Raw genomic sequence first — 72,089 nt, 5'->3', positions numbered from 1 at the left:
CTCTAACAAAATTTATACTATAGTAATATAATAATGCCCTAAACATTATGTATGTAAAATTTGAACTACTCATTTCAGTCTAGGTAAATACATTCCTAAACCAAATAAGACAGTTTAAAATTATCAAATTTTCATCATATCCTTTAAAAGCACCCAATTCACATATATCAAACTCAGATTAAAATCACATAATGGTCTTCTCAAACTACACAATCTAAGAGAATTTTAGAAATACAGAAACAATAAATTTCAGATGACATCAATTGTATTTCCAGATTATCACATATAGGAATTGTTGATCCTGTTACTTCTGGTATTTCTATATTAATACATTAATATATAAATACATGTATAACATATATCAATACGTTAATATCTTAAATACACTTTATTTATTTAGCTGTATAACCCACTATCTCTGGCCCAAGTATTAGGAATATTTGCCTGGCCAATAATGAACTTATAAAAGGAAAGAAAAACTTTATTATTTTATATCATTACTGCTTTTATGAACCATCCAGATTTGAATTTGGCACCCCACTTTCTCCAAGCTTCATCTTATGCATACTGGCAATTAACAAAATGCCTAAAGATTCTAAGGATTATGAGGGGGAAGGGGTGTGGTTACTTCTCTTCCAAAAAAACTTTTCGGACTCTTAAGAAAGATAAGGGGGAGTGGTCCTTAAGAGCACATGTGTTTGCAACTCCCCCATTCATTCTTTCTACCAAGCTAAAATATTTTTCTCAGTTTCCCCTTCATCCTGCTTTCTCAGATAACATGGCAGGGAAAAATCCCTTTCAGTTGCTAAAGGCTCCTCCCTAGGTGTATTACATTTGGGCCTGGCATCCCCTTGAGAACAATGGAGCATGCTTTTCTAAGAACAAAGGAGCTAGCCCTTTAGATATGCTAATTTTCAGGGGGCTAGCTTAATTTCCTATCCTTAGCCACTAGTATATGGCTTCAAATCATGATTTTATATAATCTCTAAAAACAAAATTCAGTCATACTTTACATGGGCAAAGCTTAATGATTATACAAATCAAAATCTTTCTTATAGTCAATATCAGATTCAATAAAACCTTTTATCACTAACTAATCAGCCCTATTTACCCATCAGGTTACAAGTTTCTTTTAGCTTCAGCTCCCCATAGTCTTTCAAAGTGGAGGGTGGGGGAAGGGTGTGGCCAGGAGCACGTGGCAGTTAAGAGCAGCACATGGACTCAATGCCATGTGGTCTCAAGCTGCCATTCTACAACTCCTACCCAAACCCCTTTATCTCTAGCTTTCTATCTCTCTCTTTCCCAACTTTTCCCCCCTGCATTCCAATTTCAATCTTTCTTCCCTAATCTTGACCCAAACTACCTCAAACATTTAAGTGAATAATAAATTATATACTCACCCAGCTTTTCCTCTTCCCAGCTGCTTTCTTTTTACCTTAAAACTTAAAGGTTAAAATGACCAACAATTTTAAATCACATCCTACGCAGACCACTGAACCTCTTTAAAGTGGTCATCCAATTTTTCATACAGACCCCTTTACTTCTCCTCTGCAGTTTAAACACTTATTTGATGTTAGATAGACTAACTCAATACAAAATACACAGATTTTCCCTTTAGAATCTAACCAACCCTTAATTCAGAGCCCCCAGCCCTCCTGACTGGCATCTTCAGCTCTGATTCCTTATCTAACAATTTTCATACCAAAGGAGCCCATTTCAGTCTCCTAGAATTAAACATTTTTACGTGATCATAGAACAAAAAACACAGACAAAACATTAGATAGATAGACATTTCACATGAACAAATTTAGAATTCGAACTCAGACCCACTTCCAACATTAAAAAAAAAATACATTTCCTGCTCCACATCTCCTCTTACAGTTACAAGCCTCCTTTCCATGAAGCAGTGGAAGGCGTTGAAATGAAAATCAACCTACCCCTCGCAGAGAGAAAATTTTCCAAATCTCTCTCTCTCCTGGGCAGTGCCTTTCCTTAAAGCTCCAGGGGAAACCCATTTTCCCCACCTGAGTCAAATATTTTAAGAGCTCTTTCTATGGCCATTCCTTTCTACTTTAGTACAGCACACCAGGGCTGTCCAAGCGCTGAGATTTGCAACCAATTTACACGAGACAGGTCGCCCTTGTCTCCGGGTTAGAAACCCCACAAATTCCAATCCCCTGGCACTCTGGGGCCAGGTGGCTTGGTTTTTTCTAAGACCTCACGATCTTAGCTCAGTCCCCCAGTGTCTTCTCAGAGTTCTTAAATCTGTCAGTTGACAATTCTGGGTCGCACAGACAGGGGACACTGAGGACTTACCCTGGGTCACATGGTGTGTGACTGTTCATGACCGAAAATTTCATGGCTGGCCCATTTCCACTCAGTGCATAGTGCACTCAAATATCCCCCTTTTTACTTTGCTTCTCCAAGTTCCTCTCCTCCAAGTTTGTGAATCTCCAGTGAGACCAGGCCTGCCCTCAGGCACTCAGCTAGTCAGAGAAGTCTCCATCAGGTGCACTGGCTAAATGCTGAGTCTGGTGCCTGTCCACATGGAGAGTGCAAATCTTGGTGGAACCTCCAACTGTGTGGGACGTAATTTTCAAATTATAGGAGAGACATCTTTAGGAGAAACAAAGTAAATTTATTTTACAAACCTTGCAAGATTTGGGCACACCTCCATAATGGAGGAGGCAAGGTAAAAGGGAACTTGCCTTAAACTCTTAATGAAAAGATTCCCACCCACCTCTATCCCTTCTCACCATTGGCTGGGAGGTGGGTTTACATTCTAGGTGTGAAAACTAGACCGAGGACCAAGGTTGATCCAGTCCATTCAGGTTCTCCCTATCGAAACTCAGCTGCTAGGGTGGTATCTGAAAGTCTAGGAGAAGTAATGGGGTGGGGTGGAGAGGAGACACCTTCCTGGAGCAGAAAACAAATAGCTCACAGGAAGTTCATTATCTTCTAACATCTGAGAGAGAGGAGAAAGGGCATGCCCACAGCTCCAGGCCCTGACCTTCCAGAATCACAAGGCCAAATCCCAAACCTCTCCTACTCCCTTAGACATACCCTGTGAAGTCTTCACAATTATCCATCCCATTCACAACCTTCCTTCCTTTCTCCCACTACCACCAGTCTCTTCATACCTAGGGTCTTTTCTTTATTTGATTTTTAAGGGCCTTGCATTTCCAAGCTGTTGGAAGGAAGACCTATCAGTAAAAGAGTAAGAAAACTTCAGGTAGGTTGCATCTAGGGTGCTTACTGCTGGGAGCCATTTCTTTGCATAATTAATATCATTTCCCCATTCCTCTTTGCCCTGGCATGCCTGAGTGTGTGAGAGCCTGTGCCAGTGAAGGAGGCAGCTAGAATGTTAGTAGGAAGGAAAATAATGTTGGATATTATGGGTGCATGACCTAGAGAAGAAAGGTCAAGGACATAGAAGGTAAAAGGGCAGTGGCATCAGAGTGCCAAGATGTGTTCTGTCCCTTCCCCCATCCCTCTTAGATAGGATTAAGAATCCTGGGCTCACCACACCCTGCAGGGACCTGGATTCCCTAAGGTTTTTGATGTAAAGGGGGATATTAAGCAGAAAAAACAGCAATTGGTTAGGACCCAAGGTGCCTAGACAGATGGAAGCAGAGCCCAGAGGCAAACACTGTGGCCTCTTTACAGCAGGAAGGATGAAGTTTGAATCCAAGTACTTGAAATGTTAATCAAATTAATTAATTATTCATGGTGATTAATTACAATTACTCTTTTAAACTTCTATGTTTCCCAGGCTTGAATACAAACATTTTGGCTTTCTTGGGACATGTCTTGGTTTTAAATTTATTTTCTTTTTATGGCTATGAGTAAAAAGAACTAAATATTCCATGTTATTGTGATTGACTGTTTTTCCTTGGGTATGATTGGAGCTCTTTAAACTCAGTATGAAAAAGAAGATTGTGAGGAGTCTCCTATTGGCTGGAGACATGAGCTTTAAGAGTCTTACTGGATAAATCCACACTTACTGCATCCCCTAGACAAAAGAGAAGGAAGCTGCCACCCACAAAAAGGATAATTCTAAGGCAAAATGATAACCAGCTTTTTTAGTGTAACAGGAGAGTGGCTAACAGGGCCCAGTCCTTCACAACTGTGCTGCCTTTTCTGTCAAGTGGCAACCCATTTGAAGATGTTAAGAACTTGCTTCTAGGAATGCATGATGGTGTATAATAAAGTACCTCACCCTTTTACTTCAGAGCATGTGCAGCTCTTCTGTAAATGTTTCTCAACCTCTTACTGCGTGGGGAAGAAAAGTCTTTTTACTTGGCTGCTGAGACAGAACTGAGTATAAATCTGAAAGGCCCCAACAAAGGAACACATCCTGCCTCTTTCCCAGTGATGATGGACGAAAGCACTGCTGTTAAGTTTCGGAGTAGGGAGAGAGGCAGCACCAGCACGATAATTTCCCTACCAGGGCTGATGTTTGGCTGTGAACATATGATGCCCCCACTCTGTTTTGTGTTTGTTCTTTCCTGCTCTAAGGTGAATGAATGAGTAACAAGATAAAGTCAACCAGAGTGTGATCTAGAGGCTGTTAGATAGTGCAGTGCATAGACTGCTGGGCTTGGAGTCAGGACGAGCTGAGTTCAAATCTGGCCTGAGACACTTACTAGTTGTGTGAACTTAGGCAAGCCATTATCTCAGTTTTTTCAATTGTAAAATGGGGATAATAATAACACTTAATTTATGGGGCTGTTGGGAGGATCAAGTAACGTAATATTTGTCAAGTGCTTATCATAGTGCTTGGAACATAATTTTGTTGTTGTTGTTCGATTGTGTTCAACTCTTCATGACCCTGTTTAGGGCTTTCTCAGCAAAGATACTGGAGCGGTTTTCTATTTCCTTCTCAAACTCATTTTACAGATAAGTAAATCAAGGCAAAGAGGGTTAAATGACTTTCCTGGGGTCACATAGCTACTGAGTATCTGAGGCTGGATTTGAACTCATGATGATGAGTCTTCCTGATTCTGAGCCCAGTGCTCCATCTACTAAGCCACGAAGCTGCCCCTCTGGCACATAGTAGGCACTATATAAATGCTTGCTGTTATTATTATGAGTCTTGAATGGTCAGAGGAACCACCAGAGGTCTAGTGATGGGGACTTAAGGCTATGATTGCCATAGCCACCAAAGTTGAGCCAAGTGAGGGGAGTCAGTGAAGCCTTGGATGTATGCCCCAGCCTGGCAAATGAACCTTACCCAGAATTGTGAATTGTGACTTGTCCACTGGCAATGCCACATTGGGAAGTGACTTGAGTATCATTCTGAGGAGTTCATGGACATTATCAGATTGTCAAAGAGTTCTGTGACAAACAATTAAGAACCTTTGAACTCTCCTGTGACACTATCAACTGTTATGAATAGGGCTAGATAATTGGGTAGCAGAACACTAGGGTGGTTAAATTTACCACTGAATTACTTTTTGGTATATTGTGTTCAAAGGCACCATACTAATTAGCCCTTGTGCCTTGCACTTCCAAATAGGTGTTTTGTCCTGAGTCAATATGGTTGGAAGTGCTCTTTGTTGACATTTGAAAGTTCACAGTGATACTGCCACTTTCACTGATGATTGTAAAATAAGCCTGTGTTTGGGAATAAACTAGCTTCATGTCTTTAATTCTTTTCTCCCAAATAAACAAAGTACATGCTTATTGTCACTAACAGGAAGTAAAGTGTCCCATAAAGTAATCAACCAGAGGGCAAATCCTGAGTAGTGCCTTATATTCATACATACACACACACATGTCTGTATGTGTATATATATATATACATGTATGTATGTATATGTATATATGTGTGCATATATAATATATGTGCATATACATATTTATTATTCTTAACCTTTTTCTTCAAATCTGCTCTCTTCTATTCTTTTAGCACCCTTTTAGGAGTTAATCTGATCAACTAATTTCTGTTAATTTGCTAAGAAGAGTTCCTTTATAATCCAAGGTGAAAGTGATCTTTCTAGACTCACATTCTTCATGGTATTTATCCAGATTTCTCCTGTATCCCTGGAATCTTTCCTATCATTTTTTAAAATTAAAAATGTTTTTTTAAATTTGTGAAATAAAACAAGCATTTCTATAACATAGTGTAATAAATAGGTAATTGCACAAGAAATTGCAAAACTATTATGTACAACTTGATATTCCTTTTAAATATATAATAAAGATATCATATACATCACCCTCTCTTCCCTTTTTTTACTTTCTCCCCTCCTCCCATGGCTACCATTAGAAAGACTGTCTTTCACAGGGAAGACAATTAGCAAATGCTGAATTGAAAAGAACTATCTCTTCCTGGCTTTGCTTTAGAGTTGAATGTAGCTGATGTGACATTAAAAGTATTTGAATAATTGTAGTTTTTTGGCCATACTTAGGAAGTTTGGAGACTGGATATAGTAACTATAGGCTTGAATTCAACTAATAAAGAATAGACTTATTTCCCACAAGTTTTCTGAGGAGAGCAGATCCAATTGAAGAAGTAGGAGGGCTCTACATCCCAACAACCAATAAAGAGGTTGGATTTTGGTTCTCTGTGTTAGACATTAGGAGGAAAAACACAAGCCCAAATGGATCCTCAGTAACCAGGAGCCTCACTGTATTGCCCTAGTCTACCCTATGTCCCCTCATCTAAATGTCGAATTACATGGGAATTGATGATATGGTCAGAAGAAATTGGGAAAGCACTTTTAGGGACTTTGTGGCTCTATATAATTTTTTCTTTTGAAGGGGAGAAGGCAAGTCAATTGGGGTTAAGTAACTTGCCCAAGGTCACACAGCTAGCAAGTGTCAATTGTCTGCGGCCCGATTTGAACTCAGGTCTTCCTGACTCCAGGGCTGCTGCTCTATTCACTACACCCCCTAGTTGAACGATTTAGGGACTGTGAATTACTAGTTAGGAAATTAAATGACTTAGAGAGATGAGTGATATGTATTTATCTTTCTTTTCTACTGATGGTTGTGTCTTTGGAAGAAAAAAGTGGCTTGATGTATATAGACAGAAAGGTCTTCATGGATCATAGGCAATCATTTCAATACAAAAAGCCCCAGTCAAGGAAAGTTCAGGAAAAATGTATATGGTAGGATGCTACATAACCTGTTTATGGGAAGTTTAAGCTGATATTTAAGGGAAAAGGATGAAATAGCTGAGCTATAACCTAAACCATGGTTGAGGTAATAGGAACAGTCCTGGACTTGGAGCCAGAAGACTTAGGTTATGGCCACAGCTCTAGTTGTAACTCTCTGCCTGACTTTACTGTCTCCAGGCTTCAATTTCCTCATCTGTGTAATTACTATTATCTAGATTTTGTCTAGGAATTGAAATCAAGCTTATTGGACTATAGTTTTCAGACTCCATCCTTCTCTCTCTTTTGAAAAGCAGGACAAATATGTATCCTCCAGTACCGTGGCCCCTCTCCTATTCTCCATAATTTTTCTTTTTTGTTCTGTCATTTTCACCTGTGTCTGATTCTTCCATGACCCCATTTGGGGTTCTCTTGGCAAAGACACTGGAACAGTTTTCTATTTCCTTCTCTAACTCATTTTACAAATAAGTAAATTAAGGCAAACAGGGTTAAGTGACTTTCCTGGGGTCACATAGCTACTGAGTATCTGAGGCTGGATTTGAACTCATGAAGATGAGTCTTCCTGATTCTGAGCCCAGTGCTCTATCAACTAAGCTACAAAGTTGCCCCTCTGGCATATAGTAGGTACTATATAAATACTTGTTTTTATTCTTAGGAGTTTTGAATGGTCAGAGGAATCACCTGAGGTCCAGTGATAGGGGCTCGAGGCTATGATTGCCATAGCCACCAAAGTTGAGCCAAGTGAGGAGTCAGTGAAGCCTTGGATGTGTGCCCCAGCCTAACAAATGAACCTTACCCAGAAGCTGTGATATTATGCCCTGTGGTTAAGAGAGTGAACTGTCTACTGGCAATGCCACGTTGGGAAATGACTTGGGTGGGGGCAAATATCATTCTGAGGAGTTCATGGGATGTTATCAGATTGTCAAATAGTTCTGTGATAAACAATTAAGAACCTTTGAACTCTCCTGTGACACTATCAACTGTTAGCCCTCATCAATTAATAGGGTTAGATAAATGGGTACCAAGGCCTTAGGGTACCAGGGGTAGGGGACCTGTGGCCTTGAAGCCACATGTAGCTTCCTTTGTCCTTGGAGGCAACCTTTTGACTGAGTCCAAGTTTTATAGGACAAATTCTTTTGTTAGGGGGATTTGCTCTGGGAAGTTTGGATTCAGTCAAAGGGCCACATTTGAATGGCCATACGTGTCCGTGAGACTGCAGGTTCCCTATCCTTGATTTACCCCACTGTACTTCTCCATTTCTCTTTCTCCCAGTACATTTCTTTCTCACCTCTTAATTTTAGTTTTTAGATTTCATCTTTTCATATTCAACTTACCCCTGTACCCTCTGTCTATATCTATTTCTCTATCTATCTATCTATCTATGTTCCTTCTAACAACTCTGATAATGAGAAAAGGACTTGTGAATTACAAATATCATCTTCCCATGTAGGAATGTAAACAGTTTAACCTTATTAAGTCCCTTATGATTTCCCTTTCCTATTTACCTTTTTATGCTTATCTTGAGTCTTATATCTGAAAATCAAATTTCCTATTCATGTCTGGTCTTTCATCAAGCGTGTTTGTAAGTTCTCTATCTCATCGAATATCTATTTTTTTCCCTGAAGGATTATACTCATTTTTCCTGGGCAGGTGATTCTTGGTTGTAATCCCAACTCCTTTGCCCTCCAGAATATCATATTCCAAGCCCTCAGATCTTTTAATGTAGAAGCTGCTAAATCCTGTGTTATTCTGACTGTGGCTCCATGATGCCTGAATTGTTTCTTTCTGGCTGCTTGCAATAGTTTCTACTTGACCTGGGAACTCTGGAATTTGACTCTAATATTCCTGGCAGTTTTCATTTTGGGATGTCTTTCAGGAGTTGAAAAGTGGATTCTTTCAATTTCTATTTTACCCTCTGGTTTTAGAATGTTGGGGCAATTTTCTTTGATAATTTCTTGAAAGATGAGGTCTAAGCTCTTTTTTTGATCATGGCTTTCAAGTAGTCCAATAATTTTAAAATTACCCCTCCTAGATCTATTTTCCAGGTCAGCTATTTTTCCAATGATATATTTCACACTGTCTTCTATTTTTGCTTATGTTTGGTTTTGTTTTATTGTTTCTTGATTTCTCATAAAGTCATTAGCTTCCATTTGCTGCATTCTAATTTTTAAGGAATTATTTTCTTCAGTGAGCTTATGAATGTCCTTTTTCATTTGGCCAATTCTATCTTTTAAGGCATTCTTCTCCTCACTGGTTTTTGGATCTCTTTTACCATTTGGCCTAGTCTGTTTTTTAAGGTGTTATTTTCTTCAGTATTTTTTTGCATCTCTTTTACCAAGCTGTTGACTTGTTTTTTTATGATTTGTTTGCATCACTCTCATTTTTCTTCTCATTCTTTCCTCTGCCTCTCTTACTTGATTTTCAAAATCCCTTTTTGAGTTCTTCCATGGCCTGAGCCTAATTTGTATTTTTTCTTGGAAGCATTTGATGTAGGATCTTTGACTTTCTTGGTTTTTTCTGAATGTGTGTTTTGCTCTTCCTTGTCACCATAGTAACTTTCTATAGTCAGTTTTTTCCTGTTGTTTGCTCATTTTCCCAGACTGTTACTTGAGTTTTGACACTTTGTTAAAGTAGGGCTCTGCTTCCAGGGTGAAGGGTGCTCTGTCCCAAGCTTCAGGGGTTTTATGCAACTGTTTTCAGAGATACTTCTAGGGACCTGTAAGTGTTCAGTTCTTCCAAGTTGTATGATCTAAGGAGAGGTGTTTAATACTTTTCTGGCCTGTGCTCCAGTCTATGAGTGACCACAAGCATTCTTTTCTGCCCTGGAACTGTGAGGAAGGGTCCCCCCTTCACTGTGGCTACAAGCTCTGCCATACTAGTGCTCCTCCTCTCCCTGGAACTGCCACCCAGGACAGCAGCCCAGATCCGAATATGGGCAAAGCAACAGAGTCCTGCCCCAGTGTTAGTAAAAAAGTCCTTTGTAATCTCCTGAGCAGTTGTTTGACCCCCTTACCATCTGTGGGCTGAGAGCTCTGGAAGCAGCAACTGCTGAGTCAGTCACTCCAAAGACTTGCTCCTGGTTTACTTGGCCTGGGGCTGTGTTGATGTGATCTGTGCTGGAATGTACTTCACTCTCACCCAGGTTTGATAGACTTTTTCTCCACTCAGACTTTAAGCTTAGAAAAGAAAAACCTAATTTAGCTGGGGGTACACTGCCTGGCTTTTGTTGGATAAAGTGAATAAACCTGGCTTTATTAGAGTTCTGCCTTAGCCAGCTCATGCCTTTATACCTGAGTAATCTGCAAATGCTACAAATTGTTGATTGTCTAGACCAGAGGTGTCAAAAGTGTCCTTTTATTCTGGAACTTGATTAAAATGTAATTGAAAAATATTTGACAAAATAAATGAAAAACACAGTAGAATATAGATGATATTAACATAGTTTTCTAAGTCAATATGCCCCTCACAGGAATCCTTAGGTATTGTTTAGTGACCTTTCTATTTGAGTTTAACACAACTATTCTAGACTTAAGAATGTGATGGAGGAAATGTTAAAAATGCAGATTCTTCTTAAAAGTGTGTCATGGGTCTAGGTCACACCCTGCCCCAGAACCAGTTGTCTACCAGTACACCACAGCCAATATAATCTGAGATTGCATGGATGACCTGAAAGATAACCCCCAGAATACCAGTAGCATGGAGCAAAGCCCAAGAGAGTTGACCAGAGTACAATGCAGAGACTAGCAGAGGGATGAATCCAGCATAGACACTGAGAGGAGCAGAGACTGGGACCACAGCAGTGCTCACCAGCCCATGATGAAACAACATTGGAATACCAGCAGAACTCAGTGGAGCTTAGGGCATTTGATCATCTGACATTACAATACTCAAGATAAGTATTTAGAAAAAAAACAACCCTAAAAACAAACATGAAAACCATGAAAATAATTGCAACGTATGCACCAACAATGTTTACAGAGAATGAACAGGCAGAAAATTTTGATAACTCAATAGGATCCTCCAAAGGAAATTATCATATGCTTTGATTTTTTGTGACTTTACTACAAAGTGGGGAATAAGTGAGGATAGTGAGAAAACATGAAAAAGCATGGCTCAGAAAGGAGATATGAGAGAGGCTAAAGACTTGTGCATAACTCATCAGCTTCTTGTCTTTACATCATGAGTCTTTTTTTCCTCCCTCCCTCCCTCCCTTCCTCCCTCCTTCCCTTCCTTCCTCACCTCCTTTCCTTCCTTCCTTCCCCCTTCCTCCCTTCCTCCCTTCTTCCCTTCCTTCCTTCTTTCCCCCCTTCTTCCCTTCCTCCCACCCTCCCTCCCTGCCTCCCTTCCTTCCTTCCTTCTTTCCTTCCTTTTTGTTCTTGCTAGAATCTGCAAAATTAAGCTTATGATATCAACTGTAGCTCCAATGTTACCTAACTGGTTTCCTCTTTTGCCCTTCTGCCATCTATTCTTTGGCCTATAAATCATTATCTTCCCTTATTTATTCTTTGAAATTCTATCGTGTCCATTCTGCTTATGTAACCAAAGCCTATGATGCTTGGAACTCACTGACTCCTTTTTTATTTGTTCAGTGCAGCTTGTTGCTCTGAGCACAATAAGCTGAAGTCCCCATCTCTGCATTGTTGATTATGTGATTGGCCTCCCTCCCTCCCTCACTCCCTTCTCTCTCTCTCTCTCTCTCTCTCTCTCTCTCTCTCTCTCTCTCTCTCTCTCCTCTCTCTCCTTCCTTCCTGTCTTCTTTCTTTTTCCTCTTATCCCTCCATCCTTCTTCTCCCTCTCTCCCCTCTGTCTCTTTTCCTCCCTCCCTTCCTCTCCCTTCCTGTCTCCCTCTCCCTGCTCTCTGTCTCTCTCTCTCTGTCTCTCTTTCTGTGTCCCCGCCTCTCTCTCCCTCTCCCTCTCCTTCTCCCTTTCTCTCTCCAAATGTGTTAGCTATGTGAGAAGAGAATAGTCTGATGTTAGAGATGTTTTGGTGGTAGGAGGTATTAGATTTAGCTCATTGGATATGTGGAGTAAGGGAAATTGAGGAGCTGAGGATAATGCCAAGGTTAGGAACCTGGTAGTCTGGAAGAATGGTGGTGCTTTTGACAGAAGCAGGAAAGTTTGGAAGAATGGCAGGTTGCAGGGGAGGGAATTAATGAAATTTGCTTTGGACATGTTGAATTTGCAAAGTCTCTAGGGCATCCGGTTTGAAATGTCCAGTATGTAATTGATGGTGTAGGACTAAAACTCAGGGAAGAGAGTTTTCATCTCCAGGATGCTGTACAGAGTATTTGCACTTCAGGATTTAGTAGATATAGTAATTGATTTTTTTGAGTTCTCTTGCAGCTTTGTGAATCTATGATTATCTGGTTGTTACAAGACCAACATTAATGGAGTGGTTATGATCTGTATCTTCATCTTCCTCTGAGGAAGAGATAGTCCTTATACTAGAAGATTTATCTGTGCCCAGTGGCATGGATATGCTAATGAATGTTAAAAAGATGACTTATTCCAGGGCAGTGAAAACTGAATATGTAATAATGAGGCAAAAAAGAAAAGATCCAGAGAATACACACATAGTGCTTTTTATTATTGTGGGTTTTATTAGGGTAGAGGGCAAAGAGTGAGCATTAAAATAGAAAACCAGCATCCTGGTGTGATGCTCATGCAATGCTTGTCACGCCTGATAGGACTAGTTTCCAGGTTTGCTCTTTTAGTCCCTTCAGCCCTTGGGTTCATAGTTTCACTGAGACTTGTACCCAAGGCTTTACTTTCTTAGTTCAGTAGCCAATAAAAATTACTTAAAAGAGTTCTCATCGTTTACTAGGTTCTATTTCATTGAAAAAGGTGGAGTAGTTACAGGAGGCTCACAATACACATATGGGGAAGCTGGAGAAATAAATAATATTATATTGACTCTCCCCTCTGTCAATATCCAAGTCTCCTGACTTCCTTCTATCTCTCTTTCCAAATCACTGTTCCCTCCCACCTCTAATGCAGAGATGAATATAGCTCTTATAACAGTAAAATAGAGCTTTGTATAAATGTGTTGACATTTATGACACCAGTTCCACCCAAGATACAGTCATTGAACTTTGGCTATCCCTATACACAACCCTTTGACAAAGCTATGACACCTGCTAAGTTCTACCCTCTGGCTCTGAGGAGAGCACAGCTGGATAAAGCAAGGAGGGCTTTGCATTCAAACTGGGAGGTTCAGATCTTGATCGGCACTTAGAGCCTTTGTCTTGTGGAAAGCTGCAGAAGGGTAGCCCATCAAAAGAAATGCTGAACAAGAAGTCACTGGTTATCTCAACAACCACATAGATGAGTGCAGTTCTCATGGAGAAAGGAGATCACCAGGGAAGGGAGAGATATGGCAGAAAATGATTCTGCTCATAGGAACAGTAACTCATGGTTCCTACCTTTAATCTGGGGAGATAAGGTGGGAGGAAGCCCAAAGTAAAATCTAGAGAATGTATTGTGCAGGGGCTGAAAAGGAAAATTCTGAGAATTTACAACCTTCACATAAAATCTTACATGCTAAATTTAAATTAAAACATTGTGAAAGAAAAAAAAAAGATTTGAGTATGAAACAGTTTCTCAAGGAGGCAAAAGGGGGATAAAAGAAGAAATGTGGAAATCTGTAAAAAAAAGGGGGGGATATTAGTCAGGTTATAAAGGACATAAATTAGAGTTCTCAATGTGAAGCTCTCCTTAACCTTATCATATTCATTGGATTCTTAGTTGTTTAAAATGGTAACAGCCCCATAAATTAAGTGTTATTATTATCCCCCGTTTTACCGTTGAAAAAAGTGAGACAATGGCTTGCCTAAGGTCACACAAGTAGTAAATGTCTCAGGCTAGATTTGAACTCAGCTCTTCCTGACTCCAAGCCCAGCAGACTGCACTCTGGATCACAGTCTGGTTGACTTTGTCTTGATACTCATTCATTCATCTTAGAGCAGGAAATAACAAGCACAAATCAGGGGTGGGGGCAAACTTTTATTATTTTTTATTTTTCTATCATCTCTATTTTTCAATGTATCACTCCCAGAGAACCGTCATGCTAGGTCATGTAGTAGATAGAGCACTGGATTTATAGTCACAAAGACCTGGGTTCAAACCCAGCTTTAAGCACTTACTAGCTGTGTGCCCCTGACCCTGGTCAAATTACTTAACTTCTATTTTCTTCAGTTTCCTCAACTCTAAAATGGGGATAATAATGGCATGTGTCTCTCAGGCTTGTAAGGATCCAATGAGATGTTTGTAAAGTCCTTAGCGCAATGTCTGGCATATAATAAGTCACGATGAGGTCAGGGAACCATATGTTGAGCTTTAGGAGTGCTCGAGACCCCAAAATACTGACACTCCGGGTCCCGACAAATGAATTCAACCCAAGGCTCCTTACAGCCAAAGAGAAAAAGAAAGTTTATTAAAGACATGCCATATTGGGTAGAGTCTTAAGAAATCTCACCATTTTGTGATGCTTGGATTGACAAGTGGGCCAGATTCAATCTGCTGAGCTAGATTGAATCTGAGCACCTTCATGGAGGCAAGATGAAACTTATATACAGAAAGACTGTGAGAGGGATCTAGGGTGGTTAAGTAGTCTGGGGTGATGGGAAGAGGTAGGGAGGCTCTTGATAGGACTGAGGTGACTGGGGCTAGGTCAGACTCCCTGAATGGTGGGAAATAGCTGAAGGTTACCTGGAGATGACAGACAATGGAGAGCTAGGGTAACAGACTTGGGTATAGATATTTTGATAGGATCAAGGGATTGCCAGAGGCAATCTGGAGATAATCAGCTAATGGAGGGCTAGGCTAGGCTATTTGGGCATGAAAAGCCAGATCAAATGGGAAGAATTCAGGGAGAGCTCAAGGGGTTTCCCAAAGTCTATATCCCATCAGTATCAGTAGCCTATACTCCATCAGTAAGTGATATCTATATCTATCTAGTATATTAGCTGTTACTGTCATTGCTGCTGCTGTTGGGGTTACTTATGAGAAAAAAACAAAAACAAGGAAAAAAATCCAATTCTGTAAAACTGCATCAAAATGCATCAAAAAACTCTGTTATTACATGAAGTCTCACAGCCACAGTTCTGTATGTTTGCAAAGAAGGTTTTGTTGTTTAGTAGTTTTTCAGTTGGGTCTTTGTGACCTCATTTGGGGTTTACTTGGCAAAGATACTGGAGTGGTTTCCTTCTCTAGCTCATTTTGCAGATGAGAAAACTGAGGCAAACTGGGTTAAGTGACTTGCCCAGGGTCACACAGATAATAAATATTTGAAGTCATATTTGAATTCAGGAAGTTAAGTCTTCCTGACTCCAGGGCTGGTGCTCTATCTACTGCTCCATCTAGCTGCCCTGTAAGGAGGGTAGAGAAGGATATTCTCCTATCTCTTCTTTGGGACTATCATTGTAGTTTCACAGAAATTTTGGCTGTTTTTGGTGGTGTTCTTTCCATTTATATTGCTGGAGTCATTGTGAATTTTTTTTCTTCGATTCAGATTGCTTTATTTGGCACATTGTTCACTTAAATCTTGTATATGGTAGCTTGCTGTCTGTATTTGACCTCCTGGAGGTATATACTTAACTGTGGTGACTTTGGGTTAGTGTATATGGGCATTTTAGTCACTTTATTGTTATAATTCCAAATTATTTTCCAGAATAATAATTCACAGGTCTACCAATAGCATATTACTATGCCTCTCTTTCCACAGCTGTACCATAGGCTATTTCCATTTTTGGCCATTGTAAGAAAAGATAGTATGGTATCTGGTTTTGCTCCCACAGAAGCTATCCATATAGCTGAGTTAGCACTTATTTGTCAAGACAGTGGCCATTCTGGCATCAGGGAAACTAGAGAGGCCAAACTGGTTGAACCAGTTCAAGCTTATCATGTCAGTTCAAAGGTCTGGTCTTGGTCAAGGATCCAGGCCTACAGATCTGCATAATTTATCTATGTGAAAGAGGAAACGTAGGGTAATAAAGAATGTAGATTAATATTAACTCAGACAAGGAAGATAGAACTAATTAACTTCACTGTGGGAGGGATCGTCCCTTCTGTATCCTTATTATCCTACCTATATAAACTGTATAACTTAAGAAAACTATGTAAAATGTAAAGAATGTAAACTAAGCATAACTCAAACAGGAGTGGAGGTGATGATTACCCTCACTCTTGCTGCTGTATAGGTGTGAGTGTTCCTAGTGAGCATTGCACCTGCTTTCTTGAGGAGTGTGATAAATGCCTTCTTCTGCCCACTCTGGTCCTGAGTTCTTTGGGTGAGAATAGGCAAATCACATGGATCTTCCTAAGGTTATGCTACCAGGAAAGCAATGAGTTGTGGAAGCAAGTCTCAGGCTAACTTCCTGACCCTGCCTTGGGGAGTCCTGTGATCCCCACCACAGTGTTAAGACGGCAACCACTTGGGATTTCCCTGCAGAACCCTGTGGTCTGTACAGCCTTCTTAAGGGGCCATCATTTGGGTCTTCTGGCCCTGTCTCAGGAGCCTTGTGATCTTCCGGCTGTTCTAAGGGGCCATCACTTGGGTCCTCCTTAGAGTCTGACCACCAGGAAGCCCTGTGATCCCCTCAGAATAAGGGGGGCTATCACTTGATCTTCCTCTGGGGGTCCTGTGGTCTGCACAGCCTTCCTCAGGGGTTATCATGTGGTTCTTTCTCAGGGTCCAACTCTAGGAAGTCCTGTGATTCCCCACTACTGTTCAAAGGGGCTATCACTTGGGTCTTCCTTAGGGTCTGACCCCTAGGAAGCCCTGTGATCCCCACAGATAAAGGGGGGCTACTGTCACGGGCTTCCGAAGCCTCGTAACTACGCTCGGGGTTCCCCCCAAGCCCCAGGCCTCTGCGTAAGCAAAGGACCTGATCTCGCGGACAATGTACGGGGCGGGAGCCAAACAAGATGGTGAATGACTCCGTTTATTATTTCAGCAAGCAGCACATTTATACCTTTAGTGACGTAGGTACATTCTTTGGTTACGTGGGTGAAAGACAGGTAAAGCTAATACACCTGGGTCCTAGGACCGCCCTGACTCCGCCTACTCTCCTCCCCCTCTCCTCCTGCACTACCCAAAGCTCCCTGCGGGCAGGCAGTCCAGGCAAAGACCGGAAACTCCACGTGGTCAGGCAGCCGGAAGTTCCACATGCTCTGCCAGAGAGCCGGAAGTTCCACGTGGTCAGGCAGGTCCGACCTGGAATTGATAGGGAGGCAACAAAGGCGAGACCCCTCCTCCTGGCTCCACCCACATCCCAAAGCCCTGAGTTAATCTCAGCAGGCCCCTGGGCCTGGAGGTCCGAGGAGGACAGGGCTCAGCTCTAACTCGGCCCGTAACAGGCTACCACTTGGTCTTCCTCTGGGAGTCCTGTGGTTTGCACAGCCTTCCTTAGGGATTATCATGGGGTTCTTCCTCAGGACTTTGGCCCTGCCTAGTAAGTCCAGTGATCCCCAAAACTGCATTTCTCACAGCCATCTCTGCCAATTTGCTGAGTATGAGGTAATATCTTAGAATTGCTTTATTTTTCATTTCTCTTTATATTAGTGATTTGGAGCAATCATTCATATAATTGTTAATAGTTTTTAATACTCTTGAAAACTACCTATTCATTTTCTTTTTAAAAATATTTATTTAATATCTTATTTTCCCCCAGTTACATGTAAAATAATTTGTAACATTCATTTTTTTTTAAAAAAATTGAGTTCCAAATTCTTTCTTTCCCTCTTTTCCCTCTCGCTTCATTGAAAAGGCAAGAAATTTGACAAAGGTTATAATGAGCAGTCATGCAAAACATATTTCCTTATTAGTCATATTTCCATAGCAGTTGTGAAAGAAAATGCAGGCCAAAAAAACCCTAAGAAAAATAAAGTTAATAAAAGTATGCTTCAATCTGTGTTCAGGCTCCATGAGTTCTTTCTCTGGGGATGGATAGCATTTTTCATTAGATGGCCTTCAGAATTGTGTTGGATCATTGTGTAGCTGAGAAAAGCTAAGTCATTCACAGTTGATCATCTTACAGTATTGCTGTACAATGTTCTCCTGGTTCTGCTCATTTCACTTTGTATCATTTCATGTAAGTCTTTCCTGGTTTTTCTAAGAACATGCTGCTCATCATTTCTTATAGCATAATAGTATTCCACCACAATCGCATACCCCAACTTGTTCAGCCATTCCCCAATTGATGGGCAGTCCCCTCAATTTGCAATTCTTTGCTACCAGAAAAGAACTGTTATAAATATTTTTGTAAATATGAATCTTTTTCCTTTTAAAAAATGTCTTTGGGATACAGACCTAGTAGAGCTACGGTCAAAGGGTATGAACTGTTTTATATAGCCTTTTGGGCAAAGTTATAAATTACCCTCCAGAATGTTTGAATCAGTTCACACCTGCACCATTAATGCATTAGTATCTCAATTTCCCTACATCCCCTCCAACATTTGTTGTTTTTCTTTTCTATCATATTAGTCAATCTGATAGGCATGAGATGGTACCTCAGAATTGTTTTCATTTGCATTTCTCTAATCAATAGGGATTTAGAGCATTTTTAAAATGTAGCTATTGATAACTTTAATTATTTTATCTGAAAACTGCCTGTTCTTATCCTTTGACCATTTATCAATTGGGGTATTGCTCTTATTTTTATAAATTTGACTCACTTCTCTATATATTTGAGAAATGAGGTCTTTATCAGAAAAACGTGCAGTAAATTTTTTTCCACAATATGTTTACTAACTGTATTTCCCTCCATCCTATTTCCCCCCCGTTTATTCTGCTTTTTGTCTTCCTTCACCCTGTCCACCCTCAAAAGTGTTTTGCTTCTTACTTACTGCCTCCCCCAGTCTGCTCTCCCTTCTATCAGCCCCCTTCATTCTTTTGTCTTCTTTCCTCCTTACTTTCCTGAAGTGTAAGATAGATTTAGATACCCAACTGAGTGTGTATGTTATTACTTCTTTGAGCCAATTCTGATGAACATAAGGTACAAGCATCCCCCCACCCCACTTCCTTCATTTTCCTCTCTACTGTAAAAAGCTCTTTCATGCTTCTTTCAGGTTGTATGATAATTCTTAAGTTATTTTTCCTCTCTCTCTCTCCTCTCAGGTTATTTTTTTCCAATAAGATATTTCACATTTTCTTCTCTTATTTTTTCATTATTTTGATTTTGTTTTATTGCTTCTTGATGTCTTAGGGAGTCATTAATTTCCACTTGTCCAATTCTAATTTTTAAGGAATTATTTTCTTCATTGAGCTTTTGTACCAACTTTTCCATTTGGCCAATTCTACTTTTAAAGGAGTTCTTTTCTTCAGTGAATTTTTGTACATCTTTTTCCATTTGGCCAATCTGCTTTTTAAGACATTCTTCTCCTCATTGGATTTTTGTGACTCTTTTATCATTTGGTCTATTCCGTTTTGTAAGGTGTTATTTTCTTTAGCATTTTTTGTGTCCTTTTTACCAAGCTGTTAACTCTTTTTTTTCACGATTTTTCTTATACCATTCTCATTTCTTTTCCCAATTTTCTATTTTATTTGATTTTTAAAATCGTTTTTGAGCTCTTCCATGGCCTGATACCAATTTACATTTTTCTTTGAGGTTTTGGATTTAACAGTTTTTACTTTGTTGTCTTTTTCTGAATTTGTACTTTGAAGTTCCCTGTCACCATAGCAACTTTCTATGGTCAGGATCTTTTTTTTTGTCATTTTCTCATTTTCCTGAACTATTTCTTGACTTTAATTTTATATTAAAGTTGGGCTCTGCTCCTGGAGTGGAGGGGGCACTGTCCCAAGCTTCAGGTTTTTTGGCACAGCTGTTATCAGAATTAATTCTGGAGATCTGTAAAGTTTCAGTTCTTCCAAGGCAATATGATACAAGGAGGTGTGTATTTACTACTCTCTTGGCTTGTGCTCTTGTCTGTGAGTGACTGCAAATACTCTTTCCTACACTGAAACTATGACCAGGATTCCCACTCCCCCACCACAGAAAGTTCTGGTGTGCTTATGTTCTTCTACACCCTGGGACTGAGATCTAGGATTGCAACCTGGATCCCAGTATGGGTAATACAACAGAGTTCTGCCCCCCATGCTAGCAAAGGGACTTCTGTAGTCTCCTTCTGACCAGTTGTCTGACCCCCTTTCTGTCTGGATAGAGAATTCCAGAAACAGCTACTGCTTCAGTCATCCCCAGATCCTACTGCTGGTTTCATGGGGCATTTCCTGTACTCCACTCACAACCAAAAGTGATGGACCTTTCTTGTCCAAAGTCACACAGCTACTAAGTGTCTGAGGCTGGATTCAAACTCAAGAAGAATCTTCTTAACTCCAGGCCCAGCACTCTATCTACAGCATCACCTAGCTTAACAATAGGTTGTTCAATAAGATGAAATGTACTGAGGAGAAATATTAAGTTTTATGCTTTGTTTCAAAAAACAAACTTTATAGACAAAAAGATGGACAAGGCTTCTCTGGACAATTATTCCTATAAAAAAGATGTGAGAGTATTAGCAAAAAGACATCGCGGAATGACTCACTGTGTCATGGTAGTCCAAAAAGTGATCGTTATCCTATGTGACATTAAGGAAGTCATAACTTCCAGACTGATACAACAGTTTTCTTATACTCTTTTCTGGTTGATTCACATCTGGGGTATCATATTCAGTTATTGACACATTTTAGGAAAGGTATAGATAAATAGGAATGTGTGCAAAAGAGATGATGGTGAACAGACTGGAAAACATGGACTAATTATTTCAGTTCAATTTAGTAAGCAGAGTGATAGACACACATTTGTTGGGGATATCTAGGAGACATTTTGTTCAGGTGTAGCTTGGAATATATAGGCTCTAATATCTCTTATAGCTCTTAACTTTTTGACATTCTAAAATGGTAGAAATTTAGATCAATGAGGAATAACAGCAACTCAACCCCTTCCTTTACAGATGGGGAAACTGAGATTTAGTGTTATTAAATCTCTTTTCAAGATTATTCAATTGGTAAGTTAGCCCCTAGGACTAGAAGCCTATTCTTTGCTCTTTTAATGATGAGGGGACCAAAAGTCAGGTTTGGAGCATGGCCCTGGTTACCAGGCATGACAGGCCACAGCACTTCAACCTCACCCCAGTAAATGGGGACAACTAAGGCAATTGAACTGTCTTTGCATTCAAGCTCAGTGCCTACCTAGCAATTCTTAGCTCACTCAATTTCTTTCTGGCTGAGTTTTGGATAAAACATTAGATTTGGGGTCAGGAAGACCTAAATTCAAGTCCTGCCTCGGACTCTAACTGTGCAAATCTTAGCAAATCACTTATAACTTTCCTACAACCTCATTTTCTCCATTGGCAAAATGGGAATAACAGGAACACCTATAACTTACCATAGAAGGTTCAAATAAGATAATATATGTAACATATTTTGCAAACTTTAGAGTGCTACATAAATGCTAGTTATTGTTATCGCTCCTCAGTGCTCAAATGGGTTTCACAACCCACCACCAGTACCTTGCCCATATCTTGGAGAAGCAGACAATCCAGATTTATATCATTTGGAGAAAAATAATAGTCAACAATCTCCAAGCAGCTTTAGTCCACGTTGTCACAAAAGGCTGTTTGTGTGAAGTGTAGAAGGAAAAAATTTAGGGATCATAGTGGGACACTATTGGGTCAAATGACATTTTGCTTTAGTTATTCAACTGGAAACATAAGAAAATGGAATCAACATACAATTAACAATAAATTCAGTTGAGCAAAAATTAATAGACAACAAAAATAAAATTGAGAAACAAACAGAACAAAGTAGAACTAAAAAAAGCTGATTTTTTCACATTTGTCCTTACCCTTAGAACCTACCAACCCCACTCAAACCCCTGAGTAGAAATCGCCCTCATAATAAGTATGTATAGTCCAGCAAAATAGATCAAGATATTGTCCATGTCTGAGAATCCATATCTCTTCCTGTATCCCTAGTCCATTGGACTCATCAGTCTTTTAAAGTCACTATTGTTTCTTGCTTTATTTGTAATTGCAAAAACTAGAAGCAACCTGAATGCTCAATAACAGAAGAGTAGTTAAGTCGTGACAAATTCCCTCAATATAAGGGAATATTATTATATAGTTAAGATCAAAAAGCAGTATGGTGTAATGAATTGAGTGCTGGACTTGAATTTACAGGACCCTAGTTTAAACCCGGACTCTGCAACTTACTACCAGTGCAAACTTTGCAAGTCACTTAATGTCTCATTTCCTCATATATCTATGAATTAGAATAATATTTAGCATTTCTAAAATGGTTTAAGGTTTGCAAAGTGGTTCATATATGCTCTCTTTTGGTCCTCACAAAACTCTGTAAGATAGGTGTTATTATTCTCCCCGTTTTACAGATAAGGAATTTGAAGCCGAGTGAGGTCTGCAAAGAAATCTGGAAAGACATTTACGAAATAATCTAAAGTGTGTGTGTCTGTGTGTGTGTGTGTGTGTGTGTGTGTGTGTGTGTGTATGTGTGTCTATGTGTGTGTGTGTGAGTGAGTGAGTGAGAAGCAAAACCAAAGGAATAGACGACAACCATAAATGAAGGAATGTTGATGAAAATGAAGACAAATAATTCCATTGAAAATTTGGAAAGAGTAACTAAAAAGTTGCTATATTTTATTCACTGAAATTCATTTAAATGGAAATAGTTACAAGGCAAGTTTAGTAGTATTGCTGTTCAATATTAAGTTTGTAAATCATTTGATAAAAAAAAAATACTTTTCTCAGTGTAACCCTTCTAGAATTTCATTATGATTTTGTCTTGTGGATTTTTTTCTGTTCCCGGAAAGTGCAGCATTTACCTGCTTCTTCTTACAGAGACAGAAAAGCATATAATAGTTTTGAATCCCAAAGTATACAACCACCTTACCAAGTTATTCCCTAATTGAAATTAAGGAAAGTAAAAAAAGTAAAGGATGACCCATTATTTTTCCCAAAACAAATTAATACCTGATAGAACAGTACACACACATTTAAGTAATAGACACCCTCATACATGTATCAGGGGACATGTACATAAGCCCAGATTTAATATTCAACCATAGGAGTTTTCAAAGTAACCTTTAACCTGAGGGATAGTAATCAAGTTTTTAGACAAATACAAATCCGATTGGTAGCCTATTGCAAAACATTTGGCTTACTTTTCTCAAGCTCCAAACATTTTCTGGCACTGGTAAATAAAACTCCCATCATTAAGAAAGTCTCCTTCCATTTTCAAGAATGTATTGGTCCCTTAAAACTATAACTTACCATTCAAAATGTTCCTTTAAATCCAAATCACTACCCCAACTTTGTCTACTAAGCTTAAGGCCACAAGTTTATGAGATGCTTCATCCACTCCTGAGCATATATAAAAGGGCTTCTTTCTTTTTCCCTTTGGGATAATTTCTTTGTAACGTAGACAACTTCTCTTTCCCTAAAACCACCTAAACCCTGGATATTTGTAAGGTTCGCTGAGTGACCAACGTTGCATTTCAATAAAGCTACCCAGATTTTGGCTTAATATTTTTTTTAAATTTATTTTTAGTTTACAACAGATGGTTCTACGTAATTTTGAGTTCCAGATTTTCTCCTCCCTTCTTCCTCTCTCCCCAAGATGGCATGGAATCTCATATGACTACCACGAATGACTTCGCATTGAATTAATTTATGCACTAGTCAAGTTGCAGAGAAGAATTACAACCAATGGAATGAACAATGGGAAAGAAGAAACAGAACCAAAAAAAAAAAACAAGCCAAAAACAAAAACAAAAGAGAAGAGAAAAAGGCGAGCATGAAGTGTGCCTCAACCTGCGTTCAAACTTCACAGTTCTTTCTCTGGATGTAGATAGCATTCTCCATCGTGCGTCCTTTGGAGTTGTGCCTGCACCTTGTGTTACTGAGAGAAGCGAAGTCTGTCAGGGTAGATCCTCACGGAATCCATATATCTGTGATTGTGCACAGTGTTCTGGCTCTGCTCCGCTCACTCAGCATTAGGTCGTGTAGGTTTTTCCAGGTTGTTATGAAGTCCGTATCATCCCCATTTCTTATGGCACAATAGTATTCCATTAGTTTCATATACCACAGCTTGTTCAGCCATTCCCCAATTGATGGGCATCCCTTTGATTTCCAATTCTTGGCTACCACAAAAAGAGCCGCTATAAATATCCTTGTACATATGGGTCCTTTTCCCGCTTGTGTGATTTCTTTGGGATACAACCCTGGAAGTGGTATTGCTGGGTCAGAGGGTATGAACACTTTTATAGCCCTTTGGCATAGTTCCAAATTGCTCTCCAAAATGGCTGGATCAGCTCACAACTCCACCAGCAATGTAACAATGTTCCAATTTTCCCACATCCTTTCCAGCATTTATCATTTTCCTGTTTTGTTATTTTAGCCAATCTGACAGGAGAGATGTGGTATCTGAGAGTTGTTTTGATTTGCATTTCTCTAATCAGTAGTGATCCAGAGCATTTTTTCATATGCCTGTAGATAGCTTTAATTTCTTCCTCTGAAAACTGCCTGTTCATATTCTTTGACCATTTCTCAATTGGGGAATGGCTTGTATTCCTATATATTTGACTCAGTTCCCTGTATATTTTAGAAATGAGGCCTTTATCAGAGATACTAGTTGTAAAGATTTTCTCCCAATTTTCTGCTTCCCTCCTAATTTTTGTTGCATTGGCTTTTTTTGTACAAAAACATTTCAATTTAACATAATCAAAATTATCCGTTTTGCATTTTGTAATGCTCTCTATTTCTTGTTGGGTCATGAATTCTTTTCTTTTCCATAAATCTGATAAGTAAACTTTCCCTTGCTCTCCCAAATTACTTATAGTATCAGCCTTTACTCCTAAATCATGAACCCATTTTGACTTTATTTTGGTATATGGTGTAAGATATTGGTCTATGCCCACTTTCTGTCCTACCATTTTCCAATTTTCCCAGCAGTTTTTGTGAAATACTGAATTCTTAGCCCAGAAGGGGATTCTTTGGGTTTATCAAAGAGTAGATTGCTATAGTTGTTGACTTCTCCATCTTGTATTCCTATCCTATTCCACTGATCCACACTTCTGTTACTTAGCCAGTACCAGGCAGTTTTGATGACTGCTGCTCTATAGTACAGTTTAATATCTGGTATGGCTAGGCCACCTTCTCTAGCATTTCTTTTCATTAATACCCTAGATATTCTAGACCTCTTGTTTTTCCAGATGAATTTTGTTATAATTTTGTCCAGTTCAGTAAAATAATTTTTTGGTAGTTCGATTGGTATGGCACTGAATAGATAGATTAATTTAGGTAAAATTGACATTTTTATTATATTAGCTTGGCCTAACCATGAGCAACTGATATTTTTCCATTTATTCAGATCTGACTTTATTCGCATGAAAAGTGTTTCATAGTTATGTTCACATAGGCCCTGGGTTTGTCTTGGCAAACAGACTCCCAAATATTTTATAGTGTCTACAGTAACTTTGAATGGAATTTCTCTTTCTATCTCTTGCTGTTGGGCTTTGTCAGTAATGTATAGGAATGCTGAGGATTTATGTGGGTTTATTTTATATCCTGCAACTTTGCTAAAGTTGTTTATTATTTCAAGTAGTTTTTTACTTGATTCTCTAGGATTCTCTAAATAAATCATCATATCATCTGCAAAAAGATAATTTTTTTTCTTCTTTTCCTAATATAATTCCTTCAATTTCTTTTTCTTCTCTTATTGCTATAGCTAACGTTTCTAGTACCAAATTGAATAGTAGGGGTGATAATGGACATCCTTGTTTCACCCCTGATCTTATTGGGAATGCATCTAGCTTGTTGATGGTTTTAGGTAGATGCTATTTATAATTTTAAGGAAGATTCCATTTATTCCTATGCTTTCTAGTGTTTTTAATAGGAATGGGTGTTGTACTTTGTCAAAGGCTTTTTCTGTGTCTATTGAGATGATCATATGGTTTCTGCTAGTTTTGTTGTTGATATGGTCAATTATGCTAATAGTTTTCCTAATATTGAACCAGCCTTGCATTCCTGGAATAAATCCCACCTGGTCATAGTGTATTATTCTTGTGATGAGTTACTGCAGTCTTTTTGCTAATATTTTATTTAAAATTTTAGCATCAATATTCATTAGAGAAATTGGTCTATAATTTTCTTTCTCCATTTTGACTCTACCTGATTTGGGTATTAGTACCATATTTGTGTCATAAAAAGAATTTGGTAGGACTCCTTCTTCACCTATTTTCCCCAATAGTCTACAAAGTATTGGAATTAGTTGTTCTTTAAATGTTTGATAGAATTCACATGTAAAACCATCTGGCCCTGGAGATTTTTTCCTAGGGAGTTCATTGATGGCATGCTCAATTTCTTTTTCTGAGATGGCGTTATTTAGAAATTTTACTTCCTTTTCTGTTAACCTGGGCAGTTTATGTTTTTGTAGATATTCATTCATATCTCTAAGGTTGTCAAATTTATGGGCATACAATTGGGCAAAATATTTCCTTTTATTGAATTGATTTCCTCTTCATTAGAGGTGAGCTCACCTTTTTCATTTTTGATACTGGTAATTTGATTTTCTTCTTTCTTTTTTTAAATTAAATTGACCAAAGGTTTATCAATTTTATTTTTTTTTCATAAAACCAGCTTTTTTTATTTATTAATTCAATAGTTTTCTTGGTTTCAATTTTATTAATCTCTCCTTTGTTTCTCAGAATTTCTAATTTGGTATTTAATTGGGGATTTAAAATTTGCTCTTTTTCTAGCTTTTTCAGTTGTATGCCCAGATCATTTATCTCCTTTTTCCCTATTTTATTCATGTAAGCATTTAGGGATATAAAACATCCCCTAAGAACTGCTTGTGCTGCATTCCATAAGTTTTGGTATGTTGTTTCATTATTGTCATTCTCTTGAATGAAGTTATTAATTGTTTCTCTGATTTGTTCTTTGACCCACTCATTCTTTAGAATTAGATTATTTAGTTTCCAATTAGTTTTTAGCTTATTTTTCCATGGTTCTTTATTAAAAATAATTCTTATGACATCATGATCTGAAAAGGATGCTTCGACTACTTCTGCCTTTCTGCACTGGATTGTGAGGTTTTTATGCCCTACTACATCGTCAGTTTTTGAGTATGTGCCATGTACTTTTGAGAAGAAAGTATAGTCCTTTTTATCCCCATTCAGTTTTGTCCAGAGGTCTATCATATCTGCCTTTTCTAAAATTCTGTTTACCTCCTTAACTTTTTTCTTGTTTATTTTGAGGTTAGATTTATCAAGTTCAGAAAGGGGGAGGTTGAGGTCTCCCAATATTGTAGTTTTGCTGTCTATTTCTTCCTCTAACTCCCTTAACCTCTCCTCTAAGAATTTGTATGACTTACCACTTGGTGCATATGTGTTAAACAATGATATGGCTTCATTGTTTATGGTGCCTTTTAGCAGGATATAATGTCCTTCCTTTTCTCTTTTAATTAAATCTATCTTTACTTTTGCTTTGTCTGAGATTAGGATTGCTATACCTGCTTTTTTTTACTTTAGCTGAGGCGCAATATATTTTACTCCAGCCTTTTACCTTTACCCTGTGTGTATCCCCCTGTTTCAAATGTGTTTCTTGTAAACAGCATATTGTAAGATTATGGTTTTTAATCCATTCTTCTATCTCCTTCTGTTTTATGAGAGTGTTCATCCCATTCATGTTCAGAGTTATGATTTCTATCTGTGTCTTTTTCTCCATCCTATTTCCCCCTGTTTATGCTTTTATTTCTCCCTTTCCCCTTCTCCTCCTCAAAAAAGTTTTGCTTTTGCCCGCCGCCTTCCTCTTTATTCCCCTCCCTTATCTTACCGTTTTTCACTTGCTACTTCCCCCGTCCTTTCTGACCCCCCCATTTTCCCCCCTTCCCCTCCTACTTCGTGTAGGTCAAGTTAGATTTCTAAACTTATCAGGGTATGTTATTCCCTTCTTGAACCAGATCAGATGACAGTGACGCTCAAATACTGCTCTTCTCCCTCCCTTCTTTCCCTCTACTGTAATATGTTTTTGTGCCTCTTCATTTGGTGTAATTTACCCTTTTCTACTACCTCCTTACCTCTTTTCTCATAGCCCTCCCTTTACATCTCTTACTTATGTTTTTTATCTTTACATCAGTTAGTTTATACAGGCATTCACAATCTATGTGTATCCCTTTCATTTGTTATAATAGCTGTACCATTCTCAAGACTGACATACATATATATATATATATATATGTATATATATATATATATATATAAAACATACGTATGATGATATAATCCTACATAAAGATACATACAACCTGCCCTTATTGGTTAATAAGGTTTGTGGGGGTTTTCCCCCCTGGTTACCTTTTTATGTCTCTCTTGAGTTTTGTATTTGGAGATCAAATTTTCCATTGAGTTCTGGCCTTTTCATCAGGAAGGTCTGGAATTCCCTTATTTCACTGAATGTCCATTGCCTTGCCTGAAAAATTATGCTTAGTTTTGCTGGGTAGTTGATCCTTGGTTGTAGTCCCAGCTCTTTTGCTCTTTTGGAATATTATATTCCAATTTCTCCTGTCTTTTAATGTGGAAGCTGAGAGATCCTGCGTGATCCTTACTGTAGTTGCACGATATTTGAATTGCTTCTTTTTGGCTGCTTGCAGTATTTTCTCCTCTAGTTTATAGTTCTGAAATTTGGCTATGATATTTCTTGGTGTTTTCAGTTTGGGATCTCTTTCAGCGGGTGATCGGTGAATTCTTTCAATGACTATTTTGCCCTTTGGTTCTAGGACCTCTGGGCAGTTTTCTTTGATAATTTCTTTGAAGATACTGTCAAGGCTCTTTTTTTCATCGTGGATTTCTGGTAGACCAATAACTCTTAAATTGTCTCTCCTGGATCTATTTTCCAGGTCAGTTGTTTTCCCAATCAGATATTTCACATTTTTTTTTCTATTTTTTCATTCTTTACATTTTATTTTACTACGTCTTGGTGCCTCATACATTCATTAGCTTCCACATGCTCAACTCTAATTTTTAATGAGTTAGTGTTTTCATTTTGCTTTTGAGTCTCCTTTTCCAATTGGTTGATTTTGCCTCTCAGGGTGTCATTTTCTCTCTCTAGATTCTGAATCTCCATAGCCATTTCACCAATCTTTTTTTCCATATTTTCTTTTAGCTCCCTAATTTGGTTTTTAAAATCCTCCTTTAGCTCTTCCAGCAATGCTTTTTGGGCTGAAGACCAGTTCACATTATCTTTTGAGGTATCCGATGTATCTACAATGTCATTGCTGTTCTCTTCCATACTGGTATTTTGATCCTGCCTGTCTCCATAAAAAGAATCTATTGTTCTCGTTTTTTTTGTGTTCTTCTTCATGTTTGTGGGTTTGCCTTTTCCTGGCTTTACAACAAATATCTGCCTTTGGGCCTCAGGGCTTTCTGTCCCAGCTTTCTTATTCTGGGGGTTGTGAGTCTAGAATTATTGCCTTCAGTTTCCTGAGGTGTGGGGGAGGGGTCTGGCTCCCTGGCTTCTCACTCCCTATGGGTGCTCTCCAGCACTTGCTTTTCAGCAATGGTCTCAGCTGTTTGTTGTTTGAGCTGATCTCTGGCACTTCCCCTGGGGGAACAAGATTACGTCTGGGCTCCTGGAGTTGACCCCTGCCGACTCTGCCAGTCTGGGACTGATGAACTTCTACTATTTGACCACTGAGGCCCCACTACTTTCTGCTTAGTTCCAGCGTTCTTTTTTTTTTTCCCCGAGGAATTCTCTGGGTGGGGACGGGAGGGATTAGAGCCGTTTACCTGGTCATTATGTCTCCTGGAAGTTCAAGAAACTGAGTTTCTCGGCTGCAGGGTCAGGAGTTTGTGTTTCCCAGCCGTTGCGCTGGCTCTCCTTGCTTCCACAGACTACTGTCCTGTGTTGGGAGTCCTGGGAATCTCTGCTGGTTTTGGGTGCACAGCTTTCTCCCAGCCCGTCTCCCACATGGATTTCACTGCCAGCTGCTTCCACTTTGGTCTGGAGCAGCTCCGCACTGAGCACTCTCTGAGCCTACAGATTCGTGCCTTCGGCCTTTCAGACTCTCCCGGCTTGGAGATTTGCCCCATGCAGACTGCTCACAGTTTCTAACTCTCTCAAATCTGCTCAAATTCACTTTTTTTATAAGAATCTGACAGACCTTGTGAGAGAGCTCCGGTAAGACGCTGCCTTCATGTGGCCATCTTGGCTCCGCCCCCCTTGGCTTAATATTGAACACTGCACACAATTACTTTTGTGGTGTGATCAAATCCTTTAGCCTTCAATCCAATCACTTATTCAGGTTAGTCTTGTGTTCTTGCTGGCTGTGCCAAGTTGTCATTCCTCAAACCCATGTTCTGGTCATTTCTCCCCATCCTACTGCCAACACATACATCCTGGAGAGCTAGGGTCACTGGATATTATAGAAATCAAGAATATCAGAGAAGACTTGTTTGCCATGTGGCTCTGGCCAATCATGGAAACAGTAACATTGTACATTCACGACGTGTCTCCTATTCTAAAAGGGCATGTAGGGCCTCATACTTTCCTCTTGTCCTCCCACCATGATACAACATCTTACCAACTTGTTTTCATATTTTCTGCTAGGCACATATCAACTGGAATCCCTTATTAGTATATTAGGTCATTCCATAATACTTAGTAGGCAAAGCTATAGAGAGCTCTTCCTGGTGATTTTTTCCCAATCCCTTAGCAGATGTAGTTTAAGAACATATTAATCTGATTTTCAACAACATTATTAGGGGGGTGGAGGAATCTAGAGTCAAATGCAATGGTCATGTCCCAAGCATCAATGATACCCACACTGAGATCCTGGAAAATGTCCCTCATAATAAGATACTGAATATAGCCATGAAAGTTACCAACTTGCTCAGCCTCAATGTGCGTCTCCCTAATGTTTTCTGCCTTCAGGATAACTCTGGTATCTGGACTTCTTAGCAATAACCGTCTAATTGCCCTTTGGATATTGATAACTCTTTGGATGAAGATGTCAACTGGGAATAGTCTGAAATGTTGTCCAAGGGTGATGACTATGGCTGTGTTTCTGTCTCCGGCTACTCTGTCAATTTCACGGGTAATATATTCATGATTTTTTAATGAGTACAGTTTGCTAGTGACAAATGGATGCCCATGTTTTTTCCATTGGATATAAATGTGTCTTTCTGAATCCAGAAGTATGTAGTTCTTGAATGGTCCACTTCCATGATGATCAAAATACTTCAGTGCTGATAGGAAGAAAAATCATTACATCCTTGTAGCAAAGAAAAGAATCTTACCACTTTTCAGTGCAGGCCAAACTAATTACTTCACTCTTAAGATATTTAATAATTAGAGAATAATTGTTTCCTCACATGATATGTCATCACCCTATCCCCCACTAAATTTTCCATAGCTGCACATGAAAGGGAAGAAAATTAATATTTTCTCATGAAAAATATAAGAATTACTTTCAAGAATTTCCCCTATCCCTGCAAAGGTCAAGAAAATAAAAAAATAATCCCCATAGAAATCCTATTATTAAAAAAAAATTCATAAAACTTACTTTCCACAGTTTCGGAGAAGCAGTCCATCCACTGCCGTAGGGTAGAATCTCCCACGAGGTAAATGAATTTTCCTTTCAAACAGTCATTGATTACAGTCACATTACTTAGCTGAGTTAGTTTACAAAATGCTGGATTCCACTTGCCTTGCAAAGAATAACCACTGGGAATAGGAGACTTCATTCCGATCTGGCATTTCTCTCTCACTGTTTCAACATCTGATAAATTCAATGCATTCAGAATTAGGCTATCAGAGCAATCTTCCTCTCTATCACAATTACCAAAATATTCAACCAGACCACTTTCATCTCTCACTAATCTGAGTAATAACGGTTCAAGCAATGCCTCATATGCAGGCACCACCCAAGGGATGGCCTTAACAGCCTCTCCAAGACTCTTTTCAAGGATCTTAAGACTTTTATAAAAGCCCTTTTAAAAAGAAGATGATGACACTAATGCTATTTCAAAATATTCATTTTGAATTTGTTTTCTACTAGTAAATAGTGGTTTACTCTACTCATCTGTACTCCTTCACCTAATCTCTATTGTGACCCAAGCCATTCACATATCTGATAGCTTTCATGTTAGAAGAATAATCTGACTATGAAACAGTGCAAAGCTACTTGGGTCTCTGAGGATGGAATTGCTGATACTGGCATCATTAGAATGGTGTTCAAGTGAAGAAAGCTAACCTCATAAAGAAAATGGAATAAAATCCAATCCATTGTTGCACTGTGATTTAAAGAACCACCAGCAGGCTCAGTCTTCACCCTTGCCTTCCTTTTCCCTGTCCTAGGACCACCAGGCACCAAGACCCCTTCAGAGGCAGTAAGATAGAAGAGTAGAATGGCTACTCACAATTGCTTGGAGGGACTGGGAGTCACCAACTACAATTCTCCAGTGAGATGGAAGGTCACTTAGACTTACCATCTGTCTTGTCACTGCATCCTGAAGTATTATAGACCTTACAATTTGCCCTGCCACTTCAGACTTCCAGGCCTCTAGCGCACTGCTGTAGGATCTGCCCACACACTCAATGTACTCCTGGGTCTGACCATCTACCCAATCTTTGGCCACCTAGGGATTCCAGGATTTTCCTTACACTCTACAGCTGAACTCTCTTGGACATATTGTTTCTCCCAGCTAAAGTGCGAGTTCCTTGAGAGCTGGGATTATCTTATCTATTCCATCTGTATCTTTAGCATTTCGCAAAGGACTTGGCATATTTGAAAATTTTTCTATTCATTCAAAACATGGGTTAGTTCCCACTGTGGAAAGAAAAAAGACTTGCTTTTCATGATATTTGATTAGAAGTACATATCAGAAAGCCAAATACCATAGGAAACAAAAAGGAAATAAACAAAAAGAAAAAAAATGAAATCAACTCTCCCCCAGTTTTTCAATTCAGGTGAGTGCCAGGTAACTGGTATTGATGAGGAAAAGATTCCACCAGATGCACCTTATGATGACTCTTAATGCTTTCTTCGTCTAAAGAAAGTCAAGAAACATCAGAAATAGCAGAGAAAGTCATTTAGAGAGAAGAGGGAGGAAAAGCATGGACAAAAACCAAGCCTTACAGTCTAGGGAGAGAATCTAGAATAGTTCTGGTACCGGGCTCCCTGAGTCATGCTTTTTCAAAGACTCAGGACTGCACCCTAATTTGGCAATGGATCTTACCTATAAAAAGTTAATCTGCCTGGTATCCTGGCCTGGGAAGAAACGAACAAGTAAAGTGATTTGTTTCATTTATAAAAGATAAATTATATTAAAAAAAATAAAACTGATTGGGAGATCTTATTATTAGTACCAAAAGCCTGGAGATTCCAAATATTCAGTAATTAAGAATATAATTTTATAATTTTTTAGGAATCTTTATTTCATTATTTGTATTATATACTGCAAATAAGAGAGTATGGAAGGGGAGAATAGGAGAAGAAGGCTCATAAATTTCTAATTCAAAGAAATAGCTCATGTTTATGTAATGTTTTGCAATTTGCCAATTGATACTTAGACACTGGCTAGGGCCTAAATTTAAAAAAAAAAGAATAAAATGATGCTTGGGATCTGAATGGTGAACTGGTACACAACCAGACAACTTTATTAGAGATTTTAAATATATAGGCAGAAGGAAAATAAGGAAGCTAAAGAAAGAGTCCTCAAACGTGGAAGAAATCTCTGTGGTCTGTCAGGTAATGGCTCTGATTTCTTCAAAGTAAGAATCATTGGATCATAGATTTGAAACTAGAAGGATCTTCAGAGGTCATTTATTCCAACCCCCTCCTTTCACAGATAAGGAAGCTATTGCTTATCGAGATTTAGTGACTTTCGTGGTCTAATGGCTCAGACATGAGATTTGAGGTTAGGAAGCCTGAGTTCAAAACCCACTTTGAGTGTTTACTAGCTATATGACCCTGGACAACTCATGGAACTTCTCTGTTCTTCAGTTTCCCCGTATTTCAAATTGGATGGATGGAGTCAATGATCTCTTAAGGTCACCTTCAGCTCTAAGGCTATGATTTTATGAACGTACAGGTGGCTGAGTAGGGATGTGAACCTATATTCTCTGATGTCAAATCCAGCATTCTTTCTACTGCGTCACGTTGAAAAAGGATGCAAAATTTGTTAAAAAAAAGAAGAAAAAAGAAAGAAATGAAACATATTGCAGATCAGAATCCACATACCCAGAAGCATCAGGTATACATAGGCATACACAGGACCCCTTTAGGATTGGGCACCATTTTAACTACTTCTCTACCCAAAAATTTCAATCCAGTTTCATGAATATTTTGTTCATGGAAATATAGTTTGTATTTTTATAGTATGTATCACTTTTTAAATAGGATTTGCTTTATGAGGTGTTTCCATGTTGGCCAATTGGTTGATCCAACAACAAAAAATGCATTTCTGTTATATAATGTGAGTGAGATTTCTACTTGTCATTGAAGCCCATAGGGTAAGAGTGCATTTCCAGAAAAATATGAAGTTCATCAACTCACAACTTGAGATCGCTCTGCTAGAAATTGAAAAGGAAATCTGCTTCTCACTCTCACTCCATCATAGATGCCTTCAACTGGTACCAGAGCAGGGTGACTGGCCAGATGGGAATAACTCCTGTACAGATTGAAAGGTTCCAAATGAAAGTGTACACACCCATGCTTTGATGACAAATGTGGCTAATTAAGAAGAAAACTAGTTTAAACTGAAGTTGAAAACATTTCTTAGCATTGGATTTCCTGTTGTTTTTTTTGTGCCCAAGCAATCTGATACTCATCACACTTCCTCTGATATGCTTTGGGGAGAGTTACCTGATCATAACACAGTCAGAGTTACAGTTGAATGAGGATGAGTGACTTTTATAGAGTTTTTGAGCATGACACACAACAGAGCAGAGAAGAGCGGACTTACTGTTACACTCGGAGACTGTGATGGGTTTGAAGCCTCTCATCATTTCAATCCCTACTCTAGACCTTGAAGAAACAACAACACAAGTTAACCTACTTTCAGCCTGGATGCAACATGTAGAACTACAGAAATAAAAATGAAACACTATTAGTTCATCCCTAAATTTCTGCAGTTTGGTTCTTTTTAACAGCTAGGTGATGCAGTAGATGGAGTGTTAGACCTGGAATCAAGAAGACCTGAATTAAAATCTACCTGCAGTCACTTTCTAGCTGTGTGACCCTGGGCAAGGCGCTTCCCCTCTCTCTGCCTCAGTTTCCTCATCTGTAAAATGGGGGTAATCATAACACCTGACTCCCAGGTGGGTGTGAGCCTCAAGTGAGATCATATTTGTACAAAATACTCAGCCCAGTGCATATGACATATCAGAAGCTTAACAGCTACTTCATATTCTTCTTTTCATCCTTTGCCTACCTTTAGACAATGTGGTACAGAGGAAAAAGGAATTCAGTTTCTCCCTCTGACATATACCAGCTAAATGACCATGGAAAAGTCACAGCCTCTCAGTGCCCCAGGAAATCTCTAAAACTATAAAGGAGTTGCTGAGATACAGATATGCATCAGTAGAAAGTGAAATCAGAGGACTGGACAGGAAAACATTTTAATAAACCAGAGAGAACATTGAGATTAACTGAAGGACATTTTCCATCAACTCTTTTTGGTTGGCATTCACATTTTCTTGTTTGAATCAGCTTTTAACTGGCAGTTCAATCTGTGGATTACTGTGGGCAAAAGTGGGGGAAAAAGATATTCATAGGAATGAAGACCATTAAAACCAGTCCTACAAGTCACTATTAATGACATCTAGGTGATACAGGGAATAAAGTGCCAATTACAGAGTAAGAAAGACATGAGTTCAAATCTAGTCTCAGATTCTTACATGCTGTGTGACATGCTGTGTTGGTAAGTCACTTAAGCTCTGTCTACCTCAGTTTTTTTTCATGTGTAAGATGGGAATTCAAATAGCACTTACTGCCTAGATTTGTGGTTAGGATACAATGAAATATTTGTAACACACTACATAAATGTTAGATATTATTGCTGCATCCGTCAGCCTATGTGATACAGGTTGCTTTACCTTGGGCTTCCCCTTTCACGGATTGAATTCAAACAAATGTAATATGAGTCATATGGCTAATCTAGGTAAACGAATCTGACATGTGTGAGTCTGGTTTGATCCCAAAGTCTTCTCACTAAACACCACTCTATATTTGAAAGTCTACTTACTTATGGAAAAGATTTTTGTCCTTTACACTAAGATAAGAAACTCCACTATTCCTGGTCTTCATATGGGTCAGTGCATCACAGGATACTCGTGGAGGTTTCACACAGTAGAAGGCTTCTTGGTCTCGGTGGTCCAGGTACTGGCACAGTTCAGCACTTGTGTTTAGAACCAGGCCACATTCACTGAAGACCTGCGATGTGCCATTGGCAAATAGGCCTGTGAAAATCACCTTATCATAACCCTTATTCCTTGCTCTCCAGAGCGCAGATACTCCTTCGCTGGGGTGGATGAGCAGAAGAGACACAGAGACTTTACCTGCCCAGAATAAAGTGAAACTGACAAGGTAGGTGCCATTGTTGAAATCTGTCACCTGTCCTGAAGCTCCTGCCATCAGATCTGGTGAAGAGATCCTGGCTCTTAAGAAGTCTCCTCCATATTGCTTTCTGTGCCCCAAATAGTCTCTCATGTCCAGGAGAATATCTAGCTGATCCCCTCTGCAGTAGGTGGTCTTAGGATCAATGATTCTGGCCACACTGAGGGCTGCGCTTGTCGTGTTGATGTAAGAGAATGGTCTATGTGGGATCTGGTGATCCAGCTGCTCTATGATTTTTTTAATTCTCAAATCAGTCTCTGTGGGTTCTGTGGCAGTGCTGAGTGGTGTTTCAGGACATGAAGATTTCTTGCAAGTGTCCAAGCAATGAGCAGTGTTTGAAACAATGAACAAAGAAGGAAACTGAAGAAATGAGAAAATGACACATTCTGTGGATGTTGCACAAAACAGATTCCTAGCTTGTAACCACTATTTCTTTTCAGTTTATGTAAAATACATGAGATTAGAATTTCAGAGTTATGGGGGGTGGAGCCAAGATGGTGACTGGTAAGCAGGGAATAGAGTGAGCTCCGTACTGAGTCCCTCCAAAAACCTATAAAAAATTGCTCTGAACCAATTCTAGAATGGCAGAACCCACAAAACAGCAGAGGTAAGCAGGGCTCCAGCCCAGGACAGCCTGGATGGTCTCTGGGTGAGGTCTATGCCACACGGACCTGGGAGCTGGGAGCTGGAAGCTGGGAACGGAGTGGAGCAGAGCCCAGCCTGAGCGGCGTGGAACATACAAACTTGGAGTCAGGCGGATGGGGCCCCTAGCGCCCTGCGATTGGATGTGTGAGCTGCAGCAGTTACCAGACCCCTTCAACCCACAAACACCAAAGACTGCGGAGAAGGTTAGTGGGAAAAGCTGCAGGAGTGGAAGGAGTTCCCGGTTCGGCTTCCAGCCCCGGGGGCAGTGGAGGTGGGGCAGCTACGGCTGTTGCTGCTTCCGGCTCCAGGCCCGCCTGGTGGGAGGAATTAAGTGGCGGATCAGAGCAGAGGTGCACAGCCTGCTGAAGATCTAAGTCCAGTTTGGGTTGGGGGTTCTTGGGGAAGGAGCAATACTGGTGTGGCAGAGCCAGCACCTCCCCCCCAAACGTGGAACATAGAACTCTGTAGTCTACAAGCAGTCATACCCCACTGAAAAACTCAAAGGTCAAGTTAGTTGGCTGGGAATATGGCCAGGCAGCGAAAACGCACCGAGATTCAGTCTCAGACTTTGGATTCTTTCTTTGGTGAGAAAGAAGACCAAAACATACAGCCTAAAGAAGTCAATAAAGTGCAAGAGCCTACACCAAAAGCCTCCAAGAAAAACATGAACTGGTCCAAGGCCATGGAAGAGCTCAAAAAGGATTTAGAAAAGCAAGTTAGAGAAGTAGAGGAAAAATTGGGAAGAGAAATGAGAAGGATGCGAGAAAACCATGAAAAACAAGTCAATGACTTGCTAAAGGAGACCCAAAAGAATACTGAAAAATACACTGAAGAAAACAACACCTTAGAAAACAGACTAACTCAAATGGCAAAAGAGCTCCAAAAAGCCAATGAGGAGAAGAATGCCTTGAAAGGCAGAATTAGCCAAATGGAAAAGAAGGTCCAAAAGACCACTGAAGAAAATACTACTTTAAAAATTAGATTGGAGCAAGTGGAAGCTAATGACTTTATGAGAAATCAAGATATTATAAAAGAGAACCAAAGGAATGAAAAAATGGAAGACAATGTGAAATATCTCATTGGAAAAACTACTGACCTGGAAAATAGATCCAGGAGAGATAATTTAAAAATTATTGGACTACCTGAAAGCCATGATCAAAAAAAGAGCCTGGATATCATCTTTCAAGAAATTATCAAGGAGAACTGCCCTGATATTCTAGAGCCACAGGGCAAAATGGAAATTGAAAGAATCCATCGATCGCCTCCTCAAATAGATCCCCAAAAGAAATCTCCCAGGAATATTGTCGCCAAATTCCAGAGCTCCCAGATCAAGGAGAAAATACTGCAAGCAGCCAGAAAGAAACAATTTGAGTATTGTGGAAACCCAATCAGAATAACCCAAGATCTGGCAGCCTCTACATTAAGAGATCGAAGGGCTTGGGATACGATATTCCGGAGGTCAATGGAGCTAGGATTAAAACCAAGAATCACCTACCCAGCAAAACTGAGTATCATGCTCCAAGGCAAAATTAGACTTTCAATAAAATAGAGGACTTTCAAGCTTTCTCAGTGAAAAGACCAAAACTGAATAGAAAATTTGACTTTCAAACACAAGAATCAAGAGAAGCATGAAAAGGTAATCAAGAAAAAGAACAAGAAAAAGAAATTGCAAGGGACTTACTAAAGGTGAACTGTTTTGTTTACATTCCTACATGGAAAGATGATGTGTATGATTCATGAGACCTCAGTATTAGGGTAGCTGAAGGGAATATGCATACATATATGTTTATGTATATTTATGGGTGAATGTGTATGTATGTATATATCTATGTGTGTATGTATATATATATATAGAGAGAGAGAGAGATAGAGAGAGAGTGAGAGAAAGAGACAGAGCGTGGCAAGATATAAGTCAAGATGGCTAGTGATGGCCTCAGATGTAGTAGGAGAACTTGGCCTTTTTAAGCTAAGGTCCTTCCCAAGTCTCAGTTTGTCTGAGGCAACACCCATTTAGTGATTAAAGGCTAGGTAAGAGCCAAAAGATGGCTTATCTTGTCTTCAAGAAAGAATCAATTTGGCCAGAATAGAAACAATTGCTATTTACATTCATTCTGAGCCATCAAAACCCAAACAATGGGCAAGTAAGGCTTGAACTGGGTCCCATTATTGGCCATCAGTGCATGCCAGAGTGATTTTGGGTTTAAAGGCATAGTCAAGTAAGCTCCATTTGAATCATAATAGGCTTTATCAAAGCCTGGTTTTGCATAGCTATATTTCAAGAAATCATAAATGAAAACCATAAGAGATGAAAGAGTTAATTGTCCCAGTTTAAAAAAAATGGAATAAATAAATGGGGAAGGAGAAAAAAATCTAGCCTGTAACCCCAAGATCCCTTGAGAAGTATAAGTGATCAAAATTTATATTCCTTTGGACAAAGCACCCACATGTAATGGTATGATTCCTTACATGGACAGAGGGAGAAAAGGAGGAGAGAAGAGGGAGGAGGAGGAAGAGGAGGAGGAGGAAGAGGAGGAGGAGGAGGAGGAGGAGGAGGAACAGGAGGAGGAAGAGAAGGAAATAGCAACATTGCCCCGCAGGAACCAGCAGATTGGCAGCTACTACTACTCACAGATTATTGTTCATCCTTCATTCTCAAGGAGAACTGCACTTTAGTTAACTGGACTTTGGATCAATCAATCAATTAATCAATGAACAAGCATTTATTAAACATCTACTGTATGCTATAGGGCAGCTAGGTGGTGCAGTAGATGGGCCTGGAGTTTGGAAGACCTGAATTCAAATCTGGCCTCAGACACTTTTATTAGCTGTGTGATCCCGGGTAAGTCACTTAAAAGGTTTGGGAAAATTGGAACATTGTTACATTGCTGGTGGAGTTGTGAGCTGATCCAGCCATTTTGGAGAGCAATTTGGAACTATGCCCAAAGGGCTATAAAAGTGTTCATACCCTTTGACCCAGCAATACCACTTCTAGGGTTGTATCCCAATATTAAGCTCTCCTAGAACCATCCTAGAAGTTTGGGTTGGTCCTGAGGCAAATCAAAAAACTGCTCAAATCCTTGGGTTGCTTACAGAGCTGTGGACAAACTTCAAGGACAGCATCCCTGGCTAGTACTGGGGGCTGGGGGGGAGGTTGAGGTATTTGTTTAGTTAACCGGCATTCCTCTGTGCAAGCTATGGCAGTTATTTTGATTTATCTTGGGGTAATAGTCAACACTAAAAGAGAAAACAATTCCTACCTTGGAGAAGTTTTCTGAAGCCATCAAAATGATATAGGCAGCTAACACCAACATCAGAAACAGCAGTATTTTACAAGCAGTCACAGAAGAAGCCATGGTGTGTCCTATGAGAGACGATCAGAAGAGAAGGAAGAACACAAACGTGGAAGAACATCCTTTCATACTTATTTTCAGATGTCCTGCTATGTACTGGGCTCCCTTTCTTCACAGCTGCCTAGAGTCCTTCTCGGCTGCTGGCTCTTTGGCCCTAGTTTCACTTCATTTGTCTGTTTCATAGAGGAAGGAAACAGGAAAATAAAAAAAGTTCCAGATGCTGAAAGAACCAGGCTAAACCGCTCAAAGAATCTGCTTTTTTGTTTTCTCTTCCATTTCCCCAGTTATAAATTATTGTCCTTCAACTCCAAAATATTCATGATGGAAAATGCTGTCCATAGCCAGAAAAAGAACTATGGAGTCTGAATGCAGATCGAGATCTATCTGCTCTCTCTCTCTCTCTCTCTCTCTCTCTCTCTCTCTCTCTGTCTCTCGCTCTCTCTCTCTCTCTCTCTCTCTCTGTCTCTCTCTCTCTCTCTCTTTCCCTCTCTCCCTCTCTCTCTGTGTGTGTGTGTGTGTTTCTTCTTTCTTGTGGTTCCTCCCCTTGGTTCTAATTCTTCTTTACAATATCACTAATGTGAACACAAAAAAGATTGTCCTTTCAATTTAATTCTCCTGCCAGAAAGGAAAAGTAGGAGACACAGTGAGCGAATGGGTACAGAAGGTCCAACCTGAGGTTTGATTTATGTCTACATGAATAGCACTGAACTGTTTATCTGTTCTTTGCTCCTCCTAACAGCTAGTCCTCTTTTCTCAGAAGTTTGCTAAATGATAAGCTTTAGGTATTCCTTTGCACGTAAGTCTTCAGTGATAATATTTCATGGGCAATTAATACCTGCAAACTGGAAATAGTTTCTCTTCTGAGTATTTAAGCAATACATATGATATTCCCAGACAACCGGTCCTAGCCAGAACTTGTTGGTTACTTTTGATAGCCCCATCAATAAAAATATGTTGGGCTTTATACCTTTGTGTCCAAAAGAAAGTGCACACATTAAGGATAGGTTAAGCAAATGTTAGTTATTTCACAATTTGGGTAGATCGAGACAAGCACATGGATTAAGAGAATTCTGTTTGAGTCAGATGCTGCAGCTCACAGAAGGTTTAGCCATTTGGTCTCTAACCACACATGACACTTCCTTCTTCTAAGAAAGAAATCTAACCAGTTTGCAACAGAATTTTGTTTGGTCTGAGTCTTTAAGCCTAACAGGACTTCACTCTACTGGGTCTAATTCATTTTGTAATTAATGAACAGAAAATGGAGTAAGATCTACAACACTCCAACAATTGTTGGGCCGTGAATATGGAGTCAACCGTAGAAAATGATCTACTAATCTTTGCCTTCCCCCTTCTCATGTTTTCACAAATCTTTCCCTCTATAAGTGTATACATCAGTGTCATAAAGACTTTATACAAACATGATAAATTTGTAAACTGACCCACAATGAAGAAAATCCATTATAGACTATGCAGTACCAAAGGAAAATTGAGTCTAGATTTTTAAAGGGGAAGGACAATGATAAATTACTTTTTCATAATGTTTTAACATTTACAAAGTGGTTTCCTCATAATTATCCCATGAAATGAATAGAAAAAATACTACTAGCCTTCTTTTAAAGCTGAGGAAATTGAAGCCAAAATTTATTAAATAACTTGCCTGTCATCACACAACTGGTAGGTGACAGAGACAGGGAATGAACAGAGGTTTTTTATTCCAAATCCTTGTTCTTTCTGCTGCCTTTCTCAATAACTTCATTTTAACTAAGGAGCAGAAGCCACAAAATTCTATCAGGAAGTCAATCTGAAAGCACTGGAAATGTGAGTGTCTGTTATCCTTCAAAGAAGCATAGCCATTTGGTGGAAATGGCTGCTTTCATAGTTAATGAGTTCCTCATCAGTGGATAACTACTTCTCAATAATATTGTATAGTGGACAAGTGGATTCATATTCAGATATCGACTGGTCTAGACAGTCACCGGCACCTGTATAATTTTATGATTTTTAGAGCAACAATAATTGTATAAAGGAAGAGGATATGTGATGGAAGCAAGTACTCTGAAGCCCATTAGCAGTAAGGTCACAAATGATATAATCTAGGTTACTTGTAACTCTTGAGAACTGTATTTTTTATCACAACATTTAGAAGGGGTATACATAGACAGAGGGCATGGATATAAGTTGACTTTGATGTGATGGTAAAAAAAAAATCTAATTAAGTGGTAAAAAGGGATTGTACTGGGAGAAGAGGAAAAGAGGAGGCAGAAAAGGGTAAATTACATTACATGAAAAGGCACAAAAGACCTATTACAGTAGAAGGAAAGAAGGGAGGGAGATGAGCAATATTTGAACCTTACTCTCATCAGATTTGGCTCAAAGAGGGAATAACATTCAGTTAAGTATGGAAACCTAACTTATCATATAGGAAGTAGGAGGGGAAAGGTGAAAGAAAAGGGAGGGAGTGCATAGAAAGGAGGGATGAAGTAGTAAGAGAAAAGGGGAAGAAAAGAAAGAGAGTGATAGAAGGGAGGGCAGAATGAGGGAGGCAGTAGCCAAAAGCAAAACTCTAGTGATAAGGGAAAGGGGGAAATGAGAGAGAAAAGCATCAATGTGGTGGGGGAGGTAGGGGGTGGAGAGCAGAATAGAATGGAGAGAAAGACAAAGATAGTAATTATAACTGTGAATGTGAATGAGATGAACTCTCCCATAAAATGGGAGCAGGTAGGAGAGTGATTTATAAACAATAATCCTACAATATATTGTTTACAAGAAATTCATTTGAAGTAGAGAGAGACATAGAGAGTAAAGGTAAAAGGCTGGAACAGAATATATGATACTTCAGCTGAAGTAAAAAAAACATCAGGGGTAGAAATCCTGATCTCAGAAAAAGCAAAAGCAAAAATAGATCTAACTAAAAGAGATAAGGTAGGAAACTTCATCCTGCTAAAAGGTACCATAGACACTGAAGTAATATTACTAAAGATATGTGCACCAAGTGATGCAGCATCTAAATACTTAGAAGAGAAGTTAAGGGAGTTACAGGAAGAAAGAGACAACAAAACTATACTAGTGGGGGACTTCAACTTCTCCCTGTCAGAACTAGATAAATCTAATCACAAAATAAACAAGAAAGAAGTTAAGGAGGTGAATAGAATTTTAGAAAAGTTAGATGTGGCTGACCTCTGGAGAAAATTGAATGGGGATAGAAAGGAATATAGACTTTTCTCAGCAGTACATGGCACCTACATAAAAATTGACCATGTATTGGGTCATAAAAACCTCACAATCAAATGTAGAAAGGCAGAGATTTTAAATGCATCCTTTTCAGATCATGACGCAATAAAAACTACATGTACAAAAACCATGGAAAGATAGGCTAAAAATTAATTGTAAACTAAATAATCTAATACTAAAGAATGAGTGGGTGAAACAAGTCATAGAAACAATCAATAATTTAATCAAAGAGAATGACATTAATGAGACAACATACCAAAACTTATGGGAGGCAGCCAAAGTGGTTCTTAGGGGAAATTTTATATCTCTGAATTCTTACATGGATAAAATAGAGAAAGAGGAGATCAATGAAAAGAGGAGACACAACTAAAACTCTAGAAAAGGAACAAATTAAAAGTGCCCTATTAGGGGCAGGTAGATGGTGTGGTGAGTAGAGCACTGGCCCCGGAGTCAGGAGGATCTGAGTTTAAATCCAGCATCAGACACTTGACACACTTACTAGCTGTGTGACATTGGGCAAGTCACTTGAACCCAATTGCCCTGCCTTCCCCCCTCCTAAAAAATCCCCAATTAAATACCAAATTAGAAATTATGAAAATCAATGGCAATTAACAGAAATGAAAGTAATAAAACTATTGAACTAACAAATAAAATTAGGAGCTGGTTTTATGAAAAAACCAATAAAATAGACAATCTTTTTCATTAATTTGATTTAAAAAAAGAAAGAAGAAAACCAAATTACCAGTATCAAAAATGAAAAGGGTGAATTCACTAACAATGAAGGGGAAATTAAGACAATAATTAGGAACTGTTTTACTCACCGTATGCCAATAAATTTGACAATCTAAGTGAAATGGATGAATACTTACAAAAATATACATTGCCTAGATTAACAGAAGATGAAATAAAATACTTAACACCATTTCAGAAAAAGAGATTCAACAAGCCATCAATGAACTCCCTAGGAAAAAATCTTCAGGGCAAGATGAACTTACAAGTCAATTCTACCAAACATTTAAGAACAATTAATTCCATTACTATATAAACTATATGGGAAAATAGGCAAAGAAGGAGTCTTACCAAATTCTTTTTATGATACAAATACGTTGCTGATACCTAAACTGGGAAAAGCCAAAATGGCGAAAGAAAATTGTAGACCAATTTCCCTAATGAATATAGTTGCAAAAATTTTCAATGAAATAATAGCAAAGAGATTACAACAACTTATCTCAAGGATAATACACTATCATCAAGTGGATTTTCTGCCAATAATGCAGGGCTGGTTCAATATTAAGAAAACTGTCAGCATAATTGACCATATCAACCATAAAACTAATAGAAATCATATGATTATCTCAATAGATGTAGAAAAAATCTTCTGACAAAATACAACACCCATTCCTATTAAAAACGATAGAGAGCATAGGAATAAATGTAGTCTTCCTTAAAATGATAAACAGCATCTACCTAAAATCATCAGGAAGCATTAAATGTAATGAGGATAAACTAGAAGCATTTCCAGTAAGATCAGGGGTGAGACAAGGATGTTTATTATCACCACTAAAAATGTTAGCTTTAGCAGTAAGAGAAGGAAAAAAATCAAAAGAATTAGGATAGGCAAAGAAGAAACAAAGCTATCACTCTTTGCAGATGATATGATGACATACTTAGAGAATCATAGAGAATCAAGTAAAAAACTACTTGAAATAATAAGTAAATTTAGCAAAGTTGCAGGATCTAAAATAAACCCACATAAATCACTGGTGTTTCTAAATATTTCTCAAAAACCCAGCAGCAAGAGATAGAAAGAGAAATTCCATTTAAAGTTACTGTGGACATTATAAAATATTTGAGCGTCTACTTGCCAAAACAAACTGAGGAACTATATGAACACAATTACAAAATACTTTTCACACAAATAAAGTCAGATCTAAATACTTGGAAAAATATCAGTTGTTCATGGGTAGGCTGAGCTAATAGAACAAAAATGATAATTCTACCTAAATTAATTTACTTATTCAGTGCCATACCAATCAAACTACCAAAAATTATTTTGTAGAGCTAGGAAAAATAATAAAATTTATCTGGAAGAACAAAAAGTCCAGTATATCAAGGGAACTAATGAAAAGCAATGCAAGGGAAGGTAGCCTAGCCATATCAGATGTTAAATTGTATTATAAAGCAGCAATCATCAAAACTACTTGGCATTGGCTAAGAAATAGAATGGTGGACCAGTGGAATAGATTAGATATATGAGACACAATAGTCAATGACTATAGTAATCTACTATTTGATAAACCCAGCAACTCCAGCTTCTGTGATAAGAACTTACTATTTAACAAAACCTCTTGGGAAAACTGGAAAACAGTATGGCAGAAACTAGGCAGAGACCAACATCTTACAGCCTATACCAAGATAAAGTCAAAATGGGTACACGATTTAGATATAAAGACTGATACTATAAGCAAACTAGGAGAGCAAATAATAGTTTTCTTGTCAAAGTTATGGAGAAGGGGAGAATTTGTGACCAAACAAGAGATAGAGAACATTATGAAATGCAAATGGATGATTTTGATTACATTAAATTGAAAAGTTTTTGCAAAAACAAAGCCAGTGCAACCAAGATAGAAGGGAAGCAGAAAGCTGGGAAACAATTTTTGAAGTCAGTGTCTCTGATAAAGGCCCCATTTCTAAAACATACAGAAAACTGAGTCAAATTTATAGGAATACTAATCATTCCTCAGTTGATAAATGATCAAAGGATATGAACAGGCAGTTTTCAGATGAAGAAATTAAAGCTATCTATAGCTATATGAAAAAACACTCTAAGTCACTATTGATTAGAGAAATGCAAAACATATTTGAGCTACCACATTACAGCTATCAGATTGGATAACATGACAAAATAGGAAAATGGTAAATGCTGGAGAAGTTGTAGGAAAATAGGAACACTGTTACATTGTTGGTAGAGTTGTGAACTGATCCACCCATTCTTTTTTTTAATTAGGTTTTTTTAGATTTAATGATTTTTTATTTGATAATTTTAGTTTTCATCATTGATTTCCACAAGATTTTGAGTTACAAATTTTCTCCCCATTTCTACTCTCCCCCCCACTCCAAGATGCCATATATTCTGATTGCCCCGTTCCCCAGTCAGCCCTCCCTTCTATCACTCCACTCCCCCACTCCTCTTTTCCCTTTACTTTCTTGTAGGGCAAGATAGATTTCTATGCCCCATTGCCTGTATATCTTATTTCCCAGTTGCATGCAAAACAACTTTTTTTTGAGCATCCGCTTTTAAAACTTTGAGTTCCAAATTCTCTCCCATCTTCCCTCCACACGCACTCTCCCTAAGAAGGCAAGCAATTCGACATAGGCCACAAATGTATCATTATGCAAAACACTCCCATAAATAGTCATGCTGTGAAAGACTAACTATATTTTGCACCCTCCTATCCTGTCCCCCTTTATACAATTTTCTCCCTTGACCCTGGCCCTTTTCAAAAGTGTTTGCTTTTGATTACTTCTTCCCCCATCTTCCCTCCCTTGTATCATTCCCCCCCCCCCCACTTTTTATCCCCTTCCTCCTTCTTTCCTGTGGGGTAAGATACCCAATTGAGTGTGTATGTTATTTCCTTCTGAAGTCAAATCTGATGAGAGCAAGATTCACTCATTCCCCTTCACCTGCCCCCTCTTCCCTTCCAACAGAACAGCTTTGTCTTGCCGCTTTTATGTGAGATAATTTACCCCATTCTATCTCTCCCTTTCTCAATTTATTCCTGTCTCTTCCCTTAATTTTATTTTATTTTTTTAGATATCATCCCTTCATATTGAACTCATTCTGTGCCCTCTGTCTGTATTCCCTTCAACTCCCCTAATACTGAGAAAGGTCTCATGAACTACACACATCACATTTCCATGGAGGAATGTAAGCAAAACAATTCAACTTTAGCAAGTCCCTTATGATTTCTCTTTCTTGTTTACTTTTTCATGCTTCTCTTGATTCCTGTGTTTGAAAGTCAAATTTTCTATTCAGCTCTCATCTTTTCATTGAGAAAGCTTGAAAGTCCTCTATTTTATTGAAAATCCATATTTTGCCTTGGAGCATCATACTCGGTTTTGCTGGGTAGGTGTATTAGGAGGGCAGAGTTTATAATCTCAAAGAGGATCATAAACATGTCTGAAAGGTTCGGAACCGCCGGATATAAGAAACTCTCAAAGTAGAAGGCAGAAGAATCAAAACATATATTTAGGCTCCACAGTAACCAACCCATGAACCAGCAGCCCCATTTTGATATATTGATCAAAAGCTTCCAGGCCCAATAAGTACGCCTGGAAAGAGTAACCAGGAGGCTACAGAGAAGCATGATTGCATAAAGCAAAATCATGCTTCCCCCTCTATGGTAAAAAGATTACCCACTGGCCTGAAGTCTTTGTTCAGCTTCCTCCCGTAGGTCAGCTCTGCTACTGGCAGCTCCTGCTTCAGCTGTGGCTGTGGCTGTGGCTGTAGCAGCCTCTGGCTCCAACGGGAGCTGCTTTTAACCATCCAGCTTCTGCGGGGGTGTAAGGTACGCCGGGGAAAGCACAGGTTCTTTCCATCAGCTTAAGCAAGGGAAGCAAGGTGAAGGGGCCGACAAGCTTACTCCAGTCCAACATACAAACAGCATTCAGTTCAGGGGAAAAAAGCCAAACTAGTCAAGGCCACTTGTTGACTAAGTGCTAAGGAGCCCATTTTTGGTTGCCAACACACTTCTCCACCCCTTGTTATAGGATACATAATCTAATCAGCCATGTATCCTAGAACATACATTGTGATCCAATTACAAAGGAAACTAAAACATATCATTCATAATAAAGCAAAACATATCATTTGGTGACATTCCTAAATATTGGTTTATGATTCAAATGTGATCCACCCCTAGGTCCCAGAAAGATAATCTCTTCAATCAATCATCCCAAAAATAATTACTAATAATTCAAATGTCCACCCCTAGATCCTTGTATCCATTACATAGGATCAATAATATCATAACAATAAAACAACACAGCAAGGATAACACAAAATAAGTAAACATAGAACACTATCATCATTCCCACCCCCCCTTGAATGATTGGGGCTCAAAATCTTGGGGTAAGGGGTGAAGGTCTCATTTTCCATAGCTTCTTCATGCTAAAATTGGATGTAGAGATGGCCCTGCCCCAAAAAGTCCCATTCCAGAGGTCAGTTCTTTAACGAGCTGGCAGGAATTCCAAGAATGCTATGTGCTTAGGCAGTCACCAGAAAGTGCAGGGTGCTTAAGCCTAAAGGAAACAAAACTAGCAACAACGTTAGCCAAAACAAAGGACAAAAAGAGTAGACAAGTATGGACTATTATTCTTCAAATAAAATCATCTCAAGTTTGGTTGAGATTTCAGTTATGCAAAGATCCAACATCAGAGCCAAACTTAGGTGGGAAATGTTTCTTTTCAAAAGGAACATAATGAGGAAGCCAAGAGGATCCCACCCTAGATAGAGACTAAGATTGTCCTCTCAGCCTTTCCCCAGATGTACAAGGAAACACAATGGGAAAATTAAACTAAGAGGATCCCATCCTAGATAGAGACTAGGATTGTCCTCCCAGCCTTTCCCCAAATGTACAAGTTTTCATCCGTTAATCACACAAGGTCACCTTTCCTCTGAGTGGCTTATGGCATTTACCAGCATCAGCCATACCTGTGGAGTCTGTGAATCTATTATTATAACCTATTCACGGTAAAATATATGGTTCAGGGGTATGATTTGGTAATTATTTTCCCCTGAATAGACAACTGTTACAGTGTTGTCCTTCCCATGGGCTATAACTTCTGCAGCCTTTGGAATATCATCTGGCTTCCGTTTTACCCATACCTTAGCTCCTGACTTTATTCTATCAATGGAGCAAGACCCTTTTGCCCCTCTAGTAGTTATTTTGGGAGGAGGGTCAGTTTTCACAAAGGGTATTTTTTCACAGGGGATAATAATCACTTGAACTATCCTATCATTTCTACAAAATTGTACAGGTTTTTTACCCATATTCTGGAGTGTCACAACAATTTCTTTTTGATAATTAGAATCTATCACTCCAGCCAATACATGTATTCCTTGAGCCACTAATCCTGGTTTAGGTAATATCCGTCCAAAATGATTCTTGGGGATTCTCATACATACTCCAGTAGGGGTTTTTCTTATCTCTTTCCTATTCAACCTAAAATTCTCTATACAATGTAAATCATATCCTGCTGAACCAGGTGTTCCTGGACTTGGTAGTGGGACATCTTCCCTCACAGTCCAAAATTCAATGTTTTGGATCTCACATGTTTGCTGTTCTCTGATCTGCAGATTTGGGGTCATCATTCTGGCTAGAGGTGTACTCCCCCCTAAGGGCCTATTATTCAAATTACGTAAGGCAATAGACAAATTATCCTTCCAATGTCGATATGAATTATTAGAGCTTAATTTTCTCAGCTGTTCTTTCAACAATCCATTCATTCTTTCAATTAGCCCAGATGCTTGTGGGTAATATGGAATATGATATATCCATTCTATATTATTCAACACACAATATCTTTTCACTTCTTTGCCCTTGAAATGTGACCCATTGTCACTTTGAATCTGCATTGGGGTTCCATAATATAAACTTACAATATCTAGAGTTTTACAGGTGTTTTTCTGAGTTGCGTCTTTATAAGTACAAGCCACTAGTACACCTGAATAGGTGTCAACACACGTACATACATATTTACATCCTTTATCCTGGGGTAGTGGGCCAATATAATCTATCTGCCAAATTTGGGCTGGAACTTTTCCCCTTGCTATTTCTCCAGTAACTATCCTAGGAAGAGTTCGTTCTTTTTCTAATTGGCATATACAACACTCCTCTGTTATTTGTTTTAACAACGCATGAGAAATACTGATACCTCGATCCTGTGCCCATCGATGGGTGGCCTGGACCCCTAAATGGCCAGCAGTCTGGTGGACCCATCTTGCTAAGGCTGGGTCATCAGTTGGAGTCGGAGTAGGGACAATACATTCAGTAGCAATCTTTGCTAGTCGATCCGCATGTGCATTGTACTCACATTCTGGTGTGGTCAGGGTTGCATGAGCATCAACATGAAAAACTGACAGATCTGTAACCAAAGACATGTCCCATATATTTTCCCATAACTCTTTACCCCAAACTTGTTTGCCATGAATCTCCCAATTCTGATTCCTCCATATAGGCATCCACATAGCTAATCCATTAGCTACCGCCCATGAGTCAGTAAATATATGACACTGTCCTCCTTTCTCTGCTCTGATGGCCTGATGCACTGCCATCAGTTCAGCATATTGGCTACTTCCACCTATCCCAGAACTTTCCAGAGTTCTCCTTGTACAGGGGTTATAGGCTACTGCTTTCCAATGTCTCTTCTGTCCTAAATATTTTGCTGTCCCATCAGTAAACCAAGCATGTTTCTTCTGTTCTTCATTTAGTCCTTCATATCCATTATTCCATTTCACTAAGGATGGTACCATCTGTTGCTTAGATTCAAGGGGCTTTTCATTGCTCTCAGTGTCAATGTTCGCCACAGATTAATGTAGAGCAGAAACTCCATTTTTGCCTGCTCTGGACCTATTCTGAATATACCACTTCCATTTGATTATGCTTGCCTCTTGTGCATGTCCAATTCTGTGAGAAGCTGGGGTACTCATTACCCAAGTCATAATTGGAATTCCAGGCCTTAATACCACTTCATGACCCAGAGTTAGTTGCTCAGTTTCTACTAAAGCCCAATATGCAGCTAACAGCTGCTTCTCAAAAGGTGTATACTGCACTCCAGATGAGGGCAGTTTCCTTGACCAAAAGCCTAAAGGTACACTTCGGCTTTGTTGTTTTTGCCACAGACTCCAATTTGCATAGTCATCTTGTACAGTCACTTGTAACTCCACTGGCCCATTTTGCATAGGCCATAAGTCTAGAGCTAATTGGATAGCAGCCTTTGCTTCCTCAAAAGCTCTACTTTGTTCAAGTCCCCAGTCAAATTCATATTTCTTTCTGGTGACTTTATACAAGGGTTTTAAAATCTGTCCCAAATGTGGGATGTGGTGTCTCCAATAACCAAATAGCCCTATGAACTTTTGGGCCTCTTTCTTATTGGTAGGGGTGGGAAAATCCTGGATTTTTTGTCGAGCTTGTGGGAGAATTTCTCGCAGTCCTCTATTCCACTGTATCCCCAAGAATTTTACAGTTTGAGCTGGCCCTTGAACCTTTGCGGGGTTGATTTCCCATCCTTTGCTTTTCATATGGTCAATTAATAATGCTAAACTCTCCTCCACCTCCTTTATATTCTTTCCCTGTATCATGATGTCATCTATGTAATGTGTAAGCTGTACACCAGGTAACTTTAATTCATCCAAATGTTCAGCTACAATCCTGTGGCAAATAGTTGGGCTATGAATATATCCTTGCGGCAGGCGTGTAAATGTATACTGTCGGCCTTGCCAAGTAAAAGCAAAGTGATTCCATTGCTTGGGGTCTATTGGGATTGTAAAGAAGGCATTGGCCAAATCAATAACTGCATACCAAGTCCCTTCATGTTTTTGTATTCTCTCTATTAAAGTAACCGTGTCTGGAACAGCAGCATACAAGGGAGGAGTCACTTTGTTCAGCTGTCTATAATCTACTGTCATCCTCCATGTCCCATCTGACTTTCGGACTGGCCAGATAGGGTTGTTCCATTGAGTAGTTGTAGGGACTAACACTCCTGCCTCAACACATTCTCTTATAGTGTTGGCAATTTCATCTTGCCCACCTGGCACACGATATTGCCTCAAAGTAATTATTTTAGAAGGTTCGGGCAAAGTGATTGGATCCATCTTGATTTTCCCCACTAAGACTGCATTAATGCCCATTTTCCTCACAGCAAATTGGTATTTCCCTTTGGGTAAATTTAAGGTCATACCCTTCAATATGTCTATTACAATGATGTATTCAGGAATAGGCACAATAACCACACTATATTCTTTCTTGGGCAACTGTCCAATTTTCATCATTAATTTAACTTGCCTGGCTGATATTTCAGTCCCTCCTAGTCCTGTAATGGTAATAGGAGTTCCATGGCTGAACTTGTCTGGATTTCCATTAATAAGGGTGGCCTCGGCCCCAGTATCTATTAATGCCTCAGTTACCGTACTTGACCCATTTTTCCAATGTATGGTCAAGTTAATGTGAGGTCTGCAATCCAGCCTGTGTATTTCCTTAATTTGGACTGGGGCTCGGCCTGTTCCCTAGTATTCCCTTTCATGTGATTCACTTGGGTTTGAAGGTTCAACATCTGTAGTATTTGCAGGAGCAGTTCTTATTTCCCTATCTCTCCTGTTATCAAGTCCTTTATCTCTATACATTCTATATAATTCATTGGTTGGAATTCCATCTATCATTTCAAAACCTACCCCTGCTCTCAATAGAGCAGTAAACATTTCTTTCCTTGTTACTCTCCTTTGGCGCCAAGTTTGCTGGTTATTTACCCTTTTCTCTCGAGGAGATCTATCCCTTCCCCAGTCACCTAAGTCATGTAACTGTAAAATCTTATTTATCACTGTTGTAAGACAGCTCCCTACTTCTCCAAGTAATAAATTCAAAATTAGTTGTTTATAAGCAGGGGGAGCTGTCCTAATTATTAAATTCCTATGAGGCAGTCCCATTGGATCATTGTAATATTTGTCTGCGGTTCCTATCATAATGGCAGTCTTCATCACCTCCTCCTTTAGTCTCATGATACAATCTCTAAGTGAATACCAGGGTCTGTGCTCAGTGGGCCACATAGAATCAGTAGCATATCTCTTATTGCATCCCACAGCGGCTAACGCCAACAGAGAAGTCCTGCTATCACCATCTCCTTGCTGATGATGTTCCCTAAAAGCTTGTTGAACTAGAGGATCATGGCTGATACCTATGAATCTCATACAGTCTGTCCTATCTACTGATATTCCACTGGCCCCTTGATCACTGAGTCTTACCATCCAAGATATTAATGGTTCTCCTATTCTTTGGCTGAATCTACTCAAAATATCTGTGACCTCTTGCGGTGAGAAATCTTCCTGAATTTCCCTTGTAACTGAATCTTCACCTCGGGTTTCTGTCTTCCTCCTTTGTATGGGTCGAGCCCTTGTCTGATCATTTAACCATCTCCTATTCTCTGTGTGAGGGACATCCTGAACCCCAGTAGTGTTTTGTGCCTCAGCCCCTAACATTGTCTCATTTTCCCCCCACTCACTTCCTCTGCCACCATGGCTAGGACGAAGCAGGCAGTCAGGCTCTTTCTGGGCTGGGTTGAAATGCACTCTGGGCTTTTTTGGTCTCCTGTTGCTCTTAGCCACATTAATAGAAAAGTTCTCATTTGAGTCAGTTTGGTCTCCAGCTATCTGAGATTCCCCTTCTTGCTGTGGGGTAGGAGTGCCCCCATGTCTTTCACTTAATCTCAATCTTTCATATATTAGCCGGTAGGCTGATAACACTATGCAGCTTCGCCTAGATGGTGATGCCCCTGACTGAATCCCAACTTCTTGTAAACACTTTTCCAAATCCCTAGGATCTCCTCTCCGTAGCCTTGGTTCCCAGTTTTCACAGGGTCCAGCTTTTTTAGCCAATTCTTTTGCTAGGGAGGAATAAAATGGATCCTCCCATCCTGGGATATTCATCTCTTCCTCTGAAATTGTTCTGCTTCTAAATAGAGATCTTATACCTAGCGATCCCATCCTCGTCGCCAAATGTATTAGGAGGGCAGAGTTTATAATCTCAAAGAGGATCATAAACATGTCTGAAAGGTTCGGAACCGCCGGATATAAGAAACTCTCAAAGTAGAAGGCAGAAGAATCAAAACATATATTTAGGCTCCACAGTAACCAACCCATGAACCAGCAGCCCCATTTTGATATATTGATCAAAAGCTTCCAGGCCCAATAAGTACGCCTGGAAAGAGTAACCAGGAGGCTACAGAGAAGCATGATTGCATAAAGCAAAATCATGCTTCCCCCTCTATGGTAAAAAGATTACCCACTGGCCTGAAGTCTTTGTTCAGCTTCCTCCCGTAGGTCAGCTCTGCTACTGGCAGCTCCTGCTTCAGCTGTGGCTGTGGCTGTGGCTGTGACTGTGGCTGTAGCAGCCTCTGGCTCCAACGGGAGCTGCTTTTAACCATCCAGCTTCTGCGGGGGTGTAAGGTACGCCGGGGAAAGCACAGGTTCTTTCCATCAGCTTAAGCAAGGGAAGCAAGGTGAAGGGGCCGACAAGCTTACTCCAGTCCAACATACAAACAGCATTCAGTTCAGGGGAAAAAAGCCAAACTAGTCAAGGCCACTTGTTGACTAAGTGCTAAGGAGCCCATTTTTGGTTGCCAACACAGTAGGTGATTCTTGGTTTTAATCCTAGCTCCTTTGTCCTCTGGAATATCTTATTGCAAGCCCTTAGATCCCTTAATGTAGAAGGTGCTAGATCTTGTGTTATTCTGATTGTGTTTCCACAATACTCAAATTGTTTCTTTCTGGCTGTTTGCAGTATTTTCTCCTTGACCTGGGAATTCTGGAATTTGGAGACAATATTCCTAGGAGTTTTCTTTTTGGGATCTTTTTCAAGAGGTGATCGGTGGATTCTTTCAATTTCTATTTTACCCTCTGGCTCTAGAGTATCAGGACAATTTTCCTTGATAATTACTTAAAAGATGATGTCTAGGTTCTTTTGTTGATCATGGCTTTCATGTAGTCCAATAATTTTTAAATTATCTCTCCTGGATCTATTTTCCAGGTCAGTGGTTTTTCCAATGAAATATTTCACATTGTTTTCCTTTTTTCCATTCCTTTGGTTCTGTTTTATATTATCATGATTTCTCATAACATCACTAGTTTCCACTTGCTCCAATCTAATTTTTAAGGTAGCATTTTCTTCAGTGGTCTTTTGGACCTCTTTTTCCATTTGGCCAATTCTGCCTTTGAAGGCATTCTTCTCCTCATTGGCTTTTTGCAACTCTTTTGCCATTTGAGGTAGTCCATTTTTTAAGGTGTTATTTTCTTCAGTATTTTTTGGGTCTCCTTTAGTAAGTCAGTGATATGTTTTTCATGATTTTCTTTCATCACTCTCATTTCTCTTCCCATTTTTTTCCTCTACTTCTCTAACTTGCTTTTCCACATCCTTTTTGAGTTGTTCCATGGCCTGAGACCAATTCATATTTTTCTTGGATGCTTTTGATGTAGACTCTTTGACTTTGTTGACTTCTTCTCATTGTATGTTTGCATCTTCTTTGTCACCAAAAAAGATTCCAAAGTTTGAGTCTGGATCTGAGTCCATTTTCACTGCCTGTTTGTGTTCCCAGCTAACTACTTTACCCTTGAGCTTTTTGTCAAGTTATGACTGCGTGTAGAGTAGACAGTACTTTGTCTCAAGCTTTAGGGGCTGCACTGTTGTTTTCAGAGCTACTTCAACACAGTAAGGTCTGCCACATCAGCTCTCCTTCTCCCCCAAGAACTGCTAACCCGGACCTCGACTCAGATCCAAGCAGGGTCTGCCCTCCTGCTCTGATCCGCCACTTAATTCCTCCCACTAGGTGGGCCTGGGGCTGGAAGAAACCACATCTGTAGCTCTGGAAGCAGCCCCAGAGCTGCACCACTTCTGTGCCCCTGGGCTGGGGCTGACCACACACTGTTTTCACTCAATTCTAGCAGTTTTTCCCACTAACCTTCTTTGTTGTCTTTGGCCTTTGTGGGTTGAGAAGTCTGGTAACTGCCACAGCCAATGATTAAGGGCCCTACTGCCTGTTCTGCCCAGCTCCCGGTCTGGTTGGTCCTAGCGTGGCCCATGCTGGGCTGTGCTCTGCTCTGCTCTTAGCTCCGTGTGATGGACCCTTCCAGGTGACCATCCAGGCTTTCCTGGGTGGGAGCCCTGCTTCCCTGTGTTATTTCTTGGCTTATGCAGCTCTAGAATTTGTTAGAGACATTTTTACAGCTGTTTGGAGGGACCTGGGGGAGAGCTTAATCAAGTCCCTGCTTTCCAACTGCCATCTTGGTTCTGCCCCCCTCCTGATCCACCCATTCTGTAGAACAATTTGGAACTATGGCCAAAGAGCTATATAAAACTGTGCATATCCTTTGATCCAGCAATACCACTTCTAGGTCTGTATCCCAAAAAGATCATAAAAATGCAAAAAGGAGGGGCAGCTAGGTGGCACAGTGTGTAGAGCACTGGCCCTGGAGTCAGGAGGACCTGAGTTCAAATGTGACTTCAGACACTTGACACACTTACTAGCTGTGTGACTTTGGGCAAGTCACTTAACCCCAATGGCCCTGCCTTCCCCCTCTCCAAAAAAAAAAAAGAGATTCATTCTATTTGATCTTAAATATCATAGGAAGCCACAGGAGTTTGAGTAGGGTGACATGGAAAAAATCGGGCAGCTAGGTGGCACAGTGAGTAGAGCACCGGCCCTGGAGTAAGGAGGACCTCAGTTCAAATCCAGTCTCAGACACTCGACACATGTACTAGCTGTGTGACCTTGGGCAAGTCACTTAGCCCCAATTGCCCTGCCAAAAAAAAAAACAAAAACAAAAACAAAAAAAATGCAAAAGGGACCCACATGTACAAAAATATTTATAGCAGCTCTTTTTGTGGTGGCAAACAATTAGAAATTGAGGGGATACCCATCAATTGGGGAATGGCTGAACAAATTGTGTTATATGAATGTAATCAAATGCTATTGTCCTATAAGAAATGATGAGTAGGCAGACTTCAGAAAAACCTGGAAAGACTTATATGAACTGATGCTGAGTGAAGTGAGCAGAACCAGGAGAACATTTTACACAGTAACAGCCACATTGTGAAATGACTAACTTTGATAGACTTAGTTCTTCTCTACAATACAAGGATCTAAGACAATTCCGAAAGACTCATGATGGAAAATGCTATCCACATCCAGAGAAAGAACTTTGGAGTCTGAATGCCAATGAAAGCATGCTATTTGCTTTCTTTTTTGTTGTTGCTTTGTTTTGTTTCTCCTTTTTTGTGGTTCCCTCCCATTGGTTCTAATTCTTCTTTACAACATGACTAATGTGAAAATTTTTTAAAATATATAATCTAGGATATATAATTGGGAAATCAATTGGACCTGTCATGCAGTACAATGAAGGGATTGCTGAATCTGAGATTGGCACTTTTAGCAAAGGAATGATAAAAAAAAAACCTGAGAAAAGGCCTCTGGCACATTGGGTGGATCCACTAGTGAGCATTTATGGGATGATATAATCAAAACTAGTCATGGTAGTTTGTGCCGCACATTTTTGTATGCATGTACTTCCAGACTTTTTTTTACTAGAAAAGTTATTTGGAAGCTTAAAAATACCTGAAGGTTACTTTGGACTTCACCAGTTGTCTGACAGCTGACTAGGGCTAACTCATTCTGATGTCTCCATAGCATCTTGAATACTTAATTTTTTTAAGTGGATTTTACATTATATTGGAAAAGACCTTAGAAGCCAACTTGTACAACTCCATCTTTTACAAATAATAAAACCTATTTTGAAGGAGGTTGAGTGACTTGTCTAAGGTCATATAGCTAATCGGAGTCAGGGCATGATCCCAGGTCTCCTGATTCCAAGTTCTGTGTTCTTTCAGTATTTATTTTATTTTTTGTTATAAAATTTTTGTTGATACATTTTAAAATAAATCAATCATTTCCACATACAGATAGGAATTAGTATATCTCATTGAAAACTATTAAATAAAAACATCATTAGATTGAATAATTTAATTAAAATCTTTATAGTAATCATAATGGATCATAAATTTTTTCCTTTCCTAACTATAGTTGTGAAAGCTATGACCCTCCACTGTTCCTTCTAGTTGTTATTTTATGATGAGACCTCTCATGAACCGTCATTCCCAACATCTGATTCACTGGTTATGATGTAGGAGTTGGAGAGTCCTTGCTTCCCATTGCTACTGTCAGGCTTTCCCTTTATCACATCATTCAGTAACCTGTCCTCCTTTAAACTTAATTTAATCTGTGATCAAAATTCTTATAACTGTTCTCTACTGATCTCTTCAATATTTGTCTTTCCACAGCAAGTTCAGTGCTTGTCTCACCATCTTTCTTTCCTCCTTAATGCCTGCTCTCATAGTAGGAAATTTCAAAATGCATATTGATACTCTTGTAAACACCACATCTTCCCATTTTCTCAAGTTATTCTTACTATGACTCACTTTTCCACTCTACCTCAGCTGTATGTAGTGTTGACCTTGTTATCATTCATAAATATTCCCTTCCCACATTTATGAATTCTGAAATTCTCTTCTCTGATCATAGTATATTGTCATTCCACCTCTCCCGCTGCCTTACAACTCTAATCCTTCTCTTCATCGGTAAAAAAACTTTTAAAGACCTACTGTGTGTCGGGCACTGTGCTAAGCATTGGGAAAATAAAAAGCAAAAGACAATTCCTATTCACAAGAAGATCACGGTTTTGTGGGGGGTGATAATATGCAGACAACTATATATGAACAAACTATATATAAGAAAACATTTGAAATAATCAACAGAGGGAAGGCACTGAACTTAAAGAGATCAGGAAAGGGCTTTTGTAGAGGTGAAAATTTGGCTGGGATTTGAAGGAAGCCAGGAAAGACAGGAGGTAGAGATAAGAAGGGAGGATATTCTGGCCATGGGGGACCGACAGTGTAAATGCCGAGTTGGGAAATGGAGTGCCTTGTTCTAGGAGGAGTAAAGAGGCCATTGTCACTGGGGTACATGGAGGGTGCTGTAAGAAGACTGGAAAGGTAGGGGTAGACAGGTTATGAAGGGCTTTGAATACCAAACAGAGGTTTTTATGTTTGATACTGGAGGTGATTAAAAATCTGAGTTGGGGTTTACTGAGTAGGGTTTGGGGGGAGATGTGACCTGGTCAGTTCTGCACTTCAGGAGGATCACTGTGACATCTGAGTGGAGTATGTACTGGAGTGGAGAGAGATTTATGCCAGGTAGACCAACTAGTGAGCTAATGAAATATCACAACTATGAAGTGCTAAGGGCCTGCACCAAGATGGTGGCAGTGTGAGAGCAGAGAAAAAGGGGTATGTGAGAGATGTGAACCTGATTGATTAAAAGGATGGTAGTACCCTGACTTCCAGTCCTTCTACCCCTCAGTTTTTTCTGAGATTATCATTTCTGTGCTGGATACACTCTTTCGTCCACTGAAGCAGCCGGGTCGAAGCAGTAGATGTGTCACTGGGTCTGAAGTCAGGAAGATCTGAGTTAAAATCCAACATCAAGGGGGGGCGGAGCCAAGATGGCGGCTGGTAAGCACGGACTAGAGTGAGCTCCATACCCGAGTCCCTCCAAAAACCTATAAAAATGGCTCTGAACCAATTCTAGAACGGCAGAACCCACAGAACAGCAGAGGGAAGCAGGGCTCCAGCCCAGGACAGCCCGGATGGTCTCTGGGTGAGCCCTATTCCACACGGAGCTGGGAACGGAGTGGAGCAGAGCCCAGCCTGAGCGGCGTGGACGATCCAGACCAGAAGCCGGGCAGAGGGGGCCCTAGCGCCCTGAATACGTGAGCAGTTACCAGACCCCTCGACCCACAAACACCAAAGACTGCGGAGAAGGTTAGTGGGAAAAGCTGCGGGAGTGGAAGGAGTTCGCGGTTCTGCTTCCAGCCCCGGGGGCAGCGGAGGTGGGGCAGCTACAGCTGTTGTTACTTCCGGCTCCAGGCCCACCTGGTGGGGGGAATTAAGTGGCGGATCACAGCAGGGGTGCACAGCCTGCCGAAGATCTGAGCCCAGTCTGGACTGGGGGTCCTTGGGGAAGGAGGAGTGCGGCTCTGACAGAGCTGGCACCTTCCCCCCAAATGTAGAACATAGAACTCTGTAATCTACAAGCAGTCATACCCCACTGAAAAACTCAAGGGTCAAGTTAGTTGGTTGGGAATATGGCCAGGACGCGAAAACGCGCCCAGATTCAGTCTCACACTTTGGATTCTTTCTTTGGTGACAAAGAAGACCAAAACATACAGCCTAAAGAAGACAGCAAAGTCATAGAGCCTACAACCAAAGCCTCCAAGAAAAACATGAACTGGCCCCAGACCATAGAAGAACTCAAAAAGGATTTGGAAAAGCAAGTTAGAGAAGTAGAGGAAAAATTGGGAAGAGAAATAAGAAGGATGCGAGAAAACCATGAAAAACAAGTCAATGACTTGCTAAAGGAGACCCAAAAAAATACTGAAAAATACACTGAAGAAAACAACACCTTACAAAATAGACTAACTCAAATGGCAAAAGAGCTCCAAAAAGCCAATGAGGAGAAGAATTCCTTGAAAGGCAGAATTAGCCAAATGGAAAAGGAGGTCCAAAAGACCACTGAAGAAAACACTACTTTAAAAATTAGATTGGAGCAAGTGGAAGCTAGTGACTTTATGAGAAATCAGGATATTATAAAACAGAACCAGAGGAATGAAAAAATGGAAGACAATGTCAAATATCTCACTGGAAAAACCACTGACCTGGAAAATAGATCCAGGAGAGATAATTTAAAAATTATTGGACTACCTGAAAGCCATGATCAAAAAAAGAGCCTAGATACCATCTTTCAGGAAATTATCAAGGAGAACTGCCCTGATATTCTAGAGCCACAGGGCAAAATAGAAATTGAAAGAATCCATCGATCACCTCCGCAAATAGATCCCAAAAAGAAATCTCCTAGGAATATTGTTGCCAAATTCCAGAGCTCCCAGATCAAGGAGAAAATACTGCAAGCAGCCAGAAAGAAACAATTTGAATATTGTGGAAACCCAATCAGAATAACCCAAGACCTGGCAGCTTCTACATTAAGAGATCGAAGGGCTTGGAATGCGATATTCCGGAGGTCAATGGAGCTAGGATTAAAACCTAGAATCACCTACCCAGCAAAACTGAGTATCATGTTCCAAGGCAAAATATGGACTTTCAATAAAATGGAGGACTTTCAAGCTTTCTCAGTGAAAAGACCAGAACTGAATAGAAAATTTGACTTTCAAACACAAGAATCAAGAGAAGCATGAAAAGGTAATCAAGAAACGGAAATTGCAAGGGACTTACTAAAGTTGAACTGTTTTGTTTACATTCCTACATGGAAAGATGATGAGTATGATTCATGAGACCTCAGTATTAGGGTAGTTGAAGGGAATATGCATATATATATATGCATATATATATGTTTATGTATATATATAAGTGAATGTATATGTATGCATGTATCTATGTGTATATGTATGTATGTGTATGTATGTGTATATATATATATGTAAAAGAAAGAGAGCAGACACAGGGTGAGTTGAGGATGAAGGGAAGATAGCTAAAAGAAATAAAATGAAATTAAGGGATGAGAGAGTAACTTACTGAGAGAGGGAGATAGGGAGAGATAGAATGGGGTGGATTATCTCCCATAAAGGTGGCAAGAGGAAGCAGTTCTAGGAGAGGAGGGGAGTGGGCAGGTGAGGGGGGAATGAGTGAACCTTGCTCTCATCAGATTTGGCCTGAGGGGGAATACCATACATACTCAGTTGGGTATCTTACCCCACAGGAAAGAAGAGGGAGGAAGATAAAAAAAAAAATAAAAGGCAGGGGGATGATGGAGTGGAGGGCAGATGGGGGTGGAGGTAATCAAAACAAACACTTTGGAAAGGGGACAGGGTCAAGGAAGAAAATTCAATAAAGCGGGATAGGTTGGGAAGGAGCAAAATGTAGTTAGCCTTTCACAACATGAATATTGTGGAAGGGTTATACATAATAATACATGTGTGGCCTAGGTTGAATTGCTCAACTTCTTAGGGAGGGTGGGTGGGAAAGGAAGAGGGAAGGGAATTTGGAACTCAAAGTTTTAAAATCAGATGTTCAAAAACAAAAAAAGTTTTTGTATGCAACTAAAAAATAAGATACACAGGCAATGGGGCGTAGAAATTTATCTTGCCCTACAAGAAAGGAAGGGAAAAGGGGATGAGAGGGGAGGGGGGAGATAGAGGAGAGGGCTGACTGGGGAACAGGGCAACCAGAATATACGCCATCTTGGAGTGGGGGGGGAGGGCAGAAAGGGGGAGAAAATTTGTAATTCAAACTGTTGTGAAAATCAATGCTGAAAACCAAATATGTTAAATAAATAAATTGCATTAAAAAAAAAAATCCAACATCAAACACTTACTAGCAGTGTGACTCTGGGCCAGTCATTTAACCTCTGTTGATCTCAGTTTCTTCACCTTTAAAATGGAGATGAGATTAATACTTACCTTAAAAATTATTGGACTACCTGAAAGCCATGATCAAAAAAAGAGCCTAGATATCATCTTTCAAGAAATTATCAAGGAGAACTGCCCTGATATTCTAGAGCCACAGGGCAAAATAGAAATTGAAAGAATCCACAGATGTCTCCTCAAATAGATCCCAAAAAGAAATCTCCTAGGAATATTGTTGCCAAGTTCCAGAGCTCCTAGATCGAGGAGAAAATATTGTAAGCAGCCAGAATGAAACAATTTGAGTATTGTGGAAACACAATCAGAATAACCCAAGATCTAGCAGCTTCTACATTAAGAGATTGAAGGGCTTGGAATACGATATATCGGAGGTCAATGGAGCTAGGATTAAAACCTAGAATCACCTACCCAGCAAAATTGAGTATCATGCTCCAAGGCAAAATATGGACTTTCAATAAAATAGAAGATTTTCAAGCTTTTTCAGTGAAAAGACCAGAGCTGAATAGAAAATTTGACTTTCAAACACAAGAATCAAGAGAAGCATGAAAAGGTAATCAAGAAAAAGAACAAGAAAAAGAAATTGCAAGGGACTTACTAAACTTGAACTGTTTTGTTTACATTCCTACATGGAAAGATGATGTTTATGATTCATGATACCTCGGTATTAGGGTAGCTGTAGGGAATATGTGTGTGTGTGTGTGTATATATATATATATATATATATATATATATATATATACATATATATGTGTATATATGTATATATATGTATGTATATATGTACATATATGTTTATGTATATATGTATATATGTATATATCTGTTTATGTATATATATGTATATGTGAGTGTGTATATATGTATATGTGTATGTGTATATATATATTTGTGTATATATGCGTATGTATGTATGTGTATATATATATATATATATATATATATATATAGAGAGAGAGAGAGAGAGAGAGAGAGACTGAGAGAGAGAAGGCACAGGGTGAGTTGAAGATGAAGGGAAGATATCTAAAAGAAATAAAATCAAATTAATGGATGAGAGAGGAATATATTGAGAGAGGGAGATAGGGAGAGATAGAATGGGGTAAATTATCTCGCATAAAAATGGCAAGAAAAAGCAGTTCTGTAGGAAGAAAAGGCAGGTGATGGGGCATGAGTGAATCTTGCTCTCATCAGATTTGACCTGAGGAGGGAATACCATACATACTCAATTGGGTATCTTACCCCACAGGAAAAAAGGAGGAAGAAGATAAAAAAAGGGGGATGATAGAAGGGAGGGCAGATGGGGGTGGAGGTAATCAAAAACAAACACTTTCAAAAGGGCACAGGGTCAAGGGAGAAAATTCAATAAAGAGGGATAGGTTAGGAAGGAGCAAAATATAGTGAGTCTTTCACAACCTGAGTATTGTGGAAGGGTTATACATAATGATACGCATGTGGCCTATGTTGAATTGCTAGACTTCTTAGGGAGGGTGGGTGGGAAGGGAAAAGGGGAGAGAATTTGGAACTCAACATTTTAAAAACAGATGTTCAAAAATAAACAAAAAAAGCTTTTGCACGCAACTAGAAAATAAGATACACGGGCAATGGGGCGTAGAAATTTATCTTGCCATACAAGAAAGGAAGGGAAATGGGGATGGGAGGGGAGTGAGGTGACAGAAGGGAGGGCTGACTGGGGAACAGGGCAACCAGAATATACACCATCTTGGAGTGGGGGGGAGTGTAGAAATGGGGAGAAAATTTGTAATTCAAACTCTTGTGAAAATCAATGCTGAAAACTAAATATATTTAAAAAAAAGAATGGACCAACCCCTAATCACGCCTTGACCACTCCCTGATCCCACCCCAAAACACTTAATTGACAGATTTCACCCCTAAATCTTGTATTTAAACTTTCCCTGTAGCCCTGTAAGGTTGCAGGTTCCCTAAGAACTCTTTGCCCGCTTTATTTACATAAAGCGTAATAAATCTTTACCTCCTTGACTTAAAAAAGTCAAGAAATAGACTGAAAATAAGCAAAAAACAACATTAAAAACCTGACCATATAAAGCTTTTATGGTGACAGGGAAGATTAAGACAAACTAGGAGACAATGGTGTCTAAACAGCTACAAGCAAAGTCTCAAAGGGGAAAAAAAGTTGATTTGAACATGTTGAACAAGAATTCTTGAAAGAACTAAAAAATGATTTTAAAAATCAGAGTGGTAGACTAAAATTTAGGTAAAGAAATAAGAGTGAGGGAAAAATTTGTGAAAAGATAATTCATAGCATGTTAAGAGAGGCACACACACACACACACACACACACACACACACACACTACCAAAGAAAACAGTGCCTTTAAAACTTGGCCAAATGGAAAAAGAGATTGAAAACATTACTGAGCACATAATTTCTTAAAAATTGGAATTGGGTAAGTGGAAGGTAATTACACCATGAGACATCAAGAAACAATGAATTAAAGTAAAAGAAAATTGGAATAGGATATATCTCATTGGAATAACAACTGACCTGGAAAAGACAGGAGAGATAATTTAAGAATTATTAGACTAACTGAATGCCATGATCAAAAAATAGTCTAGACATCATATTTCAAGAAATATTAAAGGAAAACTGTCCCAATCTTCTAGAACCAGGGAGCAACAGAGAAATTGAAAAAAATCTACTGATCACCACCTGAAAGAGAACCCCAAATGAAAACTTTCAGAAAAACTATAGTCAAATTCCAGAGGTCCCAGGTCAAAGATGAAATACTCCAAGCAGCCAGAAAAATAAATTCAACTATAATGAACTCACAGTCAAGATCACACAAGATTTAGCAACTGTCACATTAGAAAGAACAGAGGGCTTGGAATATTATATTGTGGAAGGCAAAAGAACTGGGATTATAACTAAGAATAACCTACCTAGAACAAAAATTATTATAATTTTTTGAGGAAAAAATGAATATTTAATGAAATAGCGGGCCTTCAAACATTCCTAATGAAAAGACCAGAGCTGAATAGAAAATTTCACTTTAAAATATGACTCAAGAGACACATAAAAAGGTAAACATGTAAAAGTCATTATAAAAAACTGAATAAGGTTAAGCTTTTTATATTCCTATATAGGAAGATGATACATGTAAGTCCTATGAACTGTATCATTATTAGAGTAGTTAGAAGTATTCTACACAGACAGGACACAGGAGAGAGTCAATTACGTTGGAATGATGTGAAAAAAACGATAGCTGAGAAAGAGGGATACCCTGGGAGAAGGCGGTAGGGAAAGGAGGAATGAGAAACATTTTCTTACATAAAAGAGGTATGCAAGAAAGAGCTTTTACAATGGAGGGGAAAATGGGGGTGGGGATGTTGGGCAAAGCTTGAAGCTCCCTCTCATCCAAATTGGTTCATAGAACTGTTGTTTTTCAGTCATTTCAGTCATGTCTGACTCTTCTCGATCCCATTTGAGGTTTTCTTGGCAAAGATAGTAGAATGATTTGCCATTTCCTTCTCCACTTCATTTTATAGTTGAGGAACTGAGGCAAACAGGGTTAAGTGACTTGCCCAGGATCACACAGCTAGCAAATTTCTGAGGCCAGACTTGAAATCAGGAAGATCAGCCATCCTGACTCCAGGCCCATCACTCTATCCACTGCACCACCTAACCAAAAGATACAGATATAGATATGCATGTTTGGATGAATGTATATGTATACATATATACATATACATACATGCATGCATGCACATACTCCTTTGGGTGTAGAAATCTATCATACCCAACAGGGAAGTAGGAGGGGAGGGGGACAAAGATAAGGAAATGGAGAAGGTGATGAAAGAGAGAGTAGATGAAGGAAGGTGGTGGTCACAAGCAAAACAGACTTTAGAGGAGGGACAGGATAAAAACATAGAGGGAAAGGTAAACAGAAGAAAATAGGAAGGAGGGAAATGTACCATTAGTAATCACAACTGTGAATATGAATGGGATAGACTCATCCATAAAACAGAAGTGGATAGTAGGATGGATTAGAAACAAGAATCCAACAATATGTTGTTTTTAAGAAACATGCCAAACAGAGAGACACACCCAGAAATAAAATAAGAGGCTGGAGCAGAATCCATCACGCTTTAGCTAAAGTTAAAATGCAGGGGTAACAATAATGATCTCAGACAAAGCAAAAGCAAAAATAGACCTAATTTCAAAAGATAAGCCAGGAAAGGTACCATAGACAATGAAGTAATATGAATACGAAACATATATGCACCAAGTAGCATAATACCCAAATTCTTAAAAGAAAACTTAAATGAATTACAAGAGGAAATAGAGAGTAAAATTATACAAGTTTCAACTTCTGTTTTGGAGATATATAAATCTAACCATAAAACACACAAGAAACAAGTGTGCAATTAAGCTTGGTTAGGTTCGGATTCGCACCTGCAATAAGACACACTCCTGATGGAATAATGCTTTTATTAAAAGACAGGGAATGGTATGTTGGATTCACAACAGCAATAACTAACAATTCCTAATAACACAGCTAACACAGCAAAAGCAACAAAGACAGATGGCAACAGAGTACATCACTGATTTGGGGAAGCACCAACACCTGAGTCTTCAAGCTGGGGAATCCCGGGGTACAGCTATCAGGGTCCTGAACGGGAGAGTCCCAGGCAAAGAGTCCTCTCCTTGGGTGAGATTCCAACGTAACTCACCCACGTGGAGACTTAAATAGGGCCTTGAACAAAGAAAGGGGAGCCAACCCTCACAATGGGGTCTCGTGAGATGTTATTCTTAGGAGCTGTCTAGGCTCCCAGAAGGGCAGTTTCTCCAAATTTTTAACCTCAAGAATGCATATTATTCTTTGCTCAAGGCTTATCATATTTCCAAGCAGGAGAGTCCGAAGATTCACGCAGAGGATGTACAGGGCCTGGACTGTAATTTGGAGGACTATGTAAACATATATATGTGTGTGTGTATGTGTGTCTGTGTGTGCGTGTGTGTGTGTGTGCATGTGTGCATGTGTGGTATAGATACATACGTATATACATACATATACATATACATACATATATATATATATTTATGGATATAATGATTTATCATTCATTCAGCCTTAAGATCTGACATATTCAGTTGTAGGCTGTGAAAATTTTAGGGGTCATTTTGGTATACGTTTGTTTCATTTGAAAGAACATGTAGCAATTACACATACATACAAGTAGCACAGCAAAGACTTAACATAGGATGTGTGAGGGCTGCTACATATTTCTGTGCAGAGGGAGATCTAAATAAAAAATCATACCAGTGGTGATTAGCATCTGAAATGACTAAATGTGAAGCTTCTATTAGTTTGCCGGCAGCTATATGAGTTTGTATTCGATGTCCATTGAGAGCTCGCTGATTATTTTCCAATAGTTGCTTAGGCTCTAAGGAGAAATTCAATATGAAAATTAGAGGATCCAGTGATAAGTAGACAAAGGGTAAAGGTAAAGGTTGGGGTACCCAAGAAAGAGTTACATCGTCCACTTGGTCAGGACAAAAGTAAAAATCATCATCCTGCCAATGGAAATAAGATACATTTGTTAAACATCCAGCAAAAGGGGCTGTCTGCCCTACAGAGCTCAAATCAGTTTGATTGTTAGAAACAATACAAATATACTGAGCAGAAACTTCATACAACACAGAAAAATTAGATTTGGGGTATAGAGAAAGGTCACATAGGTTGGAGGAATGGTTAAGCAGACAGGGTTCCATCTGTCATGTGGCCAGTCCACATACAAGTACATGATTACAGCTAGTACAGCCACTTAGAGAATGGGTTGTGTTATGAGAATCTAAATATTGTCCATTAATATGGGGTAAAACAAAGCAATTATGTAATACAAAAGGGATAACATGAAAGTTACACATTGTAGTAACAGAGGACACCTTGAAGTGCATAATATTGCCAATACATGAATTGCTAGTACATTTAGAGCATACTACGGCATTTGATATCCAATGGTCTGGAGGTATATATTTTTTGAATACAATGTCCCATAGTTGGGAGTCTTCTGTCTGTACCATTCTTTGGGCATTTTCTTTTTGTGGTAACATATACATAGAGTCTGAAGATTTGTTATTCTTTGCTCAAGGCTTATCATATCTCCAAGTGGGAGAGTCTGAAGGTTTATTATTCTTTGCTCAAGGCTTATCACATCTCTAAGCAGGAGAGTCCAAAGGTGGACATGCAGGGCCTGCTGGACTGCAATATGGAGGATCTTATATATATATATATATAATGATTTATCATTCAACAAGTTAAGGAGACTAATAGAATCTTAGAAAAATTAGATGTGATAGACTTCTGGAGAAAACTGATCATATATAGAAAGAAGTATACCTTTTCCTTGACCATACAATGCACCTTCACAAAAATCGACCATGTACTGGGGCATAAGAACCTTGTGAACAAATGCAAAAAACAGAGATATTAAATGTACCTCTTTTAGACCATAGTGCAGTAAAATTACATTCAATAAAAGCACCATGGAAGTATGGATTAAAAATTAATTGGAAAGCAAATAATATAACCTTAAAGAATGAGTGGGTCACAGAACAAATCACATACATTATTAATATTTTCTTTAAAGAGAATGACAACAATGAGACAACATACCAAAATTTGTGGGGTGCAGTCAAGGAAGTACTGAGTAAAAAACTAGACAGAGACCAGCATCTCACACAATATACTGAGATAAGGTTAGAATAGATAAGTAATTTAAACATTCAGAGTGATATAATAACTAAATTGAGGGAGCATGGAAAAATGTACTTGTTAGATCTATGGATAAGGAAAGGTTTCATAACCAAGCAAGAGACAGAGAGGGAATATAGAGTGGGAGAAAATAGAATGGGAAATAAAATGGGCAATTTTGATTACTTGAAAATAAAAAGGTTTTGCACAAACAAAATTAATACAGCCAAAATGAGAAGAAAAACAAGAAATTGGGAAAACATTTTACAGCAAGTTTCAGTGAGAAAAGGCTCATTTCTCAAATATATAGGGAAATGAGCTGAATTCATAAAAAAAAGAGTCATTAGCCAATTGATAAATTGTAAAAGGATATGAATGGTTAGTTTTCAGAAGAAGAAATTAAAGCTATCAATAGTCTTATGAAAAATGCTTTAAATCACCACTGATTAGAAGAATACAAACTAAAACAACTCTGAGATACTACCTCATATGTATCAGATTGACTAACATTACAAGAAAAGAAATGACAAATGCTGGAGGGGACGTGGAAAAATTGGAACACTAATATACTGTTGATGGAATTGTGAACTGATCTAACCATTCTGGAGAACAATTTGAAACTATCCCCAAAGGGCTATAAAACTTGGCATACCCTTTGACCCAGCAATACCACTACGAGGTCTGTATTCCAAAGAAGTCAAAGAAAAAGGAAAAGGATCTATACATAGAAAAATGTTTATAGTGGCTCTTTTTGTGGTGGCAAAGAATTGGAAATGAAGAGGGGGTGCCTATAACTGGGAAATGGCTAAACAAAGTGTGGTATATGATTGTGGTGATTATTGTGCTATAAGAAATGATGAAGGGGATGGGTTCAGAAAAACCTGGGAATATTTATATGAACTGATACAAAGTGAAGTGAGCACAAGCAGCAGAATATTATATATAGTAACTCCAATATTGTAAGGCTGATCATCTGTGAAATACTTAGCTTCTCTGATCAAAGCAATGATCCAAAACAATTCCAAAGGACCCATGATGAAAAATGCTATCCACCTCCAGAGAGAGAATTGATATGCTTTGAATGTATATTAAAACATCCTTTAAAAAAAAACCAGCTGACTCAAGCTAAAGAAGAGCTAGGTATTCTAGGATACAGGATTCAGGTTTGGTTTATATCCTTTCTCTTAAAGATTTTTAAAAGAACAACCTATCAAATAAAAATGGTTAAGAGGGGGTCACAAGGGGCATCTGAATTTTATTTCCTTCCTTATAGACTACCATAGTTCTCACAGACAGAGGGAAAACAGTTAAAGAAAGATGACAAGAACCGAAAACAGTTTCATCCACAAATACAGTGACTGTTACTAGACACATACACACACACACACACACACACACACACACACACACACACACACACGGGGGGGGGAGAGGGAGGAAGGGAGGGAGAGAGAGAGAGAGACAGAGAGACAGAGAGGGAGAGAGAGGGAGGGAGGGAGAGAGAGACAGACCGACAGACACACACACACACACACACACACACACACACACACAGAGACAGAGAGAGAGAGAGAGACAGAGAGAGAGAGAGAGACAGAGACAGAGAGAGAGACAGAGACAGAGACAGAGACAGACAGACAGAGAGAGAGAGGGAGAGAGAGAGAGAGAGAGAGACAGAGAGAGAGAGAGAGAGAGAGAGAGAGAGAGAGAGAGAGAGAGAGGGAGAGAGAAGTAGCAAGAAATAGACCATGGTTTAAACATGATTTAAACAAAACAAAACAAAAAATCATCAACCCAGGAGGCAGAGTAAATCAGGAAGTACAGCAGATGAGGGCGGATCCCCAACTAAAGTACTGAGAACAACGTATCTGGAGTTAAAGGGTGGAAGTCGCAGAGTGGCAGATTTCTTTTCAATGTAAGTAGAAATTTCATAATGATTAGTTATCCAAAATTGTTATGAGTTGTCTGTGTATAATGGATTCCTGCTCATGAGGGGTTTTTAGAAGATGAGTGGATGCCAACTTAATGGGGATCTTGTAAAGATGATTTGTAGTCAGGTTGAACCGGATAACTTCTGTTGATGTTTCTGTTTATGAGATTCTTAGTAAAGGGGACAGGCTCAAGCAGGAAAGAA

General features: G+C 39.2%; 1 protein-coding gene across 1 annotated transcript; it reads right to left on the bottom strand.

Annotated features, from left to right (window-relative positions):
- Positions 1 to 30,306: 30,306 nt before the first annotated feature.
- On the bottom strand, positions 30,307 to 40,742 carry LOC118840040 (NXPE family member 2-like). Its single transcript, XM_036747546.1, has 5 exons — positions 40,647 to 40,742; positions 36,374 to 37,050; positions 35,093 to 35,154; positions 31,690 to 31,905; positions 30,307 to 31,372 (listed from the first exon to the last, which is right to left on the bottom strand). The coding sequence occupies exons 1-5, from the start codon at positions 40,740 to 40,742 to the stop codon at positions 30,837 to 30,839; spliced, it is 1,587 nt and encodes a 528-aa protein (XP_036603441.1). The 3' UTR covers positions 30,307 to 30,836.
- Positions 40,743 to 72,089: the final 31,347 nt, after the last annotated feature.

The sequence above is a fragment of the Trichosurus vulpecula genome, chromosome 2 (assembly GCF_011100635.1).
Source record: "Trichosurus vulpecula isolate mTriVul1 chromosome 2, mTriVul1.pri, whole genome shotgun sequence".
Taxonomy (NCBI): Eukaryota; Metazoa; Chordata; class Mammalia; order Diprotodontia; family Phalangeridae; genus Trichosurus; species Trichosurus vulpecula.
The sequence above is the reverse complement of the archived record's forward strand: the minus strand, read 5'-3'. Positions and strand labels throughout refer to the sequence as shown.

Bases quoted from the DNA above. Each gene is read 5' to 3' on its own strand.
- LOC118840040 (XM_036747546.1), bottom strand. From the start codon at position 40,742: ATGGCTTCTTCTGTGACTGCTTGTAAAATACTGCTGTTTCTGATGTTG. The intron at 31,906-35,092 runs GTAAGTCCGCTC...TGAATTTATCAG, and splicing joins CACAGTCTCCGAGTGTAACA to ATGTTGAAACAGTGAGAGAG. The intron at 31,373-31,689 runs GTAAGTTTTATG...TCTTCCTATCAG, and splicing joins CTTCTCCGAAACTGTGGAAA to CACTGAAGTATTTTGATCAT.